This window comes from Spea bombifrons, chromosome 1 (assembly GCF_027358695.1).
Source record: "Spea bombifrons isolate aSpeBom1 chromosome 1, aSpeBom1.2.pri, whole genome shotgun sequence".
Lineage (NCBI taxonomy): Eukaryota > Metazoa > Chordata > Amphibia > Anura > Pelobatidae > Spea > Spea bombifrons.
In genome coordinates, this window is record NC_071087.1 from 131407334 (window position 1) to 131479422 (window position 72089).

Below are 72089 nucleotides of genomic sequence, written 5' to 3' on the forward strand. Positions count from 1 at the left end.
TCTTGGTTGTTAACAAAATAAATTACAATTAAAATCCCTGTAAATGCAATAATAAACTCAGGTATGTGCATTATCTATTTGCAATACACATTTTTTTTTATGTTACCACAAACCAGACTTTAAAAATAAATAAGTTAGCCATAGGGCGTGCACTGATAGACAAGAAAAAAAAAAATAATAATACAAATTAGATTCAGGAGACTTTTGGATTCATTCCTTTGTACATAAATTAACCACAGTTTGGTCAAAATCTTTGTTCTAGCAACTTCCCTTCAAAATTGCTCTAGAAAACATAGGCCAGTCTTGCAACGTGACAAAAAAAGTAAAGTGAAAGAAAAAGTGATCATGGCTTAACCACTCCACGGCTGCAATGTCCTGTATCTGCTGAGGCATAAGGGATTGCAAGCTATCTAGGTCTCTTCCTCGGACGTATTATATGCCTGAAGAGGAGACCTGGATAGTCTTGGAAGCTTGCAATCCATTATACCTCAGACAATAAAAATCTCATCTTTACGGAATTTGCACTCTTTCTACGGATAACACGATACAACTCTATACCTTTATGTCCCGTATGCTGGCCGTTGTAGCATATTGGAGTTCGGCCACCGGGCAGCATCTGTACAAAATAAGCGGGCCCCACTATCTGTGCAATGGCTGCTTGTCCATGAACGCAGACATTTCAAAACACTGATAAGGGAAATGTCTTAATGTCTTCATAATGCTTTTTGTACATGTATTTGTTTCTTTTGCTACAGCTGCCATATTAAACCTAAAAATAAGGTGGGAACCTGTCCAATTCTACCGGCCGACTGTAGGCGGTGAAGCACCAGTTGAACCAGCTGCTTCTTGCCAGAGATCCGAGACAACCATAGGACATGTCGAAACGCTTAACGGTATTCGGTTGTTCTTCACAAAGCCGTACACAAGACGCTACTCTGCTCCTGCGCTACTGAAAACCCGAATCCTATATGTAGTGTTTTCTACATTTCTTCTGCTACGTCTTTACTTGAAAGTGATTGACTTCGCGTTGTTTACCCACATTATCATGAAGCACGCTGCATGCCACAATGTATACATTTAGACTTTTTGTACAAGTGTTGCCTGCTTCTCTCTCAGCGAGAGGTTCAAATGCAGGCAAATCATCGGGGGGAGTTCTGTGACTAACTGCTGTCGGACGTTAATAATCTCGGTCAGGCCCTTTTCACTGGTACCTCTGCACAGTGGTTGTACCATGTAAAGTTAAATATCGAGTGACCCTTAGTGCCACAAAGGCTTCCAAATGCAACTGTCTGTCTACAACGTTGACACTCAAAGAGCGAATGCAGTACCTTTTTAGTAATACTGTAAAATTATTGCCAATAAAAAAAGAAAATAAGACTTTAGTGTGTTACTTTAAAGCTTTAAGCAGACGATCAGTATCTGCTACTGGCTTGAAAAGAGCTTTATGTATAAACAGTGACTGCATTTTGCGATTTAAGCTCTGTACCACTTCATTGGTCCATGTGAAAGAATCTGACTGTCACAATAACGTTAAAGCGTCTAAATGATGGACGCTGGAAAAGAGAAATCAAATAGTGTAAGAGAACCAAGGCTACATTATCGAAACAAGATACTCTGTTAGGGCAAAAGAAAAATCAAAACAAAATGTGGTTGTCGCAGAGATGAGCTTTTCTTTTTTTATCACAAGACAGCAGATGAACAAGTGAGTAATTCCCCATGGTCTGTCCTTTTCCAGAGTCATTTGTGGCGCTGAATGGTTTTCCTTTTCCTTCGCTTGAAAAAGCAACAGCACCTGCAAGACATTAAAAAGAGGAAGATTAAAGACAGGATCTTGATTACATACACAATTCCTTTGTCACACAACAGATGTGTGCGTATATATATATATTATATACACACACACACACACACACACACATATATATATGTGTGTACGTATCATGGTGATTAGGTAGCTGAAATTAACAAATGCAAAATAAAATGTAAAAAAAATAACAAAATAAGGTCGTTGTGTCAATCTATCAAAAGTGCTGCTTTAATTGAACTTCGCAACAAGAAAAAAAATATACAATTCAATTGCGGTGCACTTGCTTCATGCATAAACTAAAGAATGGCGTTTGGCTTCACAGCCATAAAACGGGACCATCGTAGAACTATGATATATAAAACCTCAGGAGAAGACCCAAAGGACACAATTCTTGTGTGAAGTCACCCATTTACTGTTCCTGATGATGGCCCTTTATAAATTAACCCTGTTGGGTCATGCCTCTTACTGTCTTGCAAGGAACGCGATGATACCAGTGGTAGAGAAAGGAGAACCCAGTGGGTAAAAAGGGGTTAATATGTAAAAAGTAATTGAGGTTTCCATGTCAAGTTTTCAAACAGAAAAAATAATAACATTCTGAACAAAATAAATACATAACTTGCATGTATTACAGCAAGTCGTATACACTACATGCACATTCCATGCCTTAAGGCAATATATTAATAAGTATTTAAAGTATTTTATTTAAATGATATTATTTTTAAAATACAAATATTTGTTCTATATGAAAGTAAGTGAAATGCTTCGTTTAAGCGGTTTAATGACTCGTGAGCTTATGGTGAAACACACAGTAAGTGTATGGATCCCCATTCTCAGCATCTCTCTCAACATCGGCCAAAAGGATAAATGAAGTAAACATACACTCGCCCTCAGAATACATCGCTCCCAATAACAGGAAAGGGCTGTTTATTTGTGAGGAACAATACAAACAGCAACAGATGTCAGCGCCTTCTGTTATTAATGTAAACATGAGCCCCATTCTTCTGACACGCTTCCTCTAAAGCCACCTCCAAAACCAACGTAACCGTCTGAATCACAGGGGTTATACTTCGTCTTCTGGCTTCCTCAATCGTGTACGCAAACTTAAATCTCCGTCCATGCTCAGAATCTCCATAAGACAATGTGAAAAACTATTCTTGAGCATCATGTACCGATTTACCTAAATAAAAGCAGCTCTAGAATGGGGGACTAGAATATGGTCAAGGCAAAGTCTAGATACCATGCACAATATAGCATGGACATCTTCAGAAGCCAAGCAACCTTTTGCAGATAAAAGGTCCTAGACTAAATTGGCTAAATATGTCTGATCGCTTTAAAATACTCCAAATACTGTCAACATATATTTTAATATATTGACATTAGTCCTCCCCAGTGCTGTGTGTCGTTTAGTTTACATACACCTATCTGGTTCTACAATAGCGTCTCCCTGGGTTTTACGGTCACAATCAGAGGCGAGTGAACACTTAAACGGGGGTAATGGTTGCATAGCTCAGATTAAAGGAGAGGAGATGTGACAAGGGGGACATTAAAGAGAAATGTTAGAATAAGATGTCGTAATCTAAAACTAGGTGTAGATCTGGTGTGAGGAAGTTTTAGTTCACTGAAAGGGCTGTCGATAAATAGAACAGCCTCCCATCAGAAGAGACAAATATAGTAAAGGGAATTTAACCGTGCATGGGGTAGGCATCAAGCTATCCTTAACCCAACACAAGACCGCAGGTCAGAGACTCCACATCGGGGAAAACGAGCAGAATGGATAGACTGTGCTGCTACGGTATGTAACATCCACAGAAATACATCAAGGTTCTGCGGCTGAGCTTCCGCTCTCATTTCTGCCCACTCTCCGTCTTCGGAGTAACGTATTTCCGCATTAACTTAAGTGGATGTCTACTCATCACGAACAGCGGAATGAGTTATTATGAGACTGTATTGATCTACTTCGTTTTTCTGTTTTAGTATTAGCAAACTTCTGTCTACAGATGACTTGCAAAAAGAAGAAGAGAAAACGTAATATCACATGAATGAGTTCTGTATTTGCCCATGGTATAAGAATAAATGAAAATATATTGTGGAACAAAAAACGCGTTGAGAGGTCTGCTTTTGAATAGGACAGAAGGAAGTGAAGGGCACAGTCATGGACTGCCACTCAAATTAACATTTCTTCGAGCCAAACAGCTTTTCACGCACATGGTTACATGTTATACAGAGCAGAAACTGGACGTGTAAATCCAGGTCAGAGCATTTACAATATGTAGAGTGAAAAGTTTTAACAATGATCTACGAGTGGCCCCCAAAAAGTTCATTTAAGGATTAAATTGCCTTTCAGACATGTTCTTGTGGGAAACAAAGAGCTGCCCTATAGAGGTGTACTGGAGAACAGACACAGAAAAACTTTTTCTCTAAGATTCTCACTATCTGATCTGGAAGGTGTTGAAGGTGCTGTTCCACATAGATGTTTTTTTTACTCTCCCGGATCCTTATTTAAGCATAAGTGAATGACAGGGGCTGAAGACACGTAATAACGCCTTCTGTGCTGGCAGAGAAAGGGTTAAACGTGTACCCGTATGACCTGCCGATGCCTAACGTCTGCTTGCATTTTCCTTGTAACTAAGCAAAGTCACAGGTGTACTTCACTGTGCTCTCTGTGGAATATGTGTAAGAGCTTAACCCTTTCATGTCCGGAAGCAAGAAATGGCAGGTGGGGGAGACTGTAGGCAGTCAGACTGCTGTAATGTAATACATAGGTGGGGGCTTTGGAAGATTTACATGATTCTGTTTCTAGGCAACTGTAGTAGTTCATTAACATTTTTAACTGGAAGTATTAAGGAGAAAACTAAAATGACTGATTTCTTCTATTTCTCTCTACATGATGCAGAACGTATCTGGGTGTACTTAAAGAGACTCCCTATGTGGAATAGCACCTTTAATGTGCGAGCCTAATGTCACTGTGGGGACCACCGGAAGGACTCGGCGGAGGAGCAGAGACCGAGGAGGGTCTGTTCAGCTCACTCACATTGCCGAGCTCTTCTTCCGGTTACAGTGTGGTCAGTACACGGGGCAAAAAGACCAAATAAATAGGAGAAAAACCTGTCTACTAAGATTTAGGCCTGGTGCATGATATATACAAACATTATGCTGAAAGCACCAAAAAAAGATAATCATGTGGACTAGAGGACTCCTTAAATTCTGGTCCCACTTTGCAATTTTCACACTATAAAAAAATGTAAAAATATCCCATCCTGGAAAAAAGGGATGTATTGTTACAACTGCACCTCTAATAATGTATTTTTTAAGAATAATGCTTCAGTGACTGGTTTCCTATAAAAAGGCAGAAGTAAAGCACTCTACATGTACCGCTAACAATTTGAGATCAAACCCTGTTTATATATATTACACACTTAGTACACTAAAACAATATTTTACAAAAGTATAAGCTACGATGGAACACTGTTAATTGGAGTGGCAGTTTTAACAATGAAACGGGTGCAAAGTACACTCAAGGTGCAGCAGACAACGGCAAGTGCGCAAACACAAACTGTAACAGGCAAAACAGCTCCTAAAAAGCAACAACGGTGTAAGGGTGGTTGGTAAAGATATCCAGAAATTATAACTGGAACAATGGCTTGTTTTAATTATTATTATTCTGGGGGGTATAAATGTGAGCGGCTGCTGAGTGGAGCTGGTTTTGCCTGCTCCGCGATAGGACTCACCACATGTTCAACACTTTCTGGCAGCTATGCGCAAGGAGAACACAAGGGAAAAAGGAAAAAGTCAGACAGAGCCACAGTGCATCTCGACATATGCAGTTTATGGATTTACTTAGATACTCAAAATAAAACTAGAAAGAGCTAAAGCAAAAAATAAAATAAAAAAATATTGTGTGCTATTATGTGAGTTACATAAAAACGATAAGCAGAAAGCAGCATTTCGTGTAAAAACCACAGAACCAGGAAACTGCCGAACGCATATGCCCTGGTGGTAAAAGAACTAGATGTTTTGCCGCGTCATTAAGATTTATAAGGGAGGCAGCAACATGAGCAACAATAATTTAAGTTTGACTTAAAGGGTCAGGATGCCAAGGAGCCAGTCCCCTCCGCAAGCCAATCAATTTATCGTTAATGGTATCTATATGATAATTGCCATCAAAGTAACATTGTCAAAGCATAAACTAAAAGCTGCCTCCCGTAACGTGCAAATAATGCGGAAAGCGTACTTTGTTTCATCTAGGACTTCTACTTCTGCTGGAGCGGTGATTGGGGCGTTTGAGTGTCCTGCTGTCGGATCGTCCGTGTTCAGCTCCCCGTTTGTCGAACTCACAACCTGCACAAACAAAATAGATGAGAAAAGGTCAGTGTGTTGGGGTCTCCTTTGCAATGAAATAAACAATACAAACAGGGTCTGGAGGTATTTCAAAGTGTCGGGCTATTGTGCAACGTATCTACGTAAGCAGGGGTGACATGGTTTTTAGGAAGATGTAGCTCCGTAGACATACATTCACACGGGTTAAGCAAGTCCACAGAGGGATTCGGAAAGCCGAATTACATTATAAATAAGCAAATGTACACGGGCGATAGCGTTGCCGCTGGTTCCGGGCTCTTCCTGCTATCTTTCATTTAGACTTTGGACGCATCACTAAACCTCACACAAACCCTCTGTCCATTCACTGAAAATCTCCATATAACAAAATTTCAACGCGGTCAAAATAAACGTTTAAACCGACGACAAGACGCATACAGAGTTTGGCATTTATTTTCTTCTTATAATACGGAAAGAATTCATATGACCATCAAAATAAACTTTGATAGACTGATAGACTGCTATTAATAGAATATTTGGAAAGAAATACATGAAAACTGCAAAAAAAAGTATTTTTTTTCCTCTTCTGGAGTCAATATTTTAACTCAAACGTCTACTTACATCTCTGAAAAGGCACATGAACACAATAAAAAAAACACACGAAGGAAGCCAATTCTTCCAGCATGCAACACGTGAAACATGGTTTATGACACAGTAACGTGTCAGTAAAAATCCGACGTTCCACGGGTAATTTGGTTTTCAGAAAGCAGCCACTGCATTCATATTCAGTAGGGGAGCAGATGCTTGGATACAGATCACTGATGCAGGAAAGCACATTACATTAAGGACTGCTTAATAAGAGTATGAGAGAGAAGCGGGTTTATCCGGACCCGACACTGTTATATACCGCACAGTGAACAGATTTGGACAGGCAGATTAGGTACGTTAATACACGGTAAAGTGAAACGCCAGGCAGTTATTATATGCAGGGTACTCCCTCATGCTATAAAGGTCCATTGCGAGCTTAAAAGAACGATTCCAGTGAATGTTACATCACCTGCTATCAGGGAAAGTGTCCCCCGTGAGAGATTACTAGCGCTGCATTATACAAATAAAAGAGGTATCATACTCTTTAAGGATCGGAGAAGCTGTTACATACACACAGATATATTTTTTATAACAAAAAATGGGTCAGCTGTTTCTGGGCTTTGTCATAGGAAACAAAATATTGCCTTAGAATAGATTTGGAAAATAAGGTAGCTACCCCAGTGGTGGCATCCTTCCAAAATCAAAGAAATAAAAGCAGCTCTGAAGCAGCCCTATTCCCTATTTACTGTTCTGGCCATTGATTGGCTGCTTGGAGCTGTTAATCAGTGGTGAGAATGTGCTATCATTAAAATCAATAGTAGCACTTGCCATGCACGTGCCCTGGGCTCTAAACGGTCTCCTGCACCCAGCATTCACCCGAGCTGGCTGTATGCTTACAGGGACATATATTCAGCCTGACACATCTACCACATCTGGGGGTGTAGAAACGGTTAAACATATCTAATCAACGTGCTTCTGAATCATTTTTAAATGTGGCATGTAAGTAGTCCGGCTGAAAGAGTTATGGAGAACACGATCTACGGGACGGTGTAACAGGTACAACACTGGACTTTGTCACAATGAATAAATCCCACGGTGTAAACAACAAATACCGAGATAATAGAAATATAAAAGGATAATAAAGCATATCAAGAAACACACTTAATGTCTTAAATGTTTCGAGTCTAACTTTGTTAATCATTCAGTGGTCAATACTGAGGTTTCAAGCAATGTTACCCACCACAGAGCTATTTTATTAGAGTAATGCAATATATACAAAATTACGGGAGATCCAATGTTTGCAATACTCAATTACATAACTGACCTTAATTTATGAGAAAAACGGGTCACATGATAACCCTACTTTTAGAAGGAATCTGGAATCATAACCGCAGGCAGCATTTATATGGCGCAGTTCCTCACATTGATGGCTATCCTGCCTGCCTTTTAGAGTAAGTCTTCATTGCTCTGCTACCAAATACTGACCGTGATAGGACCAAGTGTCATAATCATATAGACAATAACCAAGCCACTGGGAACTTCCATGTTTGGCCCCCCTGGAGCCCTCCACCTCCTCTTAGGTGAAAGGGGTATGGGCGACATAAGGGGCAGAGCTAACCATGCAAAGATCGCAAGGCCAGCCCCAACTACATGTGAAAATGGTGGCGAGCGGGTGAAGCCTGGGTGGAGAGTGGACTTGAGGCCCAGTAATCCAGAGATCCCTGGTATGTAGAAATCACACAACAAACAACAGAGTAAAGTACACCATACCACAGGTTAACCAGCTGCCCTTGTTTCAGGAGAAAGGCCATGATACAGACATCTAGGCCATGATACAGACATCTGTCTCCAGATATTATTTCTCCCTGAAAAGGTCCCAAAGCCGAATTTTATTCCAAACACAACATGGTATTTTGCGTTAAATTGTTTAAGTACCACAAAAAGTACCTACTGTAATGAGTATCATAAATTATAAATAAATCAATGATACAGAATTGGATATTCTGCATATTTAAGCGGCTGACAGCTGCTCTAACTGGATTAGGTAAACGTGGATTGTGAGTGTTACACTCCACAACCAGTCCTGATGTTAGTTATATAAAATGTCCCCAAATGTTGCTTAATAACTCAATTAAGCTTAAAATAGGAGACAGCTATGGTGGGGTGGCTTCATGGAGCAAAGAGAGGGCTCATTTCCGAAACCGGAGCAAGAAGGAAAATAAAGCCAATTATACAGGGTGTATTCTTTTTATGCAGTATATATCTTCACGTACAGACTGCTAATCGGCTTTAACCAGCCTAGCGCTCACATGCAGGTAACACATTTCCCCACCGTATGTGAATCCAAACGTATAATCACGCTGATGATGGTTATTAATGCTGATGACGTTGCAGTTCAGAACAAGTCTAAGGCAGCGCAATTGGGAAAGTCAGAAGCATCACTTCAGCTAAATAAACAGAAAGCATGCTAAGGGATGTCGGGACAGACTGGAGTTACGGGGAACGCAAGTAGCCACTCATGCAAAGAAGCAGAAAATACCTGTACCGAGCCACCATGTCTGTCAGCTGCTAGGTGAGCTCTTAGCTGCTGGGGGTCAGCCTGCTGGGAGTCCCAAGCTGCCCTGTGGTCTGCCGACTGCCCATTATTTAATGCATAATGCATGCGTGGAAGAGGAGGGAGAAAAACCCAGAACATATTAAACACCTCATGCTTCATCACAATATGTGAAATAATAATAGAGACCAAAGCAAGCAAATCACACCAAATAATGCACTGTGACATGTTGACTACACACTACATTAAAAGCATAGACATCATGCATGCTCATGGAGCGTCGCATACTTAGTTGGATCCAGTGATGTTACAGTAAAATGAGTGCAGTCTGTGAGAAATGTGTTAGCTGTGTAAAACGCAGGGGTATATTAGTGCTCTAAACACACACATGTAAACCAATATCTATACAATGGGAAGGGGCCAGTCGTCCAGGGCTGAGTGCCGGAGGGTGAGGAGCTGTCTGATAGTGTTGTGCAAGGCAGGAGGGGCTGCCAGACAATCCTGCATTAGAGAAGATGTGATGAGTAGTGTTGGTTGTGGAGCGTGGCAGGCCTGCTGAACAGTGTTGTGTGCAACAGAGAGGAAAGAAAGGGAGAAAGAAGAAAGTGTACATAATTTTGACTGGCACGTGTGTTGGCTTGTGTGAGATTTTCCAGAGATGCCCCTGCACAGAAAGGGCTCCCACTGATTCCAATGGAAGTGCATTCCTGCCAATGAGTGGCTGCTTCAAGGGGATAGTGGATGGACAGCACACCGTATCTCCATGTCTCCCAAGCATCCTTCTTTAATAGGACAGACCCTCTGTTGGCGTCAAGCCCCCCTGTCCCTCTTTTCTGCCTTGGTGTACCTCTTTTCTATTATCTCTAAATGTTTGGTGGGCATGAGGGTTTCACGGTGTTCTACAACCTTTAAAGAAATTAAACTGTGCCACTAAGGTGTATAATTATTCTCCTAAATGCCTTACACTGTTACATTATTAACTATCTAAAGTCACATAAAGTTTCTTGGCAGAGTCATGCTCCCTAGCCACACTGTATCCCTGCCCCCCTAAACAACTTTCCTTCCTTGGCCATTTGAAATGATGGGACGTATGCCACTTTGATGCAGCAGCTTCTTCTAAAAGTTTGTATTTTTTTTTATAGCATATTTTAGCCATCAGGTATGTAAATACGAAACCTCAAGCTTTTATATACGCGTGATGAGATTTGTACAACTTGTCTAGTATGCGCTCAATTAAAAAAAACACCTGATGCACTGCATCTGGACAAGACTTTGGCCGGGTGTTGGGTATTATAATTTTTCTGATCATGCACTACAAAGCCTTCATGTGCACAAGAGGGTTAAGGCTGGTGAAGGTCACATCTTTATATAAAAGTAAAGGAAAAAAATAGTAAAATAAAAGGCAAATATGCAGAAACACCACATATGACAAAATTCCTCCCCAAACACAAGTGGTACTAGAATGCTCCGGAAAGACACCTTGGAGTTACCTCCTACTAAAGTCTGAAGTCATCAAGACCGCATCACATTGTATTTGCAAAAATAAGGCTATATTATCATGGACATTAATAAAGCAAATTAATCTGAATGAGGTCCAGCTGAAGAAGATAATCAATATTTAGGTTTTATTTTCCCTTACTGCAGACACCACCTGGGTTATCTGTGAATCCATTATTATTGATCTATGCATGTAACGGCATAACATCTGAAAGAGCCATAATAAAGATGCACGCTGCCCACTTAACTGCATAAAAATAATTGAATTATTCCACACATAAAATACAGAGACGTTTGTTATACGCCTGGAGCAAAATGACCAGTCATCGCCTTTATAATGCAACATACAGGGACCTTACATCACTGATGGCTTTGATGGAAATGAGGTCTTCTTGCTTGTTCCTGCTCGAGGAGACATTACCCATTAATGCTGACTGGTTAAGTTCACAGCCACCTTTTACGGTGGTTGAAAACTAGATCCATACAAGTGATAAACCTTTCACCAGGAGGGTCCTTTCTACTTCTTATATACTGTCATTGTGGAGATTTGCCAAGGTTTATTTCTTGGTTTATGGTTAGTGTGCACTTAGCCACAAACATACATTTACAGGATGATCCCACAAGATTTGTCAGTAGGGCAGAAAATGGGAGGTAAAACAAGCTGAACTAAATATGAAACAAAACCTTAAATTAAAAGGTAATACCAAGTGATCTAGAGAAATTGTGTTCTCACACAGTATGTAGTGGACCAGTCTTTTGATAGGGTTGGATTTCGGTTGGTCTTATGCATTGGTTGAAACATTATTGAGCTATTGCTGAACTGCTACAAATTGTGCCTTTTTTGACCTAAATCCTTTTCTCCTCCTTTCCATTATTTCTAGGAGCCTAGAATGCAAGTATGAGTTTGAGTTTAACATTTGTTACATTTTGTGTCATACCTCGAGCACTCAAGAGAATGCATTAACTATGCATTAAGAGCTAGAAGAGACTTGGAAAGCCACCAGATGACCTCAAACTTGATAAAATATTAAACAAATGAAGAAGTTTCATGCATTCTCCGACAACATCAGTTATAAAATACCATTGTGAACTTAGACACACTTTGCCTTTATAAAGAAGAATAGGCTGGGTAGTGGTTGTTTCCACACGATTTAAGACTGAATCTGCAACACTAAATAATTTAAAGTTACACATAAAACACAGGAAAACAGAGCCGCCGGTGTAACATGTTAGCAGCGATAAGACTGGTAATAAACACTTATTTAGCATCTGATCTAGGGTGTTATTTTATTATTGCACCGCTAATTGTTAATTGCCAATTAAGGTTACGGAGAAACATGAAGGGAAACGTTGCAAGGCTGAGATCACAAGAATAACCGCTGGGTAAAATGCTGCTCGTTTACCTGGTTTTTGGCTTGTTGCATCTTATCTTTATGTTGATGTGCTTCTCTGTTTGATGAAAGAGCTGGATCAGCATGAATGGAGCCAACAGGAGTAGGCTAAGAAAATAAAATTGGAAAACACATTTATACCAACAAGGCAGAGAAGCACTGAACTGCTGCGCTAAATGCAAACAGATTTCATTATTAGATATACTCTGTAATTTGGATCTTGCAACCAGACTAAAGAATTTCAACGCCTTTTTTAAACTGATTGAAGCCCTAAATGGCTCAATTCTAAGCCAACAACATCATGATCTTAAATCTGGTGTTCTGGAACGTTCCGCACAAGTGTGTTTTTTTAAAGTACTTCATTGATCTACTCTGCTTACCAGTTGTTTTCCAATCCAGTCATATTCATAGTCAAACATGTATCCCTTTCGATCAAACAAATCTGTGAAAAGTTTCCGTAAGTAGTCATAGTCTGGCTTCTCGAAAAAGTCTAGTCTTCGGACATAGCGAAGGTACGTAGCCATCTCTTCTGTAACAAAAATGGAGCTTTTCCGTGATCATGTCACCATTACAGGGCTTAAAGTTATTTATCACAAAGCACAATCTTCATCCACCACAAGAGGAGGCGGCGGCATGTTCCAACTACTAACCCTTTCATTAACACTACTTCATTCAAGCTGGCAGACAAAACAATAGAAGGAACTGCTGAATAGGAAGATCTAAAAGAAATGCCAATGGGATAGATATATATATATATATATATATATATGATCCACAAGGGAAGGATCGAGTCTACTGGACAGACTTTACATCTGTAAGACAACCCCGGAGTGGCAGTTTCTCAGAAATGTATGTTTCACATCAATGGACAGCAGCTTGGGTATGAGGTCCGATGATCTACTACAAAGAGAAATCTGTGCCCCAGATCACACTCAGGGTACTATTGGCACAGATGAAGAAACAAAACAGAGGCTAAAAGATTACTTTTAAAAGAAGGAATATACAAAATGTAAGGTTCAATCAGATACACACACACACACACACTATACGGTTCAGTTTAATCTTGAAAAGAAACAAAAAAAAAAATTGACGTTTAGAGTTTGTGCGACATGTTATCAAGACCACAAACTTTTTTTTGTACCCTGGAGGAAACTGATCTTTGAGGTTTAAGAAAGGCCTGTGTGTGCCTCCTTCATTTTCTTATGGACCTTTTGATCGCGTGTACAGCACCAGGGCATAAACTGCTTTGTGTGCCCACTATGTAGGAGGTGAGAGTAGGTTCTCACCCTATTGAGAGTGTGCCTTGACGTGGCGGGTGAGCTCAATTATGCTTTGGCCAATTCATACAACCAAAACCTCTCATTTATATTATGTTTATATATTTGTTCCCAACTTTATTAGGGTAAGAAGCACAGACAGTTTTTGGTATTGAGGACACAATGTGTTATTATGCAAAAACCAGAAGTCTGAGAATCTTCAATGCTAACAGAGGTGATGGTTTGTAAAAAGGAAATACCACAATGCCCACGACCATAGAGGAGAATTTCATTCTGTCTGATTGGCTCAGAAAGCGAAGAAACACACAGCCGTCTCTTTAAAATCAAATAACACAAGACATAATAAAATACGAGATTTGAAGGGTACTCTATATAGGTAAAAGAGACCGTAATAAAATAAGGGGGGAAAGTTGTGTTATTATGAAACGTTATATCGCCAGTAATTTACCGTATACAACAGTCTAGCTCTGTTTGTGTAGATTGAGAAGAGTCACAAATCAGAATGAAATAGGCCAAAGCTCCCCATGAAACCTACATTTCCATATAGATGGATACGATAGCTCGAGAAGAAATAAAATAAAGCATTTCAATAAGCCTGTAATGGTTCTTCAAACACGATTGCTCACTCATGTGAGGCTATTCTGCGTGGAACATTCATTTCCCTTTCCTCTCGAGAACAAAAACCAACAATAGGCGCTTTTTACCTGGGAAGTTTTCGCAAAGTATTTCAATCGGCGTTGCTCTCTTGGTGTCTCCGATTTTCTGATACCTTTCTTTTAATGTATCAGCCTAGAAAAGCAGAGTGGAAAGGTTTACACAAAGAGGTGCTGGATTTCTTTATACTCATGTAATCAGTATAAAGAAGCACAATGAACCCCGGTCAATAACACTACTAACACACATACACATGAATAATATATAAAAAAGATGATTTGTCGATAATATAGAAACGAGACATCAGACCGTTACATTAAGCTTTTTGTTCTTTGAAGGCTTGGTTTGTAGGGCCGGTAAGCGTCTGCTTTTGGGTAAAATGACAGCTAAATGCTTCCTGCGACGTTACATGGGATTTCGATTATACGAGAAATGACGTTGCTGATGTGGAATTTAATGCTTTTCCACCCAAACTAGGAACCGTCAAAAACCCCTGTACTGAACCCCGCAGATACAGTGTCTTGTTGTTGTTGGGGTTTTGTGTTAATGAGGCACACGAATGACGCCGGAGCTCCAAGTCCCGGGGAATTAATGGGAAGCGACACGTTCTAACTGGTAAAAGGTTGTTGTATTTCAGTGCTATACAATTACAGGGAAGCGGGACCCAAATATTCACGCGCAAAGATACCATATACGCTGCTGTATAAATGAACATACTTTACCTTTAAACCTTGCCACGGCAGACTGCCTCGTAGAAAATACATGAACATATGTCCTAATGCTTCTAAATCGTCTCTTCTACTTTGCTCTAAAACAAAACAAAACAAAATTAAACACTTCAGATTTCCCATTTGTATTGCTAAAAATAAATAAGCTTTTTTTGTGCATATTTGTCAACCTGTTGGGACAAATTAAAACGGAAGGCGTTAGAATTCTAGAAGATGACTGCGTATGGCCGGCATATGCCACACAGCGATATTAAAGGGGCAGTTATGCCAATCTTTTCTTCTCGAATCTGTAAATGGTTTGCATCGCTGGTTCTCTGTCTTCTGCATTGCTTAGAAATCTGTAGATATACTACAGTAACAGCAGACATATTAAGACAGCTTCCTATATCCATCTATCTCCACTTTCATACGGTTAAGAATCCCTTTATCTTTAATTTAAATATGTCCAAAACATCATACTGATAGAGAAACAAAGTATTGGGACTTTGAAGGAATATTCTGGTAAATTCCGCCGGGGATAGTTGCCCTTTAAGAAAATCTAATTTTTATTAGGGGGTAGAACTTCTATTTTTAATCTTTATTCATATTGCCCTGTGAGGTTGTTAAGGGTAAGAAGTGAAGCTGTAATAATGTGGCAGATATACAGATGTGACCGGAGACAGAAAATGAATATTGCTGCAGTGTATTTAGTCATAATTTTTACAGAATTTTTTTTCTAAAAATACAGTTATCATAATTAAACAACTTTCTACAACTGTGTTTTAAAACTCAAAAGTACACCGTCAAATTCTTGAAAACAATAAACCATCGCCCTGGAAGATAACAGTTCTATTGTGCTCTAAATACTTAAAGTTCTTTAGTGGGCGAAAACACAATAGCATTTTGTGCAAAAAAAAAAAAAAACGCCTCAAAGCAATGTCTATGAATGGGAGTCTGAAAATGAAGAAAAACATTCTACATTCACTAGTTAATGCTAAAGCCTCAATCATCATACATGTTCTCATGCTTACTATGTGTGTATGTATGTATGTGTGTGTAATATATAAATATATATGCATGTATGTATATATACACACACACAACAACGAGCACCAATGCAGAAATCAAATGAAAAATACATTGTTCAAATGGCTGCATCACACCTCGCTTAGGTATGTGCTGCCACTTGTCGCCAGTAGATGGCAGCAGAAAGCTGATTAATGGGAAACAGGAGAAATAATGAGATATGGCAAAGAACACTTTGTACAGTTCAGCGCTGAATTTATGAAAAGGGTCATCCGAGGCACTCACAAAGCATTTTTAATAGAGACAGAAGACAGTCTGTGCCGTGTGCCGTGCCATCAGTAGCACGTAGCTCTGGGATCCACACTTATAAAACATGCCAGAGTTAACAGACATCCACAAAGCACCCACAGCCCACGTAGAGGATTTAACAATCTCAATACATCTGAAACTTTCCCCATGGTTCCTCAGGAAGGTCACTCTAAATATCACATGACTGATAACGGCAGACTCCAGGTCTGCAGATAACGGATGCTTATTGGGACAAAGAATAAGCAAGGCATTCGGCGGCGCTAAATTACATTACAGTATACAGCACTGCGTTATATGCTAAAAGGAGAGAGTCTTCTTCCGTGGGACTTCCCCTTTATGGGGGGAGGAAAGGGTAGAAGTGGTTAAACTAAGGGGGTACTTTCCACAAAGTTGCATGAAAGTTAATGAAACATTTTTCATTCACCTACACAGACAATGGGATTTAATACAGACACAAAACTTAAGTTTGGCTCATTAGGCAACGAGAACCCAAACCTCTCAGGCGCTACGTACCTTTTCCTAAATGTGTATTTATACTCATATATCTAGCTGTTCCTGTAAGGCTCTTGTGTTCTCTGTAGGGTATGTGCTTCTTGGTTTCTGGATCTATGTATTCTTTCGCCAATCCAAAATCTATTATATGAATTATTTGCTGGTTCTTGTTTCCTGGGCGACCTATCAAGAAGTTCTCTGGTTTTACGTCTCTATATATCAAGTTCTTCGAGTGAACGTATTCCATCCGAGATATCTGTGCAAAATAAATAAAAAGGGGGTAAACACACACATCAGAGTATAATACATACATATACAGTCACCAAAACGTAATGGCTACTAAGTCAAATGAACGCACATATTCAGTATGAACATAGTGACTGCAAAGTGGACTAAGAAATCTTTTTGGAGAGTAAGGCGTATTTTCAATCAAGTGAGCAAAATATATGTAGTTAAAAATGTGCAAGACAAGAAGTGTGTTGGAATACTAACTACTTAGAGAGAGTTCACATCAAAAAGAATCTGAAGACTGCACAAAGTTGGGCGAGGGAGGGGAAGCGCCGACAGAAGGAACAAATTGAGATGAAAATAAGACTAATTTATTCAGAATGCGTTAAGAACTTTTGTGCTGTAACCTCTATAAGTGCTTGTGAGACCATAAAGCAATCATTTTTATTACATATATAAGTCTGCTGGATCTGTACATTACGCTAAGGAACCATATATTCTGCATATCGTGATGATGACAAGCAGTAGACGCAGCAAAATCCTTTACCCCTTGAGTAATACAATGGCGATACCCTAATACTGCAAAGCATTACACACGCGTGTTAATGGCGTCAATGCACAGCCATGTTCCATGTTCCCATTTGCTTACATAGTAAAACACGTCACACTCGCTGTATGTGAGGAGAATGACATGTCACAGAGCGTCTTCTCAGCATACGAGACATACTGGTGCAAGAAAGCAGCGTCTAAATGGGGTCTTTCTGCCATTAACCTGTCCCTAGATCATTGCCGACGACAACTTCACGTCAAATTAGGTTGCCTACATTGGTAAAACGCATCACACCGGACAGTAATGCTTTCAGGGCATCCCTGCTGTACAAAATGCGAACATAGGCACTATGCGTAGAATATTATATGAGCTAGCGATATTAGACGTCGTTCTAGGCTCGGTGAAATATTTTATTGGCAAGTTGATGAACAAGAGCAGATGGCAAGATCCGCCGTGTTCATCTTAAAATATGTTCTAGAGAAAATGCAAAAAAAGGTTTGCTCCTAAACAAAATGTAATGTAAGCGATGGATCTAGGGGTGCAGCTTTTTTATGGTGCAAAAAATATATATATTTGTATACACCAGGGGGATTCAGAGTACGTTTTGGCTGGGTTTGGGGTTAATCCTCTCTCTCTTATCAGCATACAGATAGGGTCACCAATATACAGATTTGGGCTACAGAGGGGCAGGGCAAGATGCAAGAGATACGAGAGCAAGACGGGGCGGGTCGAGAGCAAGACGGGGCGGGTCGAGAGCAAGACGGGGCGGGTCGAGAGCAAGACGGGGCGGGTCGAGAGCAAGACGGGGCGGGTCGAGAGCAAGACGGGGCGGGTCGAGAGATTCTTTTAATCAGTACGTTCCCTGCTTCTGTGGTGTCCCCTGTATGAATTTGCCTGCAGCCAGTGGTGAGAAAATGGGACCGGTAAAGAGGCTTAAACAGGCTGAAGAATGCAAACTAAAGTACTTACAAAGTAATAACATGCATTCTTCCATTAAGGCTGCATGGGTCAATGGAGCGGCCCTTTAATAACAGACCTCTGCAAAGCTAAGTTATGCGGCAGTAAGCAGCTAGACCAGCACAAATAACTACTTTTCTTGCCATGATCTAACCACTCCACAATCTAATATTTCGAGAACAAATAAAACCCAACAGGATTAACGTAGCAGAAATTAACAGGCATCAGATCAGAGAATTAAAAGCATGGCTCGGAACTCAAAATATAGTGCTATGGAAGTATTTCCCCGCTTCCAGAGTTCTGCTATTTTTGCTTATTTGTTAAACTACCAAGCTAATTTTAAAGACAAAGATCACCCAAGTAAACACAACATGCAGCTTTTAAATTATCATTTCATGTAAAGAAGTAAAACAGAGTATCCAACCCTACATGGCCCCATGTGGAAAGGTAATCGCCCCTTTAATTACCATATCAAGCAATTAACCATGTAATAGATAATTGGGTTCATTCACTAGACCCACCCAGAAATGATCACTGCCAGCCATGTTGAATCTAAACTTTAATTAAAAAGAACCTGTCTTGAAAAGTGAAATAGGCTCAAAGGTCTCAAAAGGCAGCACATGATGTCACTATCCACAGAAATTCAAGAACAGATGAGAAGCAAAGTTATTTCCATTCATTAAAGAACCGTATACTTTATACATTGATCCTCAGCCTGGGTCACCTCTCCAGCCGATTGACACGTATCCCTTTGTAACAGTTTAATGACGTAGTAAAGAAAGAAAGGGTACTCACCAGTTGTATGGCTATCATAAGAACTGTTTTGAGGGAAAATGTTCTGTCACACAAGTCAAATAAGTCTTCCAGGCTTGGTCCTAGTAGTTCCAGCACCATGGCGTTATATTTACCGCAAGGACCAAAATAGTAAACCTGAGGTACTCCATCTAGGAGGGAAAAATACGCTGTTAGTCTCTCACTGTGGAAGTTCTACCAAAGAGACAAACATATTTGCTTATCTGTTTGGGAGCTTTGCTTCCATGGGAATGGTATTCCTTGCAACTGGAACAGTATGTAATTCGGGGTTAAAAACCTCAGAAGTATTTACTTTTCGCTGGGGAAGGTTTTTCTTGCAACACCTATTAGTTTAGCATGTAGTTGGTTATATTGCATCTCTGATGCATTATATTTATTCTAATGCCTGGAAGGGTAATCGACAGTTCATAAAGCTTAAACATTGACAAAGGTTCCATCAGTGTTATACATAATAGAAATATTTACACATACATTGGTATACACACACACACACACACACACACACAAATACACACACACACGTACACTGGGGGGGGGTTGTCAGATAAAAAGTATATACTACAAGTTGAATCGAGGTAGCCCTGCACAAGGACCAATTAGATCTCAACAATACCAATTTGGCCCTTATCTACAAGCTAACATTGGCTACGGTAAGAACAAAGTGCCCTCCAATAAATGTTGTTCTGATTATTATGCCCGTTAAGCACAAAATTACTAATCATCTCGTTAATTAATATGTACATTTAGGATCCGTTCAAGCTAATGCGGCCAAATACTTATTTGAAGCGTAATTATTCCGTATGCTGCAGCCTTTCTGTATTTGATGGCGCCACAATCATGCTGCACATTGAATCTAAGAAATACAAACGGGAACAAATACGCAGCTATGATTTACACGATTCGAGAAGCGTCAGTACATTCAGCCATTTGAAATAAACATATTAGTAGCCAGTTGTAGCCCTTTAAGCAATAGACTATGTCCTCCGTATCGCGCTGCGCAAAGTGAAGTGTCTCAGAACGTGTCAAGAGCACTTCTGCAAAGGAACACGCTCGCAAGAACCCTGCTCGGAACTACTTAACAGGGAAAACATTATCGAGGAGGACTAAGTGTACACCGGCAGCAGAATAGTCTATTCACTTTTTAAAGAGCGGACAGCAGAAATGTTGGCAGAAGTGGAGACTGGCACCACGGGCCGTGCAGCTCATCAGAAATATTATTGTATCACCCCTATTAAATAATGAGTGTCCGGGTGATCTATCATTAGCATTTATTTACGCAGCGCCTCTTACAAGCGGTATGACAGGACTAGAACGGACAGACTAAGCTGTATTTTCGGCAATGTCCAATTTCAGGGAATAGGGTGAATGTGGTTTTCTTTGACACAACGGGTTACATTTCCCAGTACCCCCCGCCTGACTTCAGCCATGCAGCAGAGCCGTAGATGTACACGTGTATACGTGTTTTTGTGTATATGTATATCCGTGTATATGTGTATACGTGTAGAGGCTGTACACTGCAAACACATTTCCAATGCCTTTAGCGGCATCCTTGTTCTGCCGCAGGCCAGGCGAGGGGAAGCAGAGGGGTTTATAGACCCTTCAGAGGGCCAATAAAAGGGGTTTCTTTTTGTAAATTACCAAAAATAGCTACATTGTTGGTGGTTTATTGCCCCAGCCATCATATACACTTCATAGAGAGTGTTTAGTGTCCCTGACACCGCTACTATAGAAGAACGTACCGTATATTAAAATAAGCTGTGAGTAACCCGAACACTCCAAGTACTTTCATATATATATATATACACACTTCCAAAACGGAATAATAAAAACCCACTAACCTGACCAGACATCATCACCATGCAGCAGAATCTGCTTTGTTTCTGCATGAGCTGAAATTTCTTGCCATTGATTGGCCACTTAAGCCGTCAATCAGTGGCAGTAAGCACCATCAATGAAATCAGTAGGAGTGTATTTCTGTCACAAATTGACAGTTTAAGCAGCCAATCAGCAGCAGGAAAGTGATTGAATTGAAATCTATGGGAAGACTTTGCACACGTGCACCGGCACCTCCGGCATGCAGCGTTCAGCAGAGCCAGCGCTGGAGGGAAGCGCATCACATGCAGGGAGACAGAAATGGCAAATGCATGGGGGGGATTGTGCAGGATCATGGACGGGGACCACGCATCTATCCTATCATAAGCATTACAGCCCATTAGGGCTGCAACTAACGATTATTTTAATAATCGATTAGTTGGCCGATTATTTTTTCGATTAATCGATTAATCGGATAAAAAAAATGAATGTAAATTTTTCATTTATTTAAAATAATTTACTAAACAAATGATGTTAAATACAAACAGCAGAATAAAAAAACTTTGATAATACATTTCTTGTCTTTATTTCCCAACCAGCCCCCCAATATATGCACATTTGAGCCCAGGCTTGCTACGCTGCCTCCCAGACATGCCATGCTGCCCCCCCCACATATGCCACTCCACGCTGCCTACCACAGCACTCCACGCTGCCTCCCACATATACCACACCACGCTGCCTCCCACATATGCCACACCACGCTGCCTCCCACATATACCACTCCACGCTGCCTCCCACATATACCACTCCACGCTGCCTCCCACATATACCACGCCACGCTGCCTCCCACATCTGCCACTCCACTCTACCCCCCACATGCCACTGTGCCTGATACGCCTTATACCCCCTGAAACACCACTCCATCCTCCCCAGACATGCCACCCTGCCCTCCCCACATATGCCACGCCATGCTGCCTCCCACATCTGCCACTCCACAATGCCTCCCACATATGCCACGCTGCCTCCCACATCTGCCACTCCACGCTGCCTCCCACATCTGCCACTGTGCCTGATACGCCTTATATCCCCTGATACCCCACTCCATCCTCCCAGACATGCCACTTCTCTACCCCCAGATATGCCACTCTACCCCCAGATATGCCTTATACACCCTGATACACCACTCCGTCCTCCCCAGACATGCCACACTGCCCTCCCCACATATGCCTTATATAACCATAGCTGCTCCTAAATTAACCCTAAACACCCTATTAACATAACTGCCCCTAAATTAACCCTAAACAACCCACTAACCATAACTGCCCCTAAATTAACCCCCACCTCCCCTAACTTTCAGTAGCCCAAATATATATATATATATATATATATATATATATATATTATATACATTTACATATATATATATATATATATATATATATATATATATATATATATATATATATACACACACACATACATACACATTATATATATATATACACACATACACATTATATATATATACATATACATATACTTACAGTTAGATGAGTGTCACAGCCATGTGGTTCTGGCCTGGAGAAGGAAGGGGCGGGGCCAGTTGTCACAGTGATTACAGGGAGGGGGAGTAAGTAGGAGCTGCTGCTGTGAGACGGTGAGTCAGACTAAACGGATTATATAACGAGGGGGATTTTTCAGAGCGTTTGCTCTGAAAAAACCCTCATTTTATAATCGATAATAATCGATTCAACTAATCGATAATGAAATTCGTTGCCAACGAATTTCATTATCGATTATTATCGATTTTATCGATTAGTTGTTGCAGCCCTACAGCCCATAGAATGCCCCTTTCATGCAAATTATAGCCGCATGGTCCCTTTCATATGCATTTGCCCCATTCCCCACCCCAGCTAAATACTGTGCAGGACATGCGTTTGCCTGAATACATGTCGCTCCCAGTGATATACTCTTTTCCAGTCAGCTCCAGGGGTCAGTTCAAACACTTATGGGCATGCATGGAAAGTGCCACCATTGCTTTAAATGGACACTTCCCCGTCACTGATTGACTGCTTAAAAGAACAATCGACCACGGAGGATGAGGGCAGAACTTATTGTCATTTTGGAAGAACGCATATGGAAGTACTCAAAGTGCAAGTGTTGGGCAGATAACACTTAGCTTAAGATAAATCTATCCAAATGTAGCCAAACTCCATTTGTGTCACAAACAAATATTTAGCAGTTATTGCTGGTGACACCACACGCCAAGTGAAACGCACTGAATTATATCCCATAAACTACTAATGTAACAGCCGATCCCACTGCAACCTAGATACATATCTCAGAGTATAGAAGAATACTAGAGATCTAATAGCTATTACTGTGCAGTAAGCGGCCTCAGTGACTTCATTAAATGTGGCTTACCATCTGTATATTATATATAAAGGTAATAAAAGGTGATCATTGTTAATCGTGTGCCTGCTATTTATATCTATATATACACACACATATATATATACACATTATATATATATATATATATATATATATATATATATATATATATATATACACACACACACACATATATATATATACATATACACACACACAAATGCATATGCATTCTAAAGATATTAGGGGCATCATGGATTCACATGCTTCGAAGGAGAGACTGTGATTATGTGGTGAACGCACCGAATTATAGCTTCTTAGCAAATTACAGCTGAACAAAAAAATGAGTCAGTTGAGGAGCAACCAAAAGAAATACAAAACAGGCTGCATCGGCTCTCCACAGTCTAAAGTCACCGTGTGTGGTGGAGCCACTGCCGTGTTTGCTGGCATCTTGGTCTTTCCCCTCCAGATAAACCCAGCCTGGTATCACAATTGAGCCCGCCTCAGCTCTCCAAGTCTAACTACTTTCCTTACCTAGTATAGCTGGTGATTCTCTTTAGGAATTTAGTTATTTCCTTTATAGCCTAGTGTAAAAGGGACTACTATGTAACCCATAACCTACTGAGACAATCTATATAAATACAATCCTGTATCGAAGTGACATTCCTCATTCTTCTTCTGAAGGTCCAAGCACCAGAGATTATCAGGCTTTGGCAAACTGTGAAACATGCAAATTAGTTGCTAACATAGCTAATTTATCTAGTAGAAACATAGAAATTATGCCTGTGTCGTCTGTGGACTATTTTCCAGATGTAACAATAGGCTTCATTAACTATTTGTCAGTCGTAAAAAGTTGAAGTCTGTAAAAATCATTGCTAATCGTATAAAGGCATTGGATTTGGTAAGGTAGATTGCTTGTTGCTACAGGTACCCACAAATCTCAAGCCAACCTGGTACCTGACGGCACTAACAATTAGAGAACCAATCGACTTCTGTGTACTGCTACTTTGTTTGCGCTACAAATATCCTAAAAGTTTATTTTCCCTCTGTGTAGCCACAATAGCCCAGATTTTACTTACAAAATCCTAACAAGAAACGCCCAGGAACTATAACAACACTCCAAAAAGGAGATAGAACTCTCGCTGATAAGCGCTGCCGTTTCAAGTGCCGTTGCGTGACTTCCCGTTGCTGCTAAACACAAACGCACAGACGTATGCTGCGATTCTCCCCGTAGGAGGCCGTGAAGCAGCCGCTCGGTGGAATAAAGCACTCAGCCTATGGTACAGCTGGTTCCGGCAGCTGTCAATAAATCTGCTTAGATTTGTTAATCCTCGTTTGTTATTCCAAGTGTAAAATACATTTTTTCAGCTGATATACTAAACATAATGCATGTTAAATATTGGAGTAAATGGCTTGCCAATTGAGAGAACTTTGTAAAAGATATTATCTGTGTGTGGATTTGCGAGTATTTCTGGTAACTTTCCGTGATGAGCTTGGCCAGATCTGTGCTGAGCAACCAGCCGCCTTGCCCACCTCTACTAATACTCTGATTATTACCCATTACTGGTGATCTGCTGTAAAATTTGAAATGCAGTCTGATTATATTAATTTATGGCATGGTCCAATGAGGAGGAACATTTCATTGGTTGCTTTAGAGATAAGATCACTTCTTGACCTTGCATCCCTATGACTTTTTAGACATAACCCACAAACATATATACATATTAAGTTACTACGTTCCACCATATCCTGAGACCAAACTCCAGCCCTTAGGGGCTGCAAGTACACCATGATTGTATACCTGCTCCATTTCTTAACTTTATCAAACCTAATAATATTTGATCTTAATATTCCAGCTAAATTTTGACCTTCGTGGACCAGACTTTACCTGATCTGGTAACAATATATTAAGGCTTAAATCTCACAACATTGTCTAGCCTTTTGTGTGGTCTGTGCACTAGACTTATGGGACTATAAGGCATACTAAATATACATATCCAGTTTTAGGTCTAAAACTCAGACAAACGGTAGCTTCAGAATCAAAACAATCAAAACAGCAGAGCTAGTACAAGAGCCAGCTATCTAAACACACGTAAGCTTGTCCAATTTTGTGTCTCAATCTGCTACATTTGACCTATTAAAAAAGCCATTCCTTTAAGCTCACTCATGCCCTTGGCAGTACTACACGTCTAAACATTGCATGTTCACCAACAATTCATAAATAAAAAATGGGTGCAAAAAAAAAAAAAAAAAGAAAAGTTGGCCCTTAAAGTCACAACTTGCTCTACAAACTTCCCCTCAGGAGTCACATTTACTTTATAATTGCCGAGACTGTAACAATTAATAAGAAGGGTCATAAAACTCAAACTACGCTCATAACGTCACAGTTCTATCTAAGCTTTACGAAGAAGAACAAGTTTAACAACTTAAAAACACTTTTGATCATTCAAGCGCTAACTGCACTAAACCACTAGGAATGCAGCAGGTGTTCTTAAATAACCGCCAAAACAATCACATATACAAACAGTCAATCGGTCTCTCTGTTTTTGAGATTATTGCATCAGTCAATTACGTTTTTTATCCTGATCACACAACTAAGACGTGAGCTTTGCATTACTTTTAAACATAAAAAAGGTGTTATTTTTGAGGCCCTCGCTCACATTGCTAACCAGTTAATGAAGATCGGACAGTTACCAAGTTATTGCTGGAACTATCGAGATCCTTGGCTGGCTCAAGCCCTACGGAGATCAATGTTAAAAGTCTCATCGAGCAAAAAAAATCTCACCGAAACATCTTCTTGATAGGAACTTACAGTTATAGACCAGCAGTTTTGGTAATAGATTAAAGTTCACTTTAATACCCATTACTATAACGAACAAAGGAAAGTGCAGCCACTCTACCCAAAACCTTATAGTTCCTCACTACAACACCAATCAATTGTGGTTGCCAGACTGAACCCCTAACTAGCCTTGGGTAACACACAGACGGCCATATATCGGCAGCGAACCTCTAGTACTCACTTTCCTCCAAGTCAACATATTTTTATAATCATGGATACAAAAATGCCTGTCTTTTTACTGCTGTGTTTGCCGTCCGGCTGCACCCCTGGGCCTACTGCATACTGGGAAAATTTAAACTCCTCATTGTGTCCAGGACGTATTTCAATTTACGGCTTATGTGAAATCTGTTCCTCAATACAAATACTAAAGGATAAAATGTTTAAAACCTCAAGTTGAAAAGAGAACAAAAAAAAAGCCCATCTTGGCATAAAATAGATTACATTAATACCATTTCTTTCCGGCACCATGTAAAGTGTCAAAGAACTGCCAGAGCTTCGCAAAACCACATGCTCGATATTTCCAACAAGAGAAATGTGTTACACCGCCCAGATGAAAATATGCATGCCAGTCATTCTGCTCTATTTATAACCCAAAGAACTAAGCAGCCAGCCTACTATCATGTCCACCAACAGATGTTACCCTCATAATGAAATGCTAATCAACTCTCTCCTATGCAGTAGTTTATATTGCAGAAGTCAGCAATCCTGGGAAACATGCACATAGGACATTTAACATGTTAGACATATGATGAGCGGCAAGAACACGCAACCACTGAAGTTTCTGGTCTATAATGTCCTAGAGTTTATCGAATATACCCAGGGACGCATGTCTGTAGGTTGACTGTGGCTACAGACAACTCATCACAGACAGCGTTTCATAATTCTTTTCTTTGGAAACCCACTAGGAGTTTTGAAATGCCAAAGTTGGTTTCACAAAGCTTTTCACATGTCTAGATACAAAGTAGGGTTGGGTAGGGTCTGAAGGCAAGTAGGAATCATCTGGCCCCATGATGCTTTCATATGACTTGTTGCCTTAGGAATGAGGAAGGGCTGCCACCGCCTCCCGCCTGTTTACCATGTAGTTAGCATTCAGCCCATAGCTGTTGATTTACCCCTGGCGCACACTTTCTCCCGTAGTGAAAAGGTTCACTACGTACTTAAAGCACTTGAATAATGTTTGCGAACACAATCATTAAAAGGGAACTGCCTTTTAATAGCCCCCCTTTTTATCCACAAGTCATCCCTAGAAGAAGCACTTGTCATGTTGAGGATTAGTATGTCAGATCAGCTCTTAAGTTTTATGTAGTTGCGGTTAGCTGGCACAGTTTGTATTTTGCACAAATCTTGAAGTCTGTTCAAGAACATTTGCTGATAAACATATTTTACAAACAGTGCCAACTAAGTGTAACCACATAAAACTCAAGAGAACTCATCTGAAATACTTCAGCTCGACATGACAAGGGCTTCATCCAGGGACGACTTTTCTAAGCACCGTCTCACTTGAGGAGATTCGGTTTCATAAAGCTGAGCAAAAGCATTCGGGTATGACCTAGTAACTTTTAAGTTCACTTACACGAAATTAAGTTATAGAACAGAACTTTGGGCAAAACCAATACAATTTAAGGATTCATCAGTGACTGAATTTAGACAATTAAGTGTTAGCTATAGTGAATGCGCCGATTGCTTAAAGATACAGTTTCACCTGCTCTGCTGCATTTAACAACTTTGAACTGTACTAAGAATAATGTTTCTCATGATGCATTTAGTTACAAAATCATTGCGGCAGCTTCAATAGAGGAGATGGACAGTGATTTACTTGGTAAAATCACGGACGGGGTATTTAACCACCCCATATTTATATTGTACAGGACTGCAGAATGTTTGCTCTTAAGAAAAATAATTTATTTACTGAGCCCTGCCAACGTTCATGCACCCTGGGAAACAAGAAGGGCTTCAAAAAGCCCTTTAGTTTGCCATCAGCACCATAGCCTTCCCAACAGACTTCCCTCTTTATACCATGGAGAAGACACCACTAGGTCCATTGCCAACCCCAGCTACAAGGGGGAAATGCCCTGGGAGTTCATGTAAGCAAGCTTTCAATCCTGACCCCTGGCACTCCTGACTGACCAGACCCACTCACTGAGTGATCGACACATAGAGGCAGCCATCTTATAAGAAAACTAACCAATCTAGGGCTGAAACAACTAATCGATAAAATCGATAATAATCGATTATGAAAATCGTTGGCAACGAATTTCATCATCGATTAATCGGATCGATTTTTATCAATTATAAAAAGAGGTTTTTTTCAGAGCAAATGCTCTGAAAAACTCCTCTCCTTATATAATCCGACCTCAAACAGAGATCGGATTATAACACCGGAATCCAGATCCCCCGCTACGCTGCAGGGGACCTGGATTCCCCTCACTGTCGGCCGGTCTCTCACTTCCGTCTCTCTCCCCCCTCCCATACACCCCTCTGACTCCTCCCCCTCCCATACGTCACTCTGCCTCTCTCCCGGCTCCGTTATTGACAAGGACTTTCACTGCAGCTTCATAGAAGCCTCAGTGTAAGTGAAGTGCAGTAACGGAGTCTGTCTGTGCGATGCAGACCCCCACCGGCTGACAGAGATTCATCCTCTCTGATAGCCGGTGAGGGTCTGCATCGCACAGACAGACTCCGTTACTGCCCTTCACTTACACTGTGGCTTCTATGAAGCTGCAGTGAAAGTGCCTTCAGTAACGGAGCCGAGTAGAGAGGCAGAGCGGTGTATGGGAGGGGGGAGGAGTCAGAGGGGTGTATGGGAGCCACCCTCCAATACACCACTCTGGCTCCTCCCCCTCTCATACGCCACTCTGCCTCTCTACCCGGCTCCCTGGTGTCTTGTCAGAAACGGAGGTTCACAGGAGGCAGAGTGGAGTATGGGAGGGGGGAGGAGGCAAAGTGATGTATGGGAGGGGGAGGAGCCAAAGTGATGTATGGGAGGGGGAGGAGGCAGAGTGGTGTATGGGAGGAGGCAGAGTGGAGTATGGGAGGGGGAGGAGCCAAAGTGATGTATGGGAGGGGAGGAGGCAGAGTGGTATATGGGAGGGGGAGGAGGCAAAGTGATGTATGGGAGGGGAGGAGCCAAAGTGATGTATGGGCGGGGGAGGAGGCAGAGTGGTGTATGGGAGGGGGAGGAGCCAGAGTGGTGTATGGGAGGGGGAGGAGCCAGAGTGGTGTATAGGTGAGTTATAGTGGTGTATGGGGGGTATTATGAATTTTTAGGGCATATAGGGGGTATAAGGCATATGGATATTAAGCATATCAGGGAGGCATAAACATATCTGGGGGTATAAGGCATATCAGGGGGCACAGTGGCATATCAGGGGGCACAGTGGAATCTGGCATATAAGAGGTATAAGGCATATATGGGGGCAGAGTGGCAAGCTGGGGGTCAGATGTGCATAACTGGGGGCAGTTTGGTAAATAAAAAAATTTAAACAAGGCTTTTTTCTCAGTTTTTATTAAATATGAAAATAGTTAACATATGAATTAATATTTACTAATAACTTTGTATTAAAACCTAGTTTGAGAAACACTGTGTTTGGGTTCTTGTAGCTTTTATTATTATGTCAGTAAAATAAGAAGGTGAATAGAGAGAGGCCATTGCAATAAAGAGATGAAAGTGTAAATTGTACGTTTTTTATTGCAATTTTTCTTCAATTTAAAATAATGTATTTTTTTATCCGATTAATCGATTAATCGAAAAAATAATCGACCAACTAATCGATTATTAAAATAATCGTTAGTTGCAGCCCTAAACCAATCCTAAGAAAAGAAAAGAAGACAGACAGGAGTCCGTGTCTCTTTAAAGGGACACACAAGCCATTATATAAACATTAATGAGTATGATGGCTATGTGGTCCAGTTGGAAATGCATAGGGGAATTGTACCCTTCCCTGTCCCCTAGCTAAATAACATGCAGGAGGTGGTCTATTTGAGAATATTCACCACATATTTTTGTGCATAAAACAAAAATGATACACTACCTTTACTAAATAAAAAATACACGCTATATACAGCTCATGTGATGGTAAGTTTCAACATGTTCTCCATGTTATGTGAAACGTCAGATCGTGTAATTTGAAATCATTAGGTTAACTATAATTATTTAAGCTTGTGTCTAGTCAGTGGTAAAGGGAAAAAATAAAAAGCCACATGCGTAAGATACGCTTGCTGGCTCACAGTGCTCCACATTCACCAATCCAACACATTTTCATAGTTATGTGCTACAAGCTCTAAAGTTGAAGTTTCCTTAAGTAAACATTCAAAACGTCCCCTTCCCTACACAGGACAACTTTAATTAACAGCCATGCAATGCCTTTAATGAAATACTGAAGCATATGCAGCATGATTCTACTTGAACATAGTTTGCCAAGAAGCTTGGCCCCTCTCCCCTCCATGAGCTAGTCTTCAGTTGACCACTGACCAGACAGGCCAGGTAACAATTAAACCCGAGCCTTGTCACTAGTGGAGAAATATACGTTATGAATGACTGTCCGTGCATGGATTTAGGAGGCAGCTTCATTACCCTACCATACGTGCCGACAATTGTATGTCAATTCTATGCATCACAAGCTGTGCATGCGTACAAAAACCCAGACAGGACGGAGGCGGTGGGATGATCTGAAATCTCTTACAGCAGTCAGAAATATTAATTTCAAATAAACTATTTGAGGTACTAATGAAAAATGTAAATCCCATTCTCATTCCATTACCTTCCACAAAACTAGACTAACGCATATACCCACTAAGTATTAAGTTAAGAAATCTCATCTCACCAATTAAGGAGGCCCCATATAACTTGCTATATATCCTTGAGTGATGAGACCTAACTTTGCATAGCCCCAACTCCCCCCCCCCGAGAAGCGTACTTTACATTTCCTTAACCCCTTAAGGACAATGGGCGTTCCCTAAACCCATTGAAAACAATGCATTTTGAGCCCGTACATGTATGGGCTTTGTCATTAAGGGGTTAAGTATAGACAGTACATTATAAAACTTGTTTTTAACTATTACCTGGTTTTATAAGCAGCTGAATTGTTTCATACGGTTATTCTTTGTTATTCGTTTTATACCTTGTTTTAGAATACTAAGTAACACATAGAATTTGCCGTAACACTTAAAACAGACATTTGTAACGCTTTGCAATGTGCCACATGAGTAAAGCATCAATTTGCATTGAATTACTGCCAGTACTCTTACTTCCAGTACTAGGATCTACCATCATAAACCGAGCAAAGCCTCGACTCAAATTTAGAAAACTTAACTCTTTATCTAGAATCCATAGTCAATTGTAAAAAAATAAATCACACCTCTGGATGCACAGCGACAAAGCGCTGCTCATACTAAGAGATGTACAATAAACGTCAGGGGCGGACAAATGATTTTACCAGAAAGGAAACCTGCAGGGACAAATAAGATTCAATCAAAAAAGTACCTCCAGATCCCAACTGCTTGTAGAACCTGTATTCCAAATGTAGTTGTGGTGCTCTGGATTTCATGGGTTCCTGAAATGGAATAAGTAAAACATTATAACGTGGAAAACACAGCTGAATGACGTTGAAAACACAGCAAGGTTACATACCAGGAGTTTCCTTATATTCACTATAGTTAAATGGGGTGTGGGTGTGGGTGTGTGTGTGTGTGTGTGTGTTTGATAGCATCTTATCCATTACAGACTTCGATCCTGGGGGAGTAACATGTATTATAGGATGATGTAATAGCATAGATTTTAATGGGCGCCATATTGTAATTTACCACCATACCAATGTAACCCGTCATGCATTCACTAGCTATTACAGTGGAAACCGACATATGATTAACACGCATGAGGTATGGTAAAAACAATGTAAGGTCCTGCGCTCAATTGCTCTCTTTTTGTTTTGTAAGGAGGAAGCGGAGACGTGGCTCCATGATATAATAAGAACCATGATGACTGGGTTTCTAACCCATGTGTCTTCAATACACAGCGGAGACTAAGCACTAATTGCGGGGATCGTACGAAGGACCCTTTCATTAATGTGATGGAAATATTATGTTTGAAACCGTACTCGCTTACAACAACAATTTTGTAGAAACCATATATGTCAAAAGTAGAAAAAAAAAACAGCCAGAGAGAGCAATCTTACAATTATAAAAATGAACAGTTACAGAGAGCATCAGCTGATCGGCATCTTCACTGAGAGAACAAGAACCGTTAGAGACACTCCAGCTACAATGGGCACTTTAATGAATACGATGGCGGAGAGGACCCTTTATTTTTTGCAGTGCCCCCCTTGCAAATGGATTAGGGGAACGAGCAGAATCCCTCCATATGCATTTTGAACTTTGGCATTTGGGGATCCACTGCCCATGCCCTATTTGGTACATCTTTGAGCCGGGCCATTTCAGTGTGCCCAACAAAACCATATATTTTTGAAAACTAGACACCACAGGGTATTTTAAATGCTGGTATTTTAACTCTTTGCATGCACACATTTTACCACCAGCATTTTTCAAGGTTTGCAGTAGTATTTTTGTGTGTATTTTTCCCCACACACACCTACTTTATGTATGAATTTACAGCTCCTGGTATATGCCGCTGTCACACGACACCCCAATATGTGTTCAGCAACATCTCCTGAGTACAGTGATACCCCACATGCATGGGTTTGTCATTTTTTGGGGGAACTAAAAGGCCACATTTGGTACGTGTGCATTTTTCTAATTGGAAATTAGATGTGTGGCCATCCTTCCCCCCCTGTTAATTGGGACCTTGTTGAACCCGGCCAATTCAATTTACCCCATCAAATCATACATTTTTTAAAAGTAGACAACCCATGGGCATTTAATATGCCAGTATTTTAACTCTTTCCATGCGAGAATTGTTTTAAGCTAATATGCTAATTTTAGGACTTGCTCACAAAAATATATTTTTTATATATATATTTTATTTTTTTTTGCCTTTTTTAAAAAAAAAAATTAACTTTTTTTCAACTTGAAGGTTCCCCTGATAGTGACATCAGTAGGAAATTATTTTTACATTTTACTGGTTTTTTTACTATTTTTTCTAATTATTATTAATTTTATTTCATTTTTAATTTATTTTTACTAATCACACTGTGATTAGAAAGCTGGGCTCCAGTGACTTGCATGGTGAATGCAGTACCTGTATTCAACCTGCAAGTGGAGCCAGAGTTCTCTAGAGGGTCTGGAGACCGTCTAGCAAACGTTTTCGTCTTTATTTTTTTTTTTTCAGGACGGTCGCCATCTTGCCGATAGTGAAGATCACCGGCAGCGGCGGCTGTGACCGTTGTGACCGTTCGTTGACGCCCCGGGGAGGGGCCAGAGATGGCCCCTTTGTGCCAATCATGGCGTTGCTGAATGCCTCGAGGTCGAGGCATTACAGCAACGCCGTTTCGGTGCAGAAAGCGAAAATAGATCGCTTTCTGCACCCGTTTAAAGACGGACTGGCAATTGTCATCAAGGGGTTAAGATCCCGCTGTCCCTTTTTCCTCCCCTAAAAGCCACTTGCACGTGTACAGAAAATGGGTTTATAAATGAAATTGTCTACTTATAATGTGTTCAGCTTCTTTTAAACATATTCTGTTACAAATAACTATTAATAAGACACAATAAAACATCTCGAGCCACATTCCCTGAAACAAATTGTCCCCTTTGGTCATTTCAAATATTGTTACAGAAAAAACAACAAAAACACACCAAAACTTTTTGTCCAAGTGCAGAACATACAGTAGATTATAAATTACTGGACAATAAAACACTGTGTTCTGCGCAATCCGGCTCTTGTGGAAACACCGTGCCATTGGAACACAGGAGTGATGGGAGTGATTAGGGGCCGCTGTACGCCTAGGAAGAAATTCCATTAAAAAGCAGCCGTTTCCAGCTACAATAGTCATTTACAACACTAACAATGTCTACACTGTGTTTCTGGTGTTATTTTAATGGATACTTTTTTTTCCCCAAAAACAAGAACATTTGTAAGTTAGCCAAACTTTTGTAAATATATATAATTGGGAAGCCAGCAAAAGTAAAGGGTTACTGCCTCAACACGAGAACACATAAAGACTACTTGTTTCTGGCTATTAAAGTTCTAAAGATTTACTTCCTCCCTGATGTTGATTAAAGCCAAATGAAGGTATTTCCAAATCGACAGCTCCTAGCCCCTCATCACGCTTTGCCAAGAGGGAATTAAACGATAAACATTACGGGACCTCATACTTTTAGCATCAGGCATGAAGGAGGCATGTTTCCCCAATCCTGTGTGGGCTGCACAACATCGAACAGAACTTCTACGCAAAAGACACAGAGGCATAGAAAGTCATGCAAATCAGATTGCGCAATCTACCCACTCAGGTGACATTTGGAGTGACGCCACAAGCCAGTCATGGGGAGGAATACACTCCGGGTATTAGAAGGGGCCAATTCACACAATATGTGAAAGGCGCTGTTCCTCCTAGAGTGCCTCAGTGCCCTCCGTGTATTACATGACAGCAGCCTGACCTCCTACAACCACTCCCAGCCCCCCCTTACACCGGCAGACTGTAACGCAAGCACCCGTCTGTGATGTCAGAGTTTGGCAGGCAGCCAGAGCAGTGCAGAGGGAACAAATTAAGCAGCCCCGCTGAAATGTTTCCAACAAGTAACTACAGAAAAGGGCTCTTTGTTTTCAAACAGGATTACATTTATTTAACATGTACACGAGCATGGTACACAATTTATGTATTTTAAAAAAATGGGGGGGGGGTGTAATAGCATTTATAAAAACACCCCAACTAACACTAAGGGGCGCATTGGTATTAAAAGTATTAACTGTTATCCACGCGACATTTTGATCGGATCAGTTCAGATGACAACTGTGGTGCAAACATATTAATAGATAAAAAATGAGCTTTGACATAAAGGGGGCATCATTTTAGGAATATTAAACATGTGAATGCTTTCTAGCAGTAATAGCCACAATGGCCCTGGCCTGGCACCCCTCACCATCCATCATTAGCTTTTAAAAATTGTTGCTTTGCTGGTTTCCAATTTGTCAATCGGCCTCAGTAATGTACAGAACATATCTATCCCATACCATACCCAGGTGCCTTGTGTGTCGAGAACTAGCATAAAACGCAAGTGAGGACTTGTAAACAGACACTTTTGGACAAATCGAATGAAATTTAAAAAAAAAAAAAAAGGAAACTTACCAGTTTAATTGCCACATATTCATTTGTGTACAGATTTTTCCCTTGAAAAGAAGAACAAAAACAAGAATGTAAGACCTTTGCCAGAGCTGGTTTAAAGCAAAGCATTGAGAAAGAGGTGCACAGTGTGCCAGAACCAAAGTCCACATACAACATTAATGAGGCCCAACTAATGTCTTTCTCTTGAAGGAAACTTTTACCTTAAAAGAAACATTTATTTCCATTCAATTAACCGTTCAAAAAAATGAAATCAATGGCCATTCTGGGTTCACTTCTGCGTACAAAGCAATTTATAGAGAGTGACTTGTCCAACATTCCCCTCAGTATGGATGACTTATTATAGCATGGATAAGAAGATAAAACCTTAAATTAAGTACAATTTAATACAATTTCTGTATTTCTTTTGCTAGTATTAGATAAAAAAAAGTGCAATTATTGTGAAAACATTTTTCTGGTTTTGGCATAATGTAAATATTCAGCCAGCTGCATATTAATCATTGTACGTGTGCCAGCTCTATTATCGGAATCCAATCTACCAAACACCCCGACTACTTATCTTACACAAGACCAGGGGACGATTAGGTCTTGAACAAACTTCATTAGCATTCCCGTAAACTCAGCCATCAGCTTGGTGTGGTGTTTGGGCAGCAAAAGTTAAGCAGAATATTGCATGACCAAAAGCCTGGCTTTTGTCAACTCTGATCTACATTACCTTATTTTAAGCTCAAGGAGAAAAAAAATTGTTCTCCATTTATATTTATAAGAAGTGTCCGATTGCTTCAAGTTAATGTGATGGTGATAAGTTAAAAAGTAGCCACTCTCTAATACCCCAAATTCATGTAGTTTGAAGCCATTTGGTCCCCTCAGTACATAAAGCCATGTCACCAGGTCAATACTTATTTCCCAAATGATTAACCAGCCGAAAATTAAGTTAATTTATAAACACACCCAACTGTGTTTTAATGTCAAACACACTTTAAATGATAAAGGCCCTGGCACTCAACAATTCAGCAGACTCAACTTTCTCAAAACATTCACAGACGCTCAATCTCGGTACATTCATACACACACACAATGAATGAAGTGTTTCAGAACATTGGATCGAAAAGCACGTTATCTAGGTGCCTGGGGAGCTAGAAGACTATACATATTAATTAACTCTAGGTCATTTTAAGGTGTTGTTGGTTGTCATTTCTTGGCTTTTTTTTTTTTGTTATATTCCCCAAGTTTGAAAAGGGGATTTTCTGCAGCTGCAGACATGTGCCGATTCACACAGCTGAGACAGGCATCACAATGACAGAGACAATCTTTAAATAGATTCCCACTACCCATTTGTGTGTCAAAAAATGAGCAGACATCGATCTACGTCACAACTGTTACTCGCTGCGGTGAATGACTGTGGCCATTGTCTGCAGCCAGAAAGCAGCTTGTAGCTTTAGCAGTACTTATTAGCTTACGCTGAAAATAAATCGTAATGACTGCCATATTTAATTACTAAATACAATATCAGATCCTCTGACAGTTTTCTTTGTTTTGCTAAATTCGGGGTTTTACGCCCATCAATGTGTTCTAAGTTTCATTAAAGGGCACTCCAGGTATCATAAGCACATTAATGCATGTAAGAGTATGTCCTTACAATATACATCTCTCCCTGCAACTGCATGGAGGAATCCCCACCCCCCATGCATTTGCCACCTTCCATGCTCCACAGCTCCTAGGCTTGCTTACACCCAATGCAAAATGTCGATACTAAGGGATTAGTGAGGGTTAACAAGACATCTTGCATGGATACCAGAAAATGTGACACTTTCTTAGACTAAATCCGGCTATAAATGTAATCTTGGAGCTGGTGGGACCCATCATTAAGTCAGAGGAACATGATGAGCATCCAAGCAGTGTTTTCAATGGATGCCATAAATCCTACACAGGGACCAGGCACTGGGGTCACAGAGAGGACACGGCACCTAGTATCTTTTTGCTAGACTCATAACATGAAGAGGTTTGTGTGCTGACTGTGCTCCCTCCCGCCAGGAAGGGGTTAAACAGGGTCCAAGAAATATCAGTGAGTGATTTGGCTGACAAGGGGGTCTCTGGTACCTGTACTGTTGTAATAACACTAACCCAGAGTTATTCATGTACACAGTATGATTTTAAAACATGGGGCAGGCATTTGCTGCCAGGTTTTACGGCACATCTCATGAGGAGTGCTGTAAGGTGCCTGAGCTTCCGCTACTCTCCCACCTGACAGCGAATGGGCGTGTCCCAGAGACAAAGAAAGGGGCTGACCTATAAGAATGGGAACCTGAGGGGAAAACTGAATATTCTGGGAATAACATTTTGACAGACTAACAGCTGGAGATTTCCACAGATTCATTTACCTTACTATTGCGAACGTTTTCTGTGTTTAAACCTTGTTTAGTAGCATTTTGTATATTTTTTGCATTTATTCTCAAACTACTTTGTCATGGATAAACGCAGTGACTATTTTTACCATTTTAAAAATAACAATCATTCTACCACCTTGCCCTAATTTTGGGACTCCTAGATTTCAGGGATAGCCTGCGTTATCATGTTACTGTTTTTTCTAATATGGACATTATCTATTTTTACCTTAACTGGAGTTTCCTGTAACCGGAATAGTTCGAAGGGTTACCGCAACCTCCCTAAATATAATTAGGTTGAGTAAAGTGAACAGGTCCGGGTTAAGTTGGCTCTGTGGGAGAGTGACAAGTAAGCCTGTGGGGTGGACAGGCCACGTAACCCTTTCAACACCACGTTAGTGGGCAGGTAGTAGCCCTGCACTTTTGTGACAGACCCCTGCATTTATTTCAAGCAGCCGACACAGGTGTGGAAATGGGACCACCGGGGGAAGTGTATGCTCCAGCTCATGAAGAAGCTACTCAGCAAGAAGAAAACGTAACGGAAATCAAGGGAGTCTCTGACCCAGACAGCGCTGGAGCCATGCGGCAGCAACTATATCAAGTGCCGGGCAATGTGCGTGAGAAAGGCACAAACGCATACAAGAAGTTTTGCAGAACTCCCCATGCATTTGCAAGGTGGGCACCACAAATTTAAAGAGACCACTCAGCTATCGTATGCATTAAAGTGTATATGATGGCTTAAGTGCCCCTTTTAAGTACCTTGATAAATATAATCTTCATTGGTGTGGGGAAACTAGGCTGTCAAAGTGAAATATATATTAAAAAAATAAATAAAAAAAAAAAAAAAAAAAAAGATATAAATGCAACTAATAGAAAGGCTTACGGAATTACCCAACACCATTTAGCTTCAGACGGTGTTAGATATACGCGCTGTGCTGAGTATTAATAGCTCAGCCAAACCAGAAGGGCTAGTTCTGGAGCCAATACTCATGAGTAATGGAGGATTACACATCACCTCTGGCCACTTTTTTCTAAGAGGCATCACAGGCGCATAGTACTTTTCAGTTATCAAACACTGTTGCTTTTAATGGGGTCCTCAATGTGTATAGCTTCAATGAGAGGGTGTGGATGTGATAAACATGTTTAAAAAGGTGGAAACATCCATTCTCTACTTTTTTTTTCAAAGAACGAGAGATGTTACAGCAAACCCAGATATACATGGGGTAGGTAGATGGATATCCTGAATCTAAGACAAGACCAAGGACTGATCAAGGGGGGGGCAGGATAGATGAGCCCGACGGTTCTTATCTGCCATCAAATTCTTGAATCAAAAATGAGACCAAAGACTGATTAAGGGTGAAGTCTTCAAAAGTGGAGATGCTAGATGGGCTTGATGGTTCTTATGTTCAGCAGTCTGGCTGAATAAATGGGAAGCTAGACTGGGAACCTGCTGTTGGATTGTACACAAAACACAGAAGACTTTGTGTATTATATTTATTATACGTTACATACAGTGTGAGAATCGGGCAGCTCATACACGCTGTTCAAACCCATGGATTCTCTAACAGAAAAATAAATGCGGGGGGAGTTGATTACATTTTCTTTTTTAAACTATTCAAAGAAAAGCTGTATTTTAAGCATATTTTATTGCATGATGCCCCCTAGTACCACAGAGCTTTTTGCTGAGAGGGTGATGTCCAGGCAGATATCGCCCCTACCTTTGATGGTAGGACGCTGCGTCTCTGCGCCTGCCCAATAATCACTTAAGCAACTCCTGGCTTTTAAACTAGGTTTAAAAATAAATGAAGTAGGTTTAACCGGGGACACACCACTCAAAAATAATTTCACATTTATTTGTTTCTGTTTGTTCAGTGGATGTGGTGCAAATTTCAACATTTTCATTGACCAACCAAGTCTACTAAGGAGGAGAGTAGTTATAGGCTTGTGACCAAATGATACAATGTAACACCTAAATCTACAGAGCTCCACAAAAGAAAGACTAACTTCTACAAAGACAACATGGGGAGGGGGGCTATGACTTATTGCTCAGTTCTAGTTTCAATGCATTTGCCAAGCTGACAGACATAATGTTAAAGCAAGATACATGTTTCAAAGTGTTCTGCGCTCAGATACCTACCCAACTATCTTAATCATGCTGGTTATCTCTCTTGGATCTGTTAACATGGATCTTCTTGAAGGTCACTGAAAGGACAGTCTTCTAAAATCATAGTCTCATGTTGTATTAAAGGCATGAAAGAGGGCTGAATACGCTACAGTATCATGGGCTAGCACTGACAAGAACCTGGTTTTATTTCATTTGGTTCTAATAAACTTCCTGTGCCCTGGGCTCCAGGAGGGGCCAGCCTCCTCTCTACAGACTTTGGGCCCTGGCATTGAAAGGGGTTCTCTGTTTTTGGGGAGGTGGGTACAGAACGTCCATTTGGACTACTTCTTCCCCCATTTGAGGTACCGTGATCCTATACACTTCCTACAGATATGCAGACCTGGAGGCAGCCGCTGCTGTCGGTTGTGATATTTTGGGTGATGTTCCCTGCTCATACACCACACAGCTGATTCTTCAAGTCTGTTGGTTGGAGAATTGCTTTGGTTATAGTTTTAACTCTTTGACTCCATTATAAAGGCCCAACCCAGAAGGCTTCTCACTGGGTAAAATGGTGAAATTTATTCAAAGTCTCTTCACCAATTGCACTGTGTAAGAATATCTCAAGTGTCGGCCCACCATTACGAATAATGTAACAAGGGAGAGAAAAAACAGAACTCTCCCTTTACTGAACAAACACCAGGATGCTCGGCAGGGTGATTAACACTGATTCTATTGTTTACCATAGTCAGGGTATTTGTCTTGCCCAATTTTCTGCATGAAACCAAGTTGCATGTTTGCGCCTATCCTTGGTGAAAAGCAGTACTGTTTTCACCTTCCAGAAATAAATGCCACACACAAGCATACACTCACACTCACTTGCACACAAACACACACAGTGTTTATTTTGGCAGGATGTATATAAATTATTTTGATGGATAAATACAGCAGTTTGAGGAATAAACAGCATTATGTTTAATCCTTCTTTTCTCGGACATTAAAAAAGTGGCAGTCATGGCTCCATATGGGTTCTTGGCACTGATCAGAGCACAGGACTTGGCATGCTGATTGCGGCAGGTTTGCCATCGCTGGTCTAGTAGATGGGGCTAAAATAACAGAGCTAGAACACATAGTATGCAGCTGCCTGAAAACATATCATGCCAAGACAACGAGAAAGTTTGTTCTAAATTAAAACTACTTATTTCCCAGAACTCTATCAATAAGTTTTTCTTCCACTCTTTATATCCTATGAATGTTTAGATAGATGTCCTAAATTTCACCCAAAGCTAAAAATATTCCAACAGCAAAAACTTACGTGTGCCCAATGACTTTCTTTCACTGACAGTTTTCAAGATTGAACAGATCATGGCATTTCAGAATTCATTTTGAGAGGACCACAGTTACTTTTACATACCACTTGAGAGAATCAACATGGCTCTACTCATTTAGGCTGCTTACCTAATCTCAGTTCTCCAAAATTGCCACATCCAATCTTTTTTCCTACTCGAAAATTAGGCCCGACCATCAACACTCCAGAGTTCGAAGACCCAGTACCACGTGTGTTGTGACCTGATCGGCCACTAGGCCGGGCCATTCTTTCATCAGGTTTGTCCTTGTCTTTCTTTTTGCCATCCATATCAAGTTTGCGGTACTCCACTTTGAATGCTTTTTGAAAGACAAGCAAACTCAAATGGGGTGTTGTGAAAATGGAAACATAACTAGGTAAGGTCACCCGTTAGATAATGTCATTCACTGAGCTGAAAGGGGAAGAAGCTCAGCAATGGCGGATTCATCCCATTCGCAAATTACTTCCAGTGGGGTCTTCACTGTAGCAAGACAAATCCCGGACGATAATCCAACCAAGATGGTTCTGGGGTTTGAGAATCTGGAAAACATTAACATAAATCAGAAAAGCAGGAGGTATCATTTGTACAAAATCTTCAAAAACCCCCACACTGTACAAATACATAAACATACAATGCTGATGCCTATGTATATCAAACACTACTGATGAATCTACAGTGCAAAAATCAAGAAGCTCAACCCCAAATCTGTTTTTATTAGACTAAACCGCAAGCTAGTTGTATCCTAATCCTAGCATTCAAAAGTGTTGAATAACAAAGTCTAACATATATAGACTTGTCTTTAAAACTGTAATCCAAATGTTTGTTAAATTGCTTTTAAGTTATGTAGGCATGCCGGGCTGGATCCTTCTGTGTGCTTCTCTGAACTGTTTAACACATTGATCCTATCCTAAGATGCTCTTCACTTATTAACATATGCATATGGAGCCCATCTTGCAGGAGAGGTGTACTGGGGTACGCATAGTAATAGCAGGGAGTTCATGTTTAACTTAACTGCAAACTCCCTCTTTAGTAAATAGCTGGTACACTAAAAACACAAAAAAGTACAATTTAAAAGCAGCTCTAACAAAATCCATTACATTATGCATAAACATTTCCAAATACCTATCACATTATGAAAACCATTTCATCCGTTATCATGGTAAGCTGCAGTGCCAATGCTTAGACTGAACTACTTAAACCAACACTGTCTGAAATTATTACTTCTAGTCTAGTGATTAACACACATCTAGTACAAAAATGCTATTTTAAACACCCATTTGGAAAGTTCAATACATGCGAACACGATGCGGAATATACGTGGCTACACATCGCCTACTGACAAGAGAAGCTAGAAGCTGACCAAAAGTTAGCAGAAGAATAACTGGAGCCTCCGCTTGTCTTTTCCATGTCTGCTGGTCCACTTCAATTCAAGTCACTGGGGCAGTTTTAAATTCAATATAGACAATCAATTTAGTCTTTTTTGCCACAAACAATGTTAACAATTTATAAAGCAGAAACCAATATATTCAAGGAAAACATTCCATTCAAATAGTAACTTAAGACATTTTCCACATTTAACTCAACTGTTTGAAATACCAAATCCTAAAGTTGGTGTTCCCAAGAGAGCATACCAATATAGAAGCTTTCCATTAACTTACAAGGGGGAAAACCTTGAAGGTTTCAGCAAACCAGTTAACACAAAGGGTTGAGTTTGCAGCAAAGTTGAGGTTCCAACTCAGAGACTTCATTAACCAATCAAGCTCTTTCTTCTTGCTCTTGGCTCGCTGCATGTAATTCGTTGTTCTACAGTTCAGAACAATAGATTACCCAGGTGCAACAATGGCCTTCTTCAGGAGAAGATCATCTCTGGGTATGATCCCTGATTAAAGATAATGAAGTCAATGAATTGAATCAGCAACTCTCTGATCCTGCTCACCTTCAAAGTCTCACTTCAGTAAATAATTCCCAAAGATTCAAACTGAACAAGAAGGGAAATAAACTACGTCATCGTTGACTTGCATAAACACTCTGTCCCAAGAATATAGGCCATTTATACTACAAGGCCATGAGTGAACATTACTACAGCGCAAGAAGGTTTGCTGGTACATCCCCAACGAAATGCGATTTTAAAAAATTGCACCTATCCTGTAAAATCTTAGTCAGATGTTCTGTGTTAACTCTTTAAGACAACGGGAAGTACAATATATGGACAAAAGTATTGGGGCATCTGAACATTACACCAACAGGGACTGTTATGACACAGCATTGTAAATACATAGACATTAACAGCAGCTTCCACTCTTCTGAGAAGGCTTTCCACAAGATTTTGGAGCGTTTCTGTGGGAATGTTTGCCCGTTCATTCAGGAGAGCATTTGCGGGGTCAAACCTCTCTTGGGATGTCCCCTTCACCTTTGGGAATGGAGCTCAGATGAATGCTCACAATGCCCAAAGAACAAATGTGTATCATAACACAAACATCTCAAAAATGTCATGGTGTATTCAGACACGCACGCAACATACAGGAATTCATGCCTAGTTTTTTTTTGTTTTTTTTTACCATTTCAGCATAGCAAGAACAGTGATTAATGTGATAGGCAATATTAATTACTTAATTGAATAGATTTGTTTACGCACAGCATTGCTTAACCTCTAACTGGTAGCTAAACCCGATATTAAAACATGTTAAGTATTCACTAAGTTGTTTACAGAAATGCAGATAAGAACGTCCTCGATGTAATATATCTTACAGGGCAAGTCAATTCCAAGAAGCTAGGCAGCCATTAAAATCATACGTGTTTATGCTATTTTATATTGATGGCTAACCTTATAGTTATTTGCGTTCCTCGTTCATAAAACTCACGTCATCTACTCAAAGCCAGGCTTTCCTCGCTCATGAGAATCTGAATCTGAATCGGTGCTGCCTTGATAAAGTGAATCCCTTTTTGAAGTGTAGCTTTACACTGTTAAGAGTTTTTTTTTTTATACCACTTGAGTTTTTATTGAATTTTTCAACAAATAAAAATAAAAACAACAGAAATACATGCGATGAGATAAAAGAATACAAAGCCGAAGCATCAGTGTCATATAGTAGCATTGCATACACATGAATATAAACGTAAGGCCGAATCTAATGTGCAAAAGGACAGGAAGTACGCAGAAATAGCCAGAGGTGACATATCCAATGACAACATCAAGTGACAGAGTAGAACATATCTAGCACATTAGATAAATGGGTAGCAGCACCCACGATAGCAACAATGGAACACATAGCTTGCTCAGTGTAAAAGAAAAACAGTAGGTGTACTGCCAAGGAAGGAGGGGGAGGGGGAGAAGGGGGGAAAAAAGAGGGGGGGGATAAATAAATAAATAGACAAACACATCAGGACGTACGAACGGCTCTCAGACCCCAAGGAGTACGCATATTGGGAAGCAAGAAGCCAGAGGGGAGACCCCGAAAGGCTGCAAGGTAGAACTGATCCCATCTGTCCCAGATCGATTGAAAAATATGCGAGGTGCCCACCGCCGAATGCGCCCTACATTCATATGTACGAGTAGTAGCTAAACAGTAAAGGACCTCCTGTAAAGAAGGAAGTGTCGGGTTTTTCCATTTCCTAGCGATGCAGCTTTTAGCTGCTAATAAAACATGGATCAAAAGTTTACGACTAGGAGCGTCCAAGTCGGGAGGGAGCATGTCTAGGAGGGCGACCGAAACGGACCTATCAATCGGGATCGAAAGTGAAGTATTGATAAGGGAGAAAACGTCCGGCCAAAAATGTAATATACACTGTTAAGAGTTTTATTGACTGCCATAGACAAGATCTTTTTGAAAACCATGGGAGAACAAGTAATCGATGAGCTACCAACACAACAGCAAGAAATGACCACCGGAATTGTGCAATTTAATTTCTACTGTTCCTATTAAATACTTTTTCCATTTAGGATTCGTTTATTGTAAAAAAAAATCCTATAAAATGTAACCCACCTACAATTAATCTGTCCAGTTTAGCGTAACGAAGCAGCCAGCACTTGTTAATAGTAAGTCTATACATAGGTCTGCAAAGGTGCATTCACGTTTTTAATAAACTTAAATCTCTCTCTCTCTCTCTCTCTCTCTCTCTCTCTGTGTAATCTGGGCTGGTAAAAAGTTTAGGCATTTGCCCCGACTACTTTTAGGGCCGACTTGAAAGAAGGCGCACACAGCCATAAATGTTGTGCGTGTGGATTACTCAGCATACAACAAAATCCCAGATATGGATTTAGTGACATCAGTTTTAATCCTGGCCTCCCGGCGATAAACTCTGATGAGCACCGAAGGCCCAAAGGGGTGCACGAGCTCAAACGGCAGAACAGGCGTGACGGGTAATGTTTGTACAAGGAAGCCCATGTGCTTTTAACACAGAACAATGCCCAGCCACAAAAGCCAAATGTTTCTGAAGAACACAAAATACAAACATGGAAATCCATCACAGTGAAGCTTACTTTAACATAACCGCTCAAAGCCAATGTATGTATGTCCTTCATGTATAGGGCTCTGGATCCCTTGGGAAAGGACACAGTGACTGTGTCTAGGGGACACATACAGGTTTCTGGAATAAGATCGATTAAGGAAACGAGAGCTTCTCCCTTCATGTTATGCGACAGGACCAGCCAGAAAAAAAAGTTCATTTTTGTAGTCACACGATATAGTCAGTAAGAGTGAAAGCTGCACAGCTCTCAGCTTGTAAAGAAGAGGCTCGGCTCAGAGTTACAGTTTCAGGGTTCTCCAGCCCCCAATTCCAGGAGCAGAGATAATCTTTGCGCCTATGTATAGCGTGAGCATGTTCAAGTCTTTGCATGAGCGCATGCAGGCGCGTCTATTAAGGGCCGCATGTGTGTACGCACGCATCTACACTACCATGCAAAAGTTTGGGGTCACTGAACTATTTTCATGGAAAACAATAACCTTTCTAGCGGCGTAACATAATTGCAGAAGGGGTTTTCGAAAGATCAGTTAGCCTTTTCTCAGTGAACAGTAGTGAATATTATACATTATAAGCTTTGGGTATCAGTGCAGCACAAGCAAAGAAGCAGTAACTCGAAGTTTACATATAAATAAAATGATAAATGTAAAAGATTAAACGTCAGTACCGGTGGGTACACGATTATATTTATGCACATTTGTGGGAACGGGCAGCAGACCTCATCAGTCACCCTTCTTATTCCATTTCTTTTATTACAGTCGCTAACTGCTATATCTGCATTAAAACCCCTTCGTTACGGCAAATCCAACATTTAAAGACAGTAAGGCTTGTTAAAAATAGAAAATAAAGCATTACGCAAGCACATTTATTTTTCATGATAAGTAGAATACGCTGCGCACCTTCACAATCAATAAGAGATGATAGCGCTGAGAAATTCGGGGCCCGGCCACTCAGAACGGTTATGTCAAAGTTTGCATGAGAAACGAGAATGCATTATTCATGGCTCCGCCGAGCTCACAAAAGCCAAACGCTTTACGCCGGTATATCTGTGCAGAGCTTCGGAGACCCTTTAGTGACTTCTGACAGGCATACGGTGCCAGGGCTATATTTATACAAGGCACAAAAGACAAAAAAACTTTCAACAATTACCCCAAACGGGTTCATTCCGTAAAGCAGGACTCCACAAGGGACTTGTATATTTAACTAGGCAGCTGTATGGTCATTTTAGGGCTTCGTTCACTAAAGCAGGCGTCTGAGAAGAGTTGCAGCTCCCGGACTTCGCTAAGCATTGTGGGTCCGCAGCAAGAACGGTTAAAAAAAAAACGTACAGAATGCATAATATGTTAAATGACTTCCAAAGACTAGATCAACCTGTAATATAACTGCCCCTCCCCCGCAGGAGTCGATTCAATATAAAAGTTAGATTTCTCAATATTTCCAGAAGGATTTCTCAGAAAGTACTGGACGAGCGAAAAGTATGAGATCAAGGAAGTTATTTTTAAATGTCAGGTGGAGAACAAGTTCTGCATGTTGGAATTTACAGTATGCAATATAGAATTTAATAGCAGATAAGAACCATCCGGCCCGTCTAGTCTGCCCCCCTTTCACAGATTGAAAGACTCAAACTTTCGTCAGTTCTACGTGTTCTCATGCCTATAGCATGAATGTTTAAATGTCCTTACTGTATTAGCCTCTACCACTTCTGATGGGAGGCTGCTCCATTTATCTACCACCCCCTTCCTCGCATCACATATAAACCTCTGAAATGAGTCAAAAGTTCATTTAAAATGAGTATACTTGTTTGACAAAAGTCCTTTCAGAAAACGATAGTTTAAGACCAGAAGAGCAAAGTTTTTTAAACTGCTACCCAACGGCACATACATTATGCAGCAGCTGGGTATTTAAATCCCTATCAGACAGAAGACAGAAAACAGAACAGCAGCCAGTGTAAAAATTAACCAATAATTCACAATAAAAACTAGAATGTTTACGAGCCCTGAAAATACATTCTTATCAACGCCGGGGTTCATACCCGCTTTCCCCGAAATACAACGGCTGCAGCGGCGTTCTGAAAGAACGGTTATTGCTTTCTGCTCGGTTCATAGAGATTCACCGTTGAAACTAATCTGCCTGGAGTGGATCCCAAATGGTTCTAGATTGTTATAAATAGATACAGTTTGTCACGTGTCCTCTTGGGATATCTACAGCCTTCATATTCATTATACAATGAAGGTCACCCCATGTAATCTGTCAGAGGACTTCAGCGAAATGGCGATCGGAGCAGTAATGCAGCATACTAATGCTACCTGTAACAGCACAGCTTTCATGCCAGGGCGCGACAAACCCCCAAGCCCAGGTCAACACGGACGCTGAACGACCAAGTAATTATTTCCAATAAAATCATCAGCCACCACCTACAAACGCAGACTGATTTTTGGTAAAATAATGACATCCATAATGTTAGGCGGCCCTTGGTGATGAAACAAAGCACATTTCAGATTGTTCAAACAAATCATGAAGCCCCAAAAGTCCTGAGCCCTGCTTTAGGCCACCCCTGTGTAACTTGTAGATGAGGAAGGTTCTTCAGTGGTGGCCCAGAGGCACTGGTGTGACAGGTTTACCCTCTGCGACATCCTTGTATAATTCAGTTGTGGGGCGAGGGAGGACGTGCCTGACACCTGCTTCTCGGCACCTGCAGGCAACCAGCCACCCTACCCAGTGTGCCAGCCTAGGCCTAAATGCCCGATGACATGGACAGTCCACCAAACACCACCAGCAGCTGTCCCCTCTATAGGAAGCAAGGTTCGTGTAACACAGACGTTAAAATCCAAGGAGCTTTAGGAATTGGTCTATCGTACCTGATGAAGTCCATTTATAAAAAAAGATTAGAGTTTACATTAACTTATTTCTCAACAAGTAAATTTCCTTTCCAGATCAGAGACAAGCACTTTCATTTTAAATGAAGTCCTTTTGCAGCCACAAAACACTAATTTACAGATAAAGAGAAGTAATTTGAGCATTTTCAACAATACGAACGACTGCTCTGCACAAATCCCAAACAGACAAGGAAAGTCACATCTTCTTAATGAAGGTCAAAAGATAAGCTAAACCAGCTTAAAGAGGAAGAACAGTTCGCAAGAAACTTTGCACTTCAACCACATAAAAGTTTTTATGAGAAATACATGTAGGCGCCTGGTGTGGTCACCGGCTGCTATCACCAAAACGTTCTAAAAAACAAAACAACAATTACTTTTAAATCATTCACGTGAGTCGTGTTGAATGCTCAGAAAAAGCTTGAAAACCCCGAAAGAAGAGCGATGACACAAAACGGGAGGGATAAAGAGAACCACGCTATCCTTGTTTTCCAGCGTTTTAGCCAAATTATCAAATATAATACAATATAATTATATAATACAATATTGACAATAATAACGGAATTTTCCACAAAACTTTGACAAAAGTCCTTTCAGAAAACTGAAACATTCTGACGAAACTCAGAAATCATGAACTAAAAATAACCTGTCATTGTTACGAGGGATTGTCATGAAGCGACTGGTTTGGCCACAGATTTAGCCTTTGAAATGTAGAACGCTGGACATGAACACCCCACTGGTTTTCCCAGACATAACGTACACAGCTGCTGCTATATAGCACACTATAGGTACAGTACAGGCCCCAAAATCATGTTTCACAGCATGCAACCTGATGCACGGATTGGAGTCACACAATCCCAAGGAGCTAGCTGGAGATTCGCAAGAGACAAGGGCCAAAAGAGAGCGGTATAGCAGTACATCGATGACTGGAAACACAAGTATTATGATTAACCTAAATAGTGCTCGGAGGTTTAAACATTAAGCCGGATCCACTCACTACTTCCCGAGTCACTGTCTCCTCTCTCCTTAAGGAACTGCCATTCAGAACCTTCTTTAAAAGCCTACACAAGTCGGACCACCGCAACGCACTCCGCCAGGCCCTAGTAATGCTTTCTGCGGCCCTGCGCAGGTCGGCCGGTCTCAGGCACATTGGAGAGATTGGGAGAGAAAATGAATTATTGATGTACTAGACACTTGTTTGTAATGATACCAGAATATCCGTTCTAATGCCTAAATAGAACACTTTATCTCACGCATTGATGACCTGATCTATTGTAATGTAAGGATAAAATAGTGAGTCTAACTGGTCATCCGGAGACAATAAAAAATAAAGCGTGCTTTTATGATATTATTCACCACACAAATGAATTAGTGCAGCACAGCCGCCCAGTTACAATGGTAATCGCCAATATATCCAGTTGGATTTTTTTGTTAAACTTGCCCTTTAACAAGACAATAAGACACGGGGACCATACATACGGCTGTAGCAGACGCCAGTAGTTATCATGGAAACTAAGCAAACAGCTCTCTAATGAAAAAGAGAATACGAACGACTGCATAGACACATAAAAGAGGAGAAAATCAAGGACAGGGGTAACAAAAACAAATTGCGATGAACCATCAACAGTCAACGTGAGATCCTCAATGCTCCATTATGAAACACAAAAGCAACAGAACACAGTGAACAGCGATCATTATTATGTTGTGTACATAAGACTTCGTAAACAGGGACATAAACAAGGCAGAAAAACATGCTATGGCATCACGCAGTACGAGCAAAGCATCCACACCATTGGCAAAAGATAGATGAAAAGAGCCGAGGAAAGTAAATAGGACCGCATGAGACGCAGGGATAGAGCAGAATAACCTGGGGATTTTATAATCATTACTTTTATCATTAAGTGATTTGCATAGCACCGTCATATTCCGCAGCGCTGTACAATGGAATAGTGCGTAATATAACAATTTACAGAAACTAAAGGTCACTCTGCTCAAAGGAGCTTACAATCTAGGTGTTGGGGTATATCACACGAGGTAGAAGTGCCGCGATGGCCCCCCCATGCTATTGCGTACAGTCTGAAGGCAGGAGTGGGACTGGGAAAGGTGAGCTAGAGGTAGGTGGTGAGGAAGGGAGTTAATGGGTCAGTTGAAAGGGGTCAATAAATACAAGATATAGTTTCACACCATAGCCGGAAGTAGCCAATTGTTAGGCCAAGTTACCCCAGGGTCAAATTCATACATATAATATATCAGTCATATCAGCAGTATTAAAGTGAGTTATTCACCAAGCAGACATACAGCAGTAGCGTGTCCGCTTTACCAGATCACGTGCAGTATCGTTATACATGTTACTCTATCCGCGAATAGACTGAAAGCTCACTAGGTCAGGGCTCTCCTCTCCTTTTGTTCCAATATGGCCGAAGGTTTGTTAACGCTATAGTCAACTCTGTGTGCTGTTCATTTTTATTATAGTATAGCGCTTCAGGATCTGCTGGGGCCACAAAATCAAATATGTAATAATGCAAAGCTGCTGTCAGGGTACAGACCCCTAATTCTTCATCAATGCAAAACCCAGAGTGCTCAGAGTTTCTTCATTTAAGCAGGAGTTGGCAGGATGTTAATGTATTCACTATGCATTACAAAGGCCACTCCTGGCAAATTCCTGGCCCTGTATAATGCGTAGATCAATCAGGATATTAAAACTCACATTGGGGTTTATTCATTAAAGGGAGAGTTACCCGGAGAGTTGAGTTTCAGGTCTTTGACTTCACTCTACATTACGCTTGTGCTGCAGGAAGAGCTTGGCAGGCCCTGTATAATGTACAGTTAAACAAGCTAAAGTCTTTAAGGTATCCTCATCAACTGAAGTCATTCATGGTTATTCATTATACATGGCTAGCCCGTGCTGGACACACCTGTTCGCCTTTCATAATGAATAGAAACCACAATTTCCCCTTTAGTGAATAAACCCTATTCATTTCAAAATATATTATGCAGGGCCACCCAAGCTATAAATGTACAGAAGCTCTCTAAGGTTGGCCCCACAAAAAGCATGCTAAAGTCAGGGAGATAACACTCTCTCAAAAACCCTTCCTTTAGTGAATAAGCCTCCAAGAAGCCGGTACTCGATCACTGGAAATCTTGGGGAAAGACCCTGGAAAGATACACAAGCAACTTCTTAAAATCCAAGACATTCCATAAGCATCCAACACACCAAGTGGCATCAGAAGATGCAAGAAATAAAATATTCTGCCAGACTTCATATTCATAATGGATTTATTGATATAGAATCCCAACAAAAAAGGCAAAGAAAATATTTTGGGAGGCATATAACCCACATTGTTCCCAAAACGAGAAGACCGCTAGCCTGCAACCACCGAGTGTGCCTCAGCCATTTGCCTCAACATAGACAACCAGCAGCTGACTGGAGACAGAGGACCTATACTTCTTCCTCGCGCTACACGTGGTGCCCTAAACACATAAGGAGCTCTGAGACTCTGCCTATCCTCATAAAAGGCCACCCGCATCGCCAAGACATCCGGAGAACTGGAAATCTTCTAACAGGTGCACATGTGAGCCGTCCGTCAAACCGGATCCCATCAATGAAGCCATTAATCGATAGAGAAAGAAACAAACCTGCCGATGTGCCGGGTTCTACAAATCACTTCCACTTAGGGTTCATGTCTCACGGTGCAATAGCAAAAAATACATCCGCACCCGTGTGTTCTGCGTCGATCAGCCTGACAGACTTTGCTTCAGTGAAAAACTGTTTATTTACTACACTAAAGCCGCCAGCTGATACCCGTCAATCAGATGCATGGACTCCTCTGCGCATGTACAGGTGCCCATAGCACACATTAACATGCTCACAGAACACACTCCCTTACCTGCCGGGCTCAAGATAAAACCAGAAAGAAAAACGATGAAACCTTCTGTGCCACTGAGACTGCAGCTCATTTCATAGAAGAGTACGGACGGGGGGGGGGGTCAGCGAGCCACGCAAAGAACCTATGACATCTCCTAAAGGTGCTGGCCAACCGAAGTATAATGGATTGCCAGCTTTTACAACTATTTAGATCTCTTCTTACAGCCTATTACCTGAACAATAAGGTAATATGCCTAGATAGCCTCAAGAGCTTGCAATCCATTATACGTCAGTTAGCCAATAAAGGTATCATGTTCACAAAACGAGTTTCTCTCTTTCCATGGCTAACACGATACAACTTTATACTATAGTACTATAACGGTGCTTGAAACACAAGTCAAGCGAGGAAAGTCAAACTCATTGATCTACGAGAGGCAAGAGGTTCCTCTGCAGCTCTTCATCTTAAGGTGTAAACATACACTACCCTGGGGGGAATTCAGGTACACGTTATCATCCACCTGATACAGGTTATGCATCACGCCTGTTTCATCATATACATACGGCATGGCTATTTGCAGCATCAACGCTGTACAGATCCCAGAAGCCATGGCTCACAGGACGTTACTATTGTTCTACAATCACTATTCATGGCTGCCGGTTCTCAGTTATAACTTGCGGCGGGGACCTAGATATTTAACCCTCTGACTACCCAGCATTTAGTTTCAGCAATGTTCACGGGGAACTATTAAAATCTCATCAAAAGCTTGTTTAAAAAAAAAACAAAAAAAATAAACCCATCCTAAACAGCGTAAAATAAATTATGTGAAATCTAGTAGTGGAAGCGACATTACCGAACCCGTTACACGCAGCATGTTAACGACACGCATGTTACAGTGAATCATGTATTATAACAACACGTCTGATACAAAACCTAACAAACTGGCTCAGCAGAAAGGACTTTTCACAATTACACCAAATGCAGATTTTTTTCATCACAAACCCCTTGTAGAGTACGACGCTTCTGAGGGTAGAGAAAGAAAAATTGGGTAAAAAGCAGTTTGTGTTTTTAGCCATACTCAAGCCTCACCCAGGAATGGAAGCAGACAAGAACGGGTCTCTTTCAATCAAATGCATAACTGGACACATTCGCTGCAGGAATGGGTCGTGCCAATGATCCTTTCAGCCCCCAAAGTGCAGTTTGCATGATATAATGAGTCTAAACACAAGCTTCGGAAGTCACACAATGGTCTACCAGGCACCAGCAGGTACTTCGTCACCGGTGTATGAAATAACGCCTTTCACGGGACAGCGTGACGTACTTTTTGAGATGAGGCCGCACAATCTTGGTATTAGGCGTGACATTTAGAGAACAGGCAGCGCAGTGTAGAATACAGCGGGTGAAAGGTCTCCAAAAGGAGTTCAATGACTGTGTCTAAAGTACGGCTCAATTTCACCGGCCCTTTCTCTACAGCACATAAGTGGCGCAAAGCCTTTCATTGCTTGTGTGAATGCAACATTTCAAAGGAGGAAGATGAAACACGGCTATCACTTAAGAAGACTTAACATTAAAAGAAGCAGCAGGTTTGAAATCTTCTTGGAGACAGTTCTGGATTATCCCTACATGAGGCCGAGTTTAGAAAGTCCTCTAACTTACAAAAACAAGAAAAAAAAAATAATAATAAAAAAAAAAACTTACTTTAACAAAATCACAAGTTACTTTCAAGTTTTCAGAACAAAGAACACAACATTTAAGAAAATACTAATAGGGTACTGAAAGCTTGATAACGAGAAACGCAACAGTGTTTTACACTCACAACAGGTGTATTCATACGTTTAGCTAATATTTACCGTATTTGCTCGATTATAAGATGACCCCCCAAAATTGGAATATTAATGTAGAAAGAAAAAGCCTGAATATAAGACTACTCTATAAGAAAAAAAGTTTAGCAAATATGAATTCACATGTTAACTATTTCTTCATATTTAATAAAAACTATGATTGAGAAAATGCATTTTTGGTTTTTATTTCCTTTAATTTGCAACCCTGCCCCCCACCCGTGTATGCACATCTGACCCCCATATATGCCTTACACCCCCTATTTGCCAAAGGTCACATCACGCCAGTGATCCGTCATAGAACCCCCGGCAAGAGCAGAGGATGTCTGCACACATCGCACAGATGTCCACCGGCTGCCAGAGAGGAGGATCCAGGTTCCCTGCAGCGCTGTAGGGGGATCTGGAACTTAGTCTTGTAGTCAGACCTCAACTTGAGCTCTGATTATAAGATGACCTCAAGTATAAGATGAGGGGTATTTTTCTCCTACGGTACGGTATATAACAAATACAAGAAATAATCACCAGTACTTTATTAATTAAACTCAAATATACTACTTTAAAGCCACTAATATCGTCTAGTCTGTTTCACGTTTCTTGGAAATTTGCTAATTTAAAGGAAGTGCTGGATCATTAACAATTTATATGGCTTACAAATCCAATTATTCTGGGGAAGTAAAGGGATGCCCAATGAAGGACACAGACCGTAGCTGTCTATCGACCACCTGACTCAAATCTTCTGAAACGGAAAAATCAATCAATGAACAAAACAAGGACTTTAACAGGAAATGTTGCTTCCACATTACCATAAACAGAACGCATTCCACCCACTGTATGAACGCAGAAGTACATTAAAAGTTATTGCTGGCTGTAATTGTAATAATAAAATACTATGTGTGGGCACATCTCACATATGGATATCTGTACAAGGTGTCAGATCCATGGACTCATTTTACTTTACTGAGCCTCCCAGCAGAAGTGGTAGAGGCTAACAGAGTCAGACAACTTAAATTGACAGTATAATGTCCCTGACAACCCTACTATAGAGAACTGCATACTAAAGAACTCTGTGAGTAACCTACACATGCAGTATTCTATAACGAAAAAAATAAAAGCAGTTACCCGACACAGAAGAGGCCACCTCCTGCACGGTCCAACTATTCTCGCCACTGACTGGCTGCTTGAATCAGCCAATCAGTGGCAGGAAAGTGCTTTCATTGAAAGCAACGGGAGGAATTTCCACACGTCCGCAAGGGTTGTCCACAGCGTTCTCCCTTAAGCTGAGCGGAGGCGAGCAGATCAGATGCTCCGGCACGGTATTTCGCTGGGGCGTTGAAATAGTTCAATATAGGGAGATTCTGCGGAATCCCTACATGTATTCACAAAGCTATTACTCGCATCAAAGCGTGTATGATGGCGGAAATGTCCCATAAATCAGGCATGGGAACCCCACAAAAATGTAAGGGCACCAACCGGCTTGAGTGTGCATTTAATCGCATATTTTGTTCCAATCAAAATTATTTGGAAAAAGAACACGACAGGTTCTTAAATTAATTATCATACAACGAATCCAACGAGGTCACAGCTCACGGATATGCCACCCATTATAAGGACAAAAGTCCAGTGTCTGATGGCACAACATCAGACTTACCTAAACCGTAAGATGTGATAGAAAGTTGTGAATACATGGAAACACATACAGAGGCAAAGCGAGCATCACACATATGGGAAGGCATGCAGAGCATTACACACAAGGAAGGCCACAGAGGGAGGGTCGTGATCTTCTCACTATGCATTATGAAGGGCCCAGACTAGCAATAAGGGATACGCTGGTCTGTATAATGCAGAATTCAACACGTGATGAATGTTTGTCAGCGACTTGACGATACGGGGCCAGGTGCTCATTGGGTTGGCCCTATATTATGTATGGTGATGACATAGAGCCGAAACGCAACTTTCTTTTAGTGAATAAACCCAAGAGTGCACTTAGTTTACAGGTAACTGCCACATGATTTATCTTTCGCTGACAGATATAGTGACCCCCCCCTGCACCCAGAAAAAGATGTCACACAACAGCAGTCAAAGCTTCCATTCATGGGAGACAAACATGAGATTGCTCGTGTGGGACAAGTGCAGACAAAGCCACAAGATCGTAACACCACCTAACTCCAGAAGTACACAAACTCCAACATCATGCCATCCCCGACTCATCTTAACACCAGCGGCACTTACCCCAACTAAAAAGGAAAAAGCGCGAGTTGCAGTTTTATATTCATTTCATTGCACGGTGAAGCAAAATAGTTCTAGGCTTTCAGAATATCTCAACGTTAACGAATATCTAGCCCGTACCCGCCATAATACCTACAGTTACTTCTCCCATAACCTAACCCCATACAAGAAGGCATTAACATCCCACGGTGAACAGATGCCTGCCTTTGTGGAGGGAGCCTGTCTGAAATGCCCCAAAGTGGCAAGAGATGATTCAACCCTTTAGAGTGATGTCACTTGAACAATGATGTCACAGATTTATTGAACTTGTGAGACAAGACATCTATTTAGAGAACACAAATACAATCAGCTCTTAAGGCTGACACATTGACCCTCTGCTCAATCTATAGGAGCCCCAACAACTCAACAGGCCAATAATAACAACCCAATCCATCAATGACCCCATGCCTGAGCCCAGCCCCCACCGAGGCCTTGCCTGCCTACCAGGGAATAAGTCACAACAGGAAGCGAGTCCGGGATCACCCCTTGGGGAAATAACATGGTTACAGGATGGGCTGGTTTCGCAGCAGCTTTCCCTCCTTCCTGTCACCTGTTCACCCCAAATGAGAGCCCGGACACTCTCCCATCCCCCAGCAGCGTGACACGGGCTCCTACAATGACAGACGTGCCGGGGGCGCCCGGGGTTTGGGGGTGAGGGGAACTCACCTATTTATCAGAGAGCAGGCCTCTGCCTGAAGCAACAGATCCCCGCGGCCTCCTCGCTGGATCTCACAGACAGGGGCTCTAAGGGTCTCGCACTCCGCTCACTGCTGCAGGCGGTCGGTCGGTCGGTCACCGGAGCCTGTCCAGGGAGAATGCAGGCAGGGCTGATACAAAGGCAGGGCCGGGTGCCTCTTCCTTGCGGTAATGAATGTAATAAAGATGGCCAGAGGAGGAGGGATCTCTCTTTCTCACACAGGAGGGAAACGTTCCGTGTCAGAGGGGAAACCGCCGCACCCCCCGCGGCTGGCCCGCCTCTTCCGCGCCAGGAGACTCTGTGATGAACACGGCGATCAGTCCAGTCGCAATGTCTCAGCCTGGGTAGAAAAGCAGCGAGGCTGGTCGGTACTGTTACAGCTCGCTGTCGCTCCTCCAGCCTGCAACACCACTAGGGGGCGGCATCAGGCGGCGGACACAGGGCACACCAATCCCTCCCACTCTCCCTGTGACCTGGCCAATGATATTAGGGCGTTAAGGCGAGACGTCATCGGCCTCTAGTTAGACTGCTGGCAGGCGACCTGGGAAGAGAGCGAGTGGGCGTGACTTAGTTGAATTTGGGGAAAAATGTACTTCAATGCCTAATACCCTGATTCTCACGTCTCTACTGTCTCACCCTGCTGTGACGTATGCTCTAAAAGGCGGGCTCATAGAATACCTGCTCGACGATTGGCTAGCAAGTGTTGTCAATCTTAGGGATTCCCCAGGGAGGGCGGGTCTGGTCGTGGGAGCTTGATGCGACCAATAGGAGGGAAGAAAATGCGGTCTCCTGATGGGGGCGGAGCGTTGATCTAATAGGTAATGACGGCGCGAGCGTCATTTTTTCTGGGCGGTGAACAGGGCATGTGAGTTCAAGCATGGAGGATCATCGCATATTACAGATCGGGCTCAGCGAAAAAGCCGACAAGTTTACTGAGAGTCTGAAATAAAAATGCCTTACATTGGACATTACCGTAAAAATTAATTACACGTTCATTCATAACTCAAATACATTGTGTGTATGAAGTGCATTTGTGTCCCTTTGAACTCTCTTGATACATTGAATTGCCTTAAAAAAGATACAATTCTGGTACATGGTTTGTAGTTTGCAACAGAAAATTACAATTCAGTAAAACAAACAGTAGTTTTGTACAGTAGTAGTACAGAAGTGCGCTGAAATGGCAACAAAGAGGGGCTGGTCTGGTAATGGATAAATTGTGGAAAGGCTGGTTGTAAACAATATTCTGCTTAGATATATAACTAGGCTCAGACTGGCCACCTGGTACACCTGGCAAATTGCCCATAGTGTATTATACCTATCATCACTGCTGCTCCAGATCAGGTCCTTCAGTGTGGCTACACACGGCCACATGCTGCAGTATGAAAATACATGCGGCCACTCATATGTCAGTTATGGGCCACTGGCCTTAATCCCCAGTCTGGCCCTGTATATTACCCACTGCTGCTAGGTCAGCTGTCCATAAATATCACAAGGGATCATTGAGGAGGGGTCTGTTTCGGATGCCACTCACTGGTAGGGACGCACTGGCACACAGAGGCACACTGCCTTGTTCACAAAGGGCTGGTCGGAAACCTCCCCTTAATACGCTTAGTATGCTTCCGCCACTGGAGGAACAGGAAAGAGGCGGTCACTGTGGCTCCGCCCTTTCGCGGGAGTGCAACAAGAGGCCAGAATAATGCAGATAGAGGTGTAGAAGCAAATCTTTTTCTCCACAAAACTATGCCAAATAAATATGTTTTAGTGCAGCAAAGTACCTCTCCTGTCAATGTGACATCTGATTCCCTTGGACCCACTGAGACCCATGTAAGGGCCGTCTCTGGTGGGCCCGCTGTTGCTGGTGGGCCCTGGGCATGTGCCCTTTTTGCCCAGTAATGCAGCCCTGGGTTTGGATGAGCCAAGCATTTTGTCTTGATCCCGCATTAGCATATGTGAAAAAAAACACATTTGGCACACAGAACCAGGAAGAGGACAGGTTAAGGTGTTATGGTTGATTAAAAGGAGGTGCATCAATTGGCTCATGAAGTGACAGCACCAAGGCACAAGGTGAATGAAGTCTACAGTGAAAGACTATTATCAGGCAAGTAAAGTAGCAGAAGGTTGGGATTTCCAGACAGCCTAACGTGAAACAAACGGAAGAATAGTATGGTATGTGTGTTCCCTAAATACATGTTTGTGTCTATTCACTAAAGGTAGACTTTGCAGGAGAGTGAAGCTTCAGCTCCTTGACTCAGCTATACATTATAAACATCCAAGCCTGTGAGCTTCTGCTGCATGAAGAATTTGAGTGGCTCTGTATAATCTATACTTGAATCAGTGAGTCTCTTAATCCACTGGATTGTGTATAATACAGGGATCAGTCCTTCTTGCTGGTGAAACCACAACTTTCCTGCCAACTGTCTCTTTAGTGAACAGACACATTTGCACACCTGGAGCTCTTGGCTCCGGCTACACAAAGACCCCTTGCAGGATGCTGGCAGAAGGTCCCGCTGATGCTGGCGGCCCTGCAGACGTTGCGAGCAGTCCTTCTGACGTCATGGGCCCATAGTGAAATGGATCGGGAGTGGGGCAGGTCACAACGCCGTTCTCACGAACCAGAGTTTCCCCTCAGTGACCCCTAGAAGTGATTCTTCACCTGGAGTCTCTGGGTGAAATCTATTGAGTACCCATCTATGTGCACATGCCTTTATGTTAACTTACTCATTGAAAATGCATGATTTATTCACATTACCCCTGTACACAGCTAACTGCAGCAAAGTTTAATCTTTTTCCTTGAAAGAATTAACAATATTTTAGGACAATTTGTTTTCAAAACATGTAGCTGGAGAGAAATTTCCTGCACTTGTATGTATATGGATATACACTCACTGGCCACTTTTTTAGGTAAACCTGTTCAATTGCTTGTTAACACAAATCAGCCAATCACATGCAACAAGCAACTCAATGCATTTAGGCATGTAGACGTGGTCAAGACAATTTTCTGAAGAGCATCAGAGTGGGGAAGAACGGGGATTTAAGTGACTTTGAACGACAGAGGCGTATCTACTAAAAATAGCGCCTATGGCGCCCTGCTGCCCATATATATATATAAATATTAGTCCCTGCTGCCGATAGCGGGTATAGATCAACACACAAACCCAGATCAATTGAAATTCACTTGTGATCTCAGCACTGAAGGTAAATATCAAATAAACAGAATCAGACATACAAATCCTGTATTTGCAGGTATACAATAATATATGAAACATAGCATCGCAGGTATAGATCAAATAAATACATGGAAACAGCATTGCAGGTATTAATCAACTGAATATACATATTAACCCTGTATTTGCAGGTATACATAAATTATGTATGGAAACATAGCATAGCACATATGGATCTACAGAATAACACAAAAACCCAGCTTTGCAGGTATAGATCAATTGGAATTCATATAAAAACACGACATTAAAGGTATATTAAAAAAAAAAATTACAGGCATAGATCACAGGTTGCACACCCCAAAGTCACCCCTGGCGTCCTCACTGCCCACATAGAACCTGAACAGCACCCAAATCACACACATAAGATTTGCAATCTTTGTCCCCAAAAGGCCCAGCACAAGTCAACTTTGTCCCCAAACAGTCCGGCCTGTGCCATCTTTGTCCCATATACACCCTGCCTTTGCCATCTTGGTCCCAAGGCTCAAACCTCCTGCTAGTGTCATCTTTGCCCTTCCACAATTATACATCTATGATACACACAAACACTTTTACAGTCACTCACTTATTCACACTTTAATTCAGACAACTCATCCACACATTAACTCATGCTCTCCCTCATTCAGACAATTCATCCACACATTAACTCATGCTCTCTCTCATTCAAACAATTCATCGACACATTAACTCATGCTCTCCCTCATTCAGACAATTCATCCACACATTAACTCATGCTCTCCCTCATTCAGACAACTCATGCTCTCCCTCATTCAGACAATTCATCCACATATTAACTAATCCTCTCCCTCATTCAGACAATTCATCCACATATTAACTCATGCTCTCCCTCATTCAGACAACTCATCCACATATTAACTTATGCTCGCCCTCATTCAGACAACTCATGCTCTCCCTCATTCACTCAATGCATCCACACATTAATTCACACTCTTTACTTATACCTACCCCCTCTCCTTCCCTTATCACTTTCTAACCCCTCTCCTTCCCTTATCATTTTCTAACCCCTCTCCCTCCCTTATCACTTTCTAACCCCTCTCCCTCTCTTATCACTTTCTAACCCCTCTCCCTCCCTTATCACTGTCTAACCCCTCTCCCCCTTTGTAGTTCTCTCACCTTGAGGTCCAGCGACGGGAGCACAAGGCTTCTGTCTTCCTGCACTGCCCGCTGCTTCACTGCTGACGGCCATAATATGACGTCGTATTTCGGCGCTCAGCAGTGAAGCAGCGGGCACCAGTGAGCGGCTTTGAAACACTCTTTTTTTTTTTGACTGCGGGGGAGAACGAGGGGCGCTGAGTGGTTGCTAGGCGCCCCTCTCTCTCCTCCGCATAAAAAAAAGACGGCGTTTAAAAGCCGCTCGGTGGTGCCCGCTGCTTCACTGCTGAGAGCCGAAATATGACGTCATATTACAGCGCTCAGCATGAAATGCTGGCACCGGCACCGGGATGGAGGTAGAGGCCTCGTGGAGGAGAATGAGGGGCGCCGAGCGGCTCCTCCGCATAAAAAAAAAAGACAGCGTTTGAAAGCCGCTCACTGGCGCCCCTTCAAATGACGCCTATGGCCTACCCTAGATACGCCTCTGTTGAACGAGACATGGTTGTTGGTGCCAGACGGCTGGTCTGAGTATTTCAGAAACTGCTGATCTGCTGGGATTTTCACGCACAACCATCTCTGGGGTTTACAGAGAATGGTCCGAAAAAGAGAAAATACCCAGTGAGCGGCAGCTGTGTGGACAAAAATGCCTTATTGATGTCAGAGGAGAATGGGCAGACTGGCTCGAGATGACAGAAAGGAATCAGTTACTCAAATGCAGGTATGCAGAAAACCATCTCTGAATGCACTACATGTTGAACCTTAGCAGATGGGCTACAGCAGCAGACAACCACAGGACTTCCGCTCCTGTCAGCTAAGAACAGGAAACTGAGGCTACAATTTGCACAGGCTCACCAAAATTGGACAATGGAAGACTGGAAGAACGTTGCTTGGTCTGATGAGTCTCGATTTCAGCTGCGACATTCAGACGGCAGGGTCAGACTTTGGTGTAAACAACATGAAAGCATTAATCCATCCTGCCTTGTATCAACGGTTCAGGCTGGTGGTATAATTGTATGGGGGGCATTTTCTTGGCACACTTTGGGCCCCTTAGTATCACTTGAGCATCATTTAAACGTGATATCTGAGTATTGTTCCTGACCACGTCCATCCCTTTATGACCACAGTGTACCCATCTTCTCATGGCTACTTCCAGCAGGATAATGCACCATGTCACAAAGTTCACATCATCTCAAACTGGTTCCTTGAACATGACAATGAGTTCACTGAACTCCAATGGCCTCCACAGTCACCAGATCTCTATCCAATACCTTTGGGTTGTGGTGGAATGGGAGATTCGTATCATGGATGTGCAGCTGACAAATCAGCAACAACTGTGTGATGCCATCATGTCCATATGACCTAAAATCCCTAACGAATGTTTTCAGCACCATGTAAAAACTATGCCTCGGAAAAATGAAAGCAGTTCTGAAAGCAAAAGGGGGTCCCAATCGGTACTAGCAAGGTAACCCTAATAAAGTGGGCAGTTACTGTATGTGTATATATACCGTATATATATATATATATATATATATATATATATATATATATAATTACGAAATTTGTAAACATGAGCCCGGTACTGAGAATAACAAACACAGGGGTTACAGAGACAGGACAAAAACATGTAAAAAAATGGGGTCTGAGGCACACAGTGGACAATATAAACCTTTACCCTTTATTTTTATTTATCCTGAAAAATATAAAAATTCATACTAGTTTTGCCATGCTAAGCATAAACGGTCACAAACTAATGTCATATTTTGATCTAGGCCACACCCATTCAACTATATAAGGATGTTAACAGTAAGTTGGTGTAATAATGGGCACATAATATACAAGGGGGTGTTTACTCACTTTAGGTCTAGACTCTTGGTTGAAGGATATAAAACAGATGCACACAGATATAGATAGATGGATAGATGCATTGCATTTTGGATAATATTGGAGCTGTGTTGAAATTGTAATATTTTTCCTAGCTTACAGCCAGTGGAGCAGTACCTCACCCTGGGGCATGCATTCACAATCATTTTACATTGTAAGTACATATATTATTGCAATATAATTGACTTTAATTGACTTTGCTGAACTGCAAAGCATTAAGATGAAGGTATAAGGTCACAAACTAATATCATATTTTGACCCATTTGACCATATAAGGATGTGAACAATAGGATAATGTCACAACGGGTACAGATTATACAAGGTGGTGTTACTGTAGGACTAGACTACAGGCTGAAAGATATGAAACGGATGCATGCAGGAATAGTTAGATAGATAGATAGATAGATAGATAGATAGATAGATAGATAGATAGATAGATAGACAGACATACAGACAGATAGTTGGATGGATGGATAAATTGCATTCTGGGTAATATCGGAGACAAGTTAATGCGCATCCTGTACTAAAATGTATTTTCTTTTTCTGCTTTGCCCTGGACAGAACGAGAGGATACAAGGGACTGTAGAGGAAAGACCAAAAAGAGGGTACCATTACAAGTCAAATTGAGCTGACACAGGCGTTATAGAGATGTGCAACAAATTAACAGAAAAGGGCATTTTCTCCCCTTTTTGCTATCTATTATAGTTATTATACCTGTAGGTTCTACTGTAATATACAGTAAGAATGTTATATATTGATTTTTCTATTTTATGTATATCTTGTCCATACCATAAGTTTATAATTGTAACTTATCTTCTTTTTCATATAGTAGTATTTGAAAATATTAGGAAGAAGACATGGAAAAAGTCTCCGTTTTGTAACTTTAGCAACTCCTATGTTGAATCTCCCATTGAGGATCTAAATTCAATAAGATATCTTTTTTTTGCCCTTTATTGAGTCAAAAATGGGGCTGAGTGTAATCATGTTTCTTGGGGGTGTGGATAATGTCTGAATTTTGACTAATCCATTGAATTTCACAAACTTAGAATATTCTTAATGCTTTGGAAAATATTTGTGCAAACCCCCATTCTCCAAGGTCAAATGACTGATATTTGTCCAAGTTTTTTTCACCTTCTTCTGAACAAGTATAATATATATATATATATATATATATATATATATATATATATATAATTTTTTGCTTTAGGTCCTTTAAAATTTAAATAAAATTGGTAATAAATTAACAAATGACTTAAATTTTCCTTTCAATCTTTTATTCATCTGTAAGAATAATATAGTAATAGTGATTTAAGGCACCTGATTAGTTAGTTTTACTCATCTGTACTTACCAAGTACACTTACTAAATAAAATAGATAGTGACAATTATTCATGGGGTAGAAGGGTATAAATTTAACTTTAGCTCTCAGACATAATTACTCAAAAGTCATTGTTATTACAGGGAATAGCATTAGAACGTAGAAGTATACATAGCTGGTTCAGAGAAAAAGGTGGTCAGGAGCAATGGTAGAAAAGGTGGAGTTGGTATAAAGTTCACATTGATGGTACAGAGAAAAAAGGGACCACCGCAGTTAGCAGAAAGGGAAGGAAAAAAGCCATGCTTCTGCACACGTGCCAACTGCAGCGAGGCTGCAAGAAAAATAGATTGATGTCCTGTAACATAAACTGTCATCTTCCAATACAAATACTCCTTGCATAGTACAGTACCAGAAATCAGGCTAATTCTTCAATTGATATACGTGGCCAAGTCATACCAGACCTGCTTAAAGAATTCCAGACCAGCCTGGGTGGGAGTCAATTGCCCCCTGCCCCATGAACCTGGCTTAGGCCAGCATCCAACTAAAATTACTCTGGGGAAGCAGGGGTATGAGGGACATGTGCTTTTTATAACAATGTATAACAGATCTGTTTTTCAGACTGACAGTGAAATTAAAATGCCTCATGTATAATAAGAATAAAACATTATTTTCTAGTCATTCACATACAAATATTTTGTTTGCATCTCCGTTATTATTAAATGTCAAACTTAAGTTAATATCTTTAAAGAGGAACTTCCTCCATTTTGTCCAATGTTTATTGTAATAAAGCATTATGTGTGTAAGTAATGCATACTTAGCGCTATAGCTAAAACCTTCATAATTAATCATTTTTATCCCCTCATAGTTGTTAATTACAGGGATAGGCATCTGGGCTACAGCGCTCAACATACTTGCCTGATCTGCTGCTCCAGTGCCCAGCCACTGGCCACACGCTGTGGGATCATAAAGACAAAATGTGCAGCCTTGCATAGCACTATGTCATCAGGCGGCTACTGGGGGTCTAGGGGGCATTTACTCAAAAACGTATTATTTAAAAAAAAATTATACTCTGCCATTGCTGTGTCTGAAACACAATACCAAACAATGGTCAATGTCCCAGAGCTACACTGATCTTGACGTTCCTATAATCCTGTAAATCTGGTTTACAAAAAAAGATATGCTTGTTAATTAATCAAATTATCTGTTCTCAGACACACTATTAGCATTTAATTTACACAATTGTTAGTTTAGACAGACCACAGCTTAATTCCTAATGAGTTTGTCATTAACCACTTATTAGTGTTATCCGTCTCATGGCTCATTAAGTAGCTGGAATCAGTGCTTTCCACTCTGAAAATAGATTGTAAATCCAGGAGCCTAAGCATTAACACGCAGTTTATCTCAAATGTCGATTATGGCTCCTATTCAAAACGCTGGACTAGTATCTACAGATTAAACTCTCTTTGCATTCCTTCTGCCATGCAAAGGGTTAATAAGCGCATTGTAACGCCATAGAAAGCCAAAAGAACATTAGGAGGTTTCCGATAATGTAGAAATCATAATGCTCCTAGCTTTTCTCTGGAATCTAAAATGGCATATTCAATGGTGATCATATGCACCATTTATTCAGGGGCAAAAAAATAAACATGTAGAGCTGAAATCATACAGGGATCCTTGAAATTATTTTCAAGTCTGAGTGTCCGACACCTAAAAAAATATTTTAATTGCATCTCCATGTTATTATTATTTTTGTTTTATATAGCACCATCTAATTCTGTAGCTCTGTACATGAAAGTCAGTAGACATTGGCTTTAATTTCCACCTTGTTAAATGTTAATATAATTGATTTTATTAGATCCTTTACTTTAGTGTGATGTTTATAAAGAACATGTATCACGAGGCAGCAGTGATTAATTTTTAGTGATAGCCCTAGACAATATGTGGCACTATGGAGGCTATGGTGCTCAGGTACAGATTTCCTTGATGAATTGTGCCAGGTTCAAGGGTGATTTCTGATCTCCCCAATCAGTCCATTGTTCCTCTAGGCAGGGGAGCTGAGTTTGGCCACAATCACTCCCCTGACAATAAAGGTTGTCATCTGTGACTGGCCACCTCATACCCCCCCCCCCCGTGGCATCTAAAAGGGCAACATCTGTAACATACTATCTTGTGTGTTACATCGTTACATAGGCTGAAAAATGATGTGTCCATCAAGTTCAGTCTTTCCAATTTTGCAACAAACTAGGAAAAAAATTCCTTCTTGACCCTAGAATGTCGGTCAGCTCTCTCCTTGGATCAAGAGGCCATTTCCCCATAATTTAAAAATTATATCCCTGAATATTATGTTTTTGAAAGTATTCATCCAGTTGCTGTTTAAAAGTCTGTAAAACTACCTCTGCAGGCAGAGAATTCCACATCCTTATTGTCCTTACTGTAAAAAAAACCCTTTCCTCTGCCTTAGACTAAATCTCCTTTCTTCCAGTCTAAATGCGTGGCCACGTGTCCTACGCATAGTCCTGTTTATGAATAGGTTTCCACACAATGGTTTGTATTGGCCCTGAATATATTTATATAATGCTATCATATCCCCTCTGAGGCGCCGTTTTTTTTAACCTAACCAGATTTAAATTTGTTAACCTTTCCTTATAAGTGTTCCATTCCTTTTTACTAATTTTTTAGCCCGCCTCTGCACCTTTTCCAGTGCTATAATATCCTTCTTTAGAAAAAGTGTCCAAAACGGCACAACAAGATGTGGAAAGATGATAATGGTGGGAGCGCTAAGGATTCACTTTATGTTTGTTTGTATTTCTTCCTCTGACATAATGCCTCCTACATATATTGGATGTAACCAAGAAAGTTTTTCATATGTATGTACTGTAAATTTTGCATATTGACTAAAGATTGTCCCTACATCGTAAGTATAAAACCACATGCCCCACCTCATGTGACTCATAAATGTCCCAATATGTCCATTAAGTAATGACAGACCACCATTTTTGTTTTTAATATTGATCTGTTACCACTGTTTTAAACAAAAAATGCAGATGTTTTGGTTCAACATTAGAATCAACTCTGCCTTTTTTAAACGACAAAGTGATTTCATTCTATTTGTTTTGGCAGGATTTATGTATTTACAATTGTAATCTGACGAAGCCGCATTTAGACGGCGAAACACATCAGGTTCATTTAGTGCTTCCACCAAATATATTTTTAATATAATTCCTGCCATTTTTATACATATATCGTAATATGCTACCAGTTCCAAGAGGAATTCCAACCTCCTTACTGTTCCCGCCATTATTATTTTTCTGTACCTGTGTTGTTTAAGTGCTGAGAGGCCACTTTTTGTGCGTTAGGCAGCTGCTTCAATATATTTCATTTTACCCAAAGGAAGCCTTTCCATTTCTTTTTTATTCAAATTCAAGGTGTGGTCTTACCATTGATTTATAAAGAGGCAAAATTATATTTTTATCCCGCAAATTGATGCCCCTTTTTATACATGCCAATACCTTACTGGCCTTAGCAACTGCTGACTGACATTGCACATTGTTGTCTAGTTTGTTGTATATCTGATACATTTATGTAATGAAACGTATTGCATTTTTATCACATTTACAATTTAGTTTAGCATATATTTGGAAATAATGGAGAAATATGTTTTTGTTTGCATGGTTTGACTTAAACTAGATTTCTGCAAAGGGATACACATAGTGTACAGGAATTATAGGAACTGGTAGACCGTTAGGCTCCTCATAACATATGTTTTACTTAACTAATGAAATATTCATTTAGAAGATATAATTACCTTTTAAGATCTATAGGTGGACTTTAAAGAACTATACTAAATTTCTAAAAGGGCCAAATGTTCTCATGAACAACAGAAATGGCTGAGATGATTGCCTGACTTCCATCATTTTGCAGCATTGTTACCAGACTGTTTTTAATGCAATACCCGAGTAAACTCATTTTTTATTTATGTGCTTAAATAAGGCCAAAATACATCACTGTACCTATTGTTAGAGTGATATAATGCAGTCCATTAGGAATAAGTCAGACTAGCGAGTTGAATAGCCTAAACAAGCATGTATTATATAATACATGTAGACTAAGCAAATGTAAGTGCTTATGCTACATATAGAAGCACTATGGGCCCAAAGCTTGTATAGTTGTCCTCTGCAACGCATAAATGTTTCTAAATAATTTAAGGAGTGAGCTCTTGCCAGCAGCAATCAGTTAGTCATGGTCTGTACACATGCTAGAGCTCCGCATTTCTCATCCTAAACAGTGACAGAACGAGTGAATGAATCACAACCAAAGGAAATATGAATTTGTTCCGCCACTTACTGACTGTATTTTCATTTGATGGCAAAATTAAATTCTGGATAATACATCACACTTAGGCCAGAGAGTAGGGGTACAAATAACCAGCTGAAGAATGACAAGAATACACAAGATTATCTGCATTTAGGAAGCTACATTTAAATTGTTAGATGATATTGGTTCCTGCGGTACTCAGAGGAAGAAATTACATTTTAAAAATTAATATCTTCCATTGAATCCCTTATTTATTTCCCTCCCATGACCCAGAGATGCTCAGGGGTGATCTGGAGACCTGGAGAAGTGGCACTTCACTTGGGAACTGAGAGTTCCCTGGTATGGTCATGTCCTATAAATAAAAATTAAATTTCGCTGATTGTTTATACACAGGTAATGAGATGAACTAATAACTAGTAATATTGCAGAAACATCCAACTCCAATCTAATATTTTACAAAGCAACAAGACAATGTACATATATTATCTCTTTATTACAAATAAAATATACGACCAGGCTAAATAAATCATAAACAACAAAATATAAATCTATAATATTATTAATAAAAGTAAAAATGAAAGAGTTAATAAAGTAAATCAATCTTTAAATAAGGTATAATATAAAATCTAAATGTATTTATAAAAAATGCCCACAAAGATATTCATGCAAACAAACAATATATAGAGGTGCGGCAAACACTGAGGACAAGTTTTTTCGAAACACGGTTTCTGCATTGTGTTAATTGCACCTGGCCAGGTCAATCACTTATAGGATATGTTTCTGCATGATGTATTATTTGTTTGGATGAATAGTTACACTATCTTTGTGGGCATTACCGTATTTATTGTTCCCACGATTATCAGTAAATCTGGACTTTTTACTACCATATTGGGAGTATGTACTGTTTACAATTCTATTTGGCATGTGTCATACCACCTTTATATTTTTACTGCATTTAAAGGTTGGTTTATTTTATTTAGACTAAGTTATACAGTATTTTGTATTTATTGATTATGTTATATATTTGTTGTTTTTTTTTATGATTTATTTAGTGTGGTCTCTTATGTGTATATTTTATAAATATAATAAAGAGATAATATATATTTGATATATATGAGGTATGTTTTGGTTATCATTGAAAACCCTGTCTTGTTTCTTTCTATATCATATTATGTCTTAGAGATATGTGACGGCAGATGAGAACCATTTGCTTCATCTACCCTGCCCATTTTTCTGATGTACGGGGTTTAAACTAGACCTGCATTTGTATTGGGAGAACAGGAAACCGCACAAGAATGAGGGGGTTGAGGTCAGGGCTCTGTGCAGGTCAGTCAAGTTCTTCTACACCAAACTTATCCAATCATATCTTTGTGGACCTTGCTTTGTGCACTGGGGCACAGTCATTCTGGAATAAAAAACGGCCTTCCGCAAATTGTTCCCACAAAGTTGGAAGCATAGCATTGTCCAAAATGTCTTGGTATACTGAAGGGGACATGCCAAGACATTTTGGGCAACAGAGCAGCACCTAACTGAAGGTGCCAGGGTCCTTAATATTGCCCAATTATCCATTGAGCAGCTCCCACCAAAATTGGGTGCAAGGCCTTTAAGAAAAGCTCTGCAGGATTTGCATGTAAATGCATGATGCCAAGACACAGAGCAGTTACTTACAGACTGCCTCCTCCCACAGCAGCTGGCAAGGGACCAAACCAGGGAGTGGAGTTATCCCTCCCCGCCACACGGAGGTCCTTGCTAACTGTTGGAGGACCTGAGACCGCTCCTGGAGTCTGCAAGCCACAGCAGGCTGACAGTCCCTGAAACCTCAACTCGCCTGTAAACTCTTTTTCCCTTTAGTAATTAAACCCCTATCAATACTACGCAGCTTTCAGTAGATATTATATACCGTGTTTCCCCGAAAGTAAGACAGTGTCTTACTTTCTTTTTATCCCTAAAAGCCCCACTATGTCTTACTTTCGGGGTATGTCTTATATTGGGAAAAAATTGAGAGTGATGGGAGTTATGATGTACTTTTAGAGCATAATTAGATCATGAAAAAGACATTGGAAATGGTACAGCATAACACCCATCACTCTCACACACTTACCAATCAACACACCTACCAATCCACACGTATACCAATCCACACACATATACACAAATCCACACACGTATACACAAATCCACACACATATACACTAATCCACACACATATACCAATCCACACACATATACACCAATCCACACACATATACACCAATCCACACACATATACACCAATCCACACACACATACACCAATCCACACACATATACACCAATCCACTCTCACTTAATGCTTTCCTACCTTTCCTTTCTTCTTTCAGCTTCTTTTCCTCCTCTTCGCTCCTCTTCTTCAGTTCTGTCTTCTTCCTGGTTCAGAGGGCACGGACAGCGGTGGGCGTCGGCTTCAGTGTTGTGCGCCGGGATCTGACAAGAAACCCCGGCGCACAACAGCTGTTGCCGCGCAGATCACAAGGGAGCGGTATCGGAGGTCATTAACAGACCTCCGGCTCCCTTGAGTGATTTTAAGCCGGGTTGAACCCGGCTTAAAATCACTCAAGGGAGCCGGAGGTCTGTTAAAGACCTCCGATACCGCTCCCTTGCGAGCCTGCTCCTCCAGCGGCGGACATTACTGTCCGTCTCTGGAGGGGTGCCGGGTGCCGCAGGTTGGCACCCCCTGGAGTGTGGCGCCCTGTGCAGTCGCACACCCCAAAGGTCGGCCCTGCTCTAAGGGGCCGGCCTTAGGGGTCTGCGGCCGCACAGGGTTTAAATAAAAACATCGGGGTTTTTTTTCAACTTTATTTAACATCCTCCATGTTAAATAAAGTTAAAAAAACTTTATTTAACATGGAGGATGTTAAATAAAGTTAAAAAAAAACCCCGATGTTTTAATTTAAATCCTGTGCGGCCGCAGACACGTAAGGCCGGCCTTGGTGGGGAC

The 72089-nt window shown here is 40.9% G+C and overlaps 1 protein-coding gene across 3 annotated transcripts; it reads right to left on the reverse strand.

Annotated features, from left to right (window-relative positions):
• Window positions 1-1667: 1667 nt before the first annotated feature.
• Window positions 1668-57338, reverse strand: CSNK1G3 (casein kinase 1 gamma 3). 3 transcript variants are annotated; one of them, XM_053473947.1, is made up of 14 exons: window positions 57237-57338; window positions 41383-41809; window positions 35446-35486; window positions 31692-31761; window positions 19147-19295; window positions 16638-16872; window positions 14805-14890; window positions 14133-14217; window positions 12532-12680; window positions 12164-12259; window positions 9249-9344; window positions 6039-6145; window positions 5536-5559; window positions 1668-1792 (listed from the first exon to the last, which is right to left on the reverse strand). In XM_053473947.1, exons 2-14 carry the CDS (start codon window positions 41558-41560, stop codon window positions 1738-1740), a joined length of 1371 nt encoding a protein of 456 aa, XP_053329922.1. In that variant the 5' UTR covers window positions 41561-41809; window positions 57237-57338; the 3' UTR covers window positions 1668-1737. The 3 variants fall into 3 exon arrangements, with proteins under 3 accessions (XP_053329922.1, XP_053329905.1, XP_053329913.1); XM_053473930.1 differs by lacking the exon at window positions 9249-9344; XM_053473938.1 differs by lacking the exons at window positions 5536-5559; window positions 9249-9344.
• Between the last annotated feature and the right edge of the window lie 14751 nt (window positions 57339-72089).

Bases quoted from the DNA above. Each gene is read 5' to 3' on its own strand.
- CSNK1G3 (XM_053473947.1), bottom strand. From the start codon at position 41,560: ATGGATGGCAAAAAGAAAGACAAGGACAAACCTGATGAAAGAATGGCC. The intron at 19,296-31,691 runs GTACTTTTTTGA...TTTCCCTCCTAG, and splicing joins CAAGCAGTTGGGATCTGGAG to ATGGAGTACCTCAGGTTTAC. The intron at 14,891-16,637 runs GTACGTAGCGCC...GTTTTGTTTTAG, and splicing joins AAATACACATTTAGGAAAAG to AGCAAAGTAGAAGAGACGAT.